The 55054-nt window shown below is 28.8% G+C and overlaps 4 protein-coding genes and 1 pseudogene across 8 annotated transcripts; 3 read left to right on the forward strand and 2 right to left on the reverse strand.

Moving 5' to 3' along the window:
* Window positions 1-1723: 1723 nt before the first annotated feature.
* LOC110620809 (digalactosyldiacylglycerol synthase 1, chloroplastic) lies at window positions 1724-8036 on the forward strand. The gene is made up of 7 exons (XM_021764700.2): window positions 1724-2483; window positions 3895-3924; window positions 4735-4822; window positions 5545-6029; window positions 6115-6381; window positions 6585-6934; window positions 7310-8036. The coding sequence occupies exons 1-7, from the start codon at window positions 1869-1871 to the stop codon at window positions 7842-7844; spliced, it is 2370 nt and encodes a 789-aa protein (XP_021620392.1). The 5' UTR covers window positions 1724-1868; the 3' UTR covers window positions 7845-8036.
* A 3851-nt stretch (window positions 8037-11887) lies between these two features.
* On the reverse strand, window positions 11888-15183 carry LOC110621739 (aluminum-activated malate transporter 8). Its single transcript, XM_021766025.2, has 6 exons — window positions 14233-15183; window positions 13846-13986; window positions 13447-13719; window positions 13212-13339; window positions 12892-13035; window positions 11888-12574 (listed from the first exon to the last, which is right to left on the reverse strand). Exons 1-6 carry the CDS (start codon window positions 14516-14518, stop codon window positions 12074-12076), a joined length of 1473 nt encoding a protein of 490 aa, XP_021621717.1. The 5' UTR covers window positions 14519-15183; the 3' UTR covers window positions 11888-12073.
* A 21205-nt stretch (window positions 15184-36388) lies between these two features.
* Window positions 36389-39895, forward strand: LOC110620583 (BEL1-like homeodomain protein 1). Of its 5 annotated transcripts, none has more exons than XM_021764378.2 (6): window positions 36389-36573; window positions 36720-37165; window positions 37238-38045; window positions 38158-38531; window positions 38618-38678; window positions 38762-39895. In XM_021764378.2, the coding sequence occupies exons 3-6, from the start codon at window positions 37281-37283 to the stop codon at window positions 39593-39595; spliced, it is 2034 nt and encodes a 677-aa protein (XP_021620070.1). In that variant the 5' UTR covers window positions 36389-36573; window positions 36720-37165; window positions 37238-37280; the 3' UTR covers window positions 39596-39895. The 5 variants fall into 5 exon arrangements, with proteins under 5 accessions (XP_021620070.1, XP_021620072.1, XP_021620071.1 ...); XM_021764380.2 differs by having other exon boundaries at window positions 37243-38045; XM_021764379.2 differs by having other exon boundaries at window positions 36723-37165.
* Window positions 39896-40777: 882 nt separating this feature from the next.
* Window positions 40778-42371, reverse strand: LOC110620042 (annotated as a pseudogene).
* A 9668-nt stretch (window positions 42372-52039) lies between these two features.
* Window positions 52040-53737, forward strand: LOC110621349 (E3 ubiquitin-protein ligase PUB24). The gene has a single exon (XM_021765605.2). The coding sequence runs from the start codon at window positions 52298-52300 to the stop codon at window positions 53510-53512; it is 1215 nt and encodes a 404-aa protein (XP_021621297.1). The 5' UTR covers window positions 52040-52297; the 3' UTR covers window positions 53513-53737.
* The last annotated feature ends 1317 nt before the right edge of the window (window positions 53738-55054 follow it).

Genomic DNA, 55054 nt, shown 5'->3' on the forward strand with positions numbered 1-55054 from the left:
TGAAAATGTTGGATCATGTTTGGGATTATACCAGCTGTACAGGATGCATAGTAGGCTTGCTACGGGTCCCGGCGACCTTATGCCGATCTGGATCATAGCGCCGGTAGCGGTCCGAATTTTCGGGTCGTTACAAATAATACATTCTATTAATTTTAAAGATTAAAATAATTATATTTTTATAAATATTAGTTGTAATATTAACAACTAATATTTTAAAAAATTTACTATTCAATTCATATAATATAAAAAAAAATTTAATTAATTTTTTAATTTAAGAAATATATTAAAATATTTTTAATTTTAAAAAATTACTAATTAATCTTTCTACAAATTTTAATATTTAATTTTAATAATACGAAAAAAATTCATTTATCATTTTTATATTTTATAAAATTATCTACTAAATAATCTATACATAAAAGATATTTTAATTTTTTCTATAATGTTTAGCAGAAAATTCACAACGAATTAAGTAATAAATATTTTAAATATTTAAAATATTTTAATATATTTTTTAAAAGTGAAAGAAAAACTAATGATTTTCTGTGTGCAATATAGTAATTTCCCTTATATAAAATTGAGTGCGGATTAATGTTTTTATTAAAAAAAAAAAGAAAGTAATCCCAATAGGACGAAGAGGAGGACATGCACGGCGAAGAACACGAAGGACAAAACATGGTGGGATCATAGTCCAAATTAGCCCACACAAGAAATTGGGAAAAAGCAGGCCTCATGTGAAAATGTATGGCCAGAAAAAAATAAAGGGACAAATTGGGGTTTGAATTTTGTCTTTTGGTAAATAATCCAAAATTTGAGGTTGATTGAATAAAACCTTACTTATAACTTGTGATTGGAACCCAGTGTTAAGACTTCAATTAATTTTAGAAATGATCCTTATTTAAAAAAAAGAAAAAAAGAAAAAATGAGTTTATTGCTGCACAAAAATTAGTATTTATTTTTTAATAAAAAAGGCATGAAAAATAACTTATTTTAATATTTTATTTTATAATATTAATTATAAATATTGAGAATTTTTTCTAATTTCATGACTTTCTATATAAAATACACCATCCATTTCAAATTGTACAAAATAAAAATAAATAAATAAATGGAGTTTCCCTGGTAAATTTATTTTTTATAAAGTAATTTTTTTTGAAATGGTTTTTATATGGTAAATTTATTTTGTGAATAGATGAATTGATAAAATTAATTTAATAATTAAAAATAGGAATATAAATTATATAAATTAAAATAGAAGTAATCATACATTAAATAATGTAATATTCAAACCCCATGTATTTCCCAGAAACAGGCTACACATGGCCTGTGCTTTTAATTGAAGACTGAAATTCAATTGAAAATAAAATTCAATTAAAATCAATATTAAATTTGAATGTCAAATGAAATCAAATTAAATTAAAAATATAAAAAATATAAAAATAAAATAATATAAAATGATAAATCAATATAAATAAATATGTTTATAATTTATAATAAATATATTTATGTTTATGTTATATGTATTTATGAAATAGCTAGAGCAGGAAATAAATTTTCATATCAAAGGCTCCCCAAAATCTAGTAAACGTAACCTTCTTGGCCAATCATATCAGGCCACCTCATCATACTACCGGAATCTCCCAGGTCAGCATCCGCCAAAACCTCCTCTACCAATTCAAACCTACGTGTTCATCCACGTGTCCACTTCGAGAGAAGTACAGAAAAAACCCACCAAAAATCATGACCGTTAAAACCTCCGAAAGCTCTCCCGACTCCTGCTACCTTCTTGTTGCTTCCTCTTCCACAATTCTCTGTCAGCGAGATTAAGAAAAATCCCTAATTCACTAATTATTAATCGAAATCCTGCCATGGACGGCGTTGCGCAACCTTCAACATCGACGAACAAAGCGTTTTCTTTCATTTCTAAAGGATGGAGGGAGGTCCGTGACTCGGCTGACGCGGATCTCCAACTCATGCGGGCCCGAGCCAACTCGTTCAAGAACCTCGCCAACTCCTTCGATAGAGAGCTCGAGAATTTCTTGAATTCCGCTTCCACTTCCTTTTCAGTACAATCCTTCAGGTCATCAACGTCTACGGAATTGGACTTTGTAAAGAAACTGCAGCCTAAGATTTCGGAGTTTCGAAGGGTTTACTCGGCGCCGGAGATTAGCAAGAAGGTGTTGGAGAAGTGGAGGCCGAGGGCTAAGCTAGGGATTGATTTGTCGGCTATAAGGAACGCAATAGTGGCGGAGGTGGACGATGGGGATAGAGATGGGATTGTGGAGTTCAGGAGAAGGAGGAAGCCGGTTAGGTTTAGGGAGTTTTGGGGGGAGTGGAAAGATGAAGGAGGTCAATTTGAGGAATGGGAGCCGATAAGGGCATTTAAAAGGAGATTGAGGGAGTTGGAGAGAAAGAGCGAGTCCGTGGAGATTTTTGGGGGCTTCAAGAATAATGAGTTTGTGGAGAAATTGAAAGCCAGCTTGGTATGTTTATCTATGGATTGAATACTTTTGTTTTTCAATTAGCCGTTTTTTAATTGATTTTGGTTAGTACTGGAGTAGTTTGAATTGTTAATTTTAACTAGTCATTATGTGGAGTGTGTATGGAATCCTTTAAAATCTCTTTGAAGCAAATCATCTGCAAGAAGTCAAAGTAAATTCTATTATTATAATTCAATTCAATTTTAAATATTATTCTTACGTTTGGAATAAATTTAAAGTGATGAACTGCAGTTGAATTCTATGGCTGGAGTCGGTGATGATTAGGCGTATTTTAATTGGTTTGATTGAGATGGGGCAAGGTGTTTTTTTTTTTTTTTTTGGTTTTGTTTTGGGGGTGGGGACTCCACCCTTGCTCATGCCAAATGAATTGAATTTTTGAGAAATCCCAACTTTGGCCCAAACAATTTTAATTATATTGAATTCCTGCATTCATGAAGTTCCGAACACAATAATGCTTCTAAGGTTTTTTTTCTGAACTTTTTGGTAGGTTTATGTCGAATGTAGGGGTTGAAATGAGTAAATGGTATGTGGATGGAGTGTTTTATTGGTCCTTTTTCAATCGGTCAGAAGCACTAAGTTTGTGATGAAGTTGAATTCTGTTCATAGGTTATCGATTGCATGGTTTAAATCTCTCTAGGAAAGTTAACAAACAAATCAATAGCTTTTTGGAAAGCTAATCTCAAGTGAACTTCTTAGGACAAGTACTTTATGCAGTTACTGGATTGCATAGGCATGATGTAAAGTTTGAGATGTACAATTGATGACTATGTCGATTTAAGCCATGACCAAAAGGCCTACTCTGTGATGTCCCTAAAATTGTTGGACATAATGAGGGTGAAAAGTAAATATTTGGGATTCCATTTTTATTGTGTTAGCATATAAGTATCTGCATTTTAATTTGGCTTATTGCAAGCATTGAGGGTTATAATGCAAGGAAGTTATGTACCACATGTACAAGTATTAGACCTGCTTATCTTTTTCTTTTCTCATACATGTGTAAGTGTGCTACTTGATCGCTGTTGGAGACTGTCCTGCACTGAACAACTTTAGGTTTAAAGTAATCTTAAACAGAGGAAGTGACTTCAATTCAAAGTCCATTCTTCCACTTCCTTTTATGAGAGCTATGACATATATAATTATATACATTGCATTATTTCTGTTAGACATACTTAAAAAGACCACTTGAAATGGAAAAGAATGGGAACTTTGTATAGCCTTCTGCCTCTAATTTTTCGAACTTGGTATTTGGTTTGACATTGAACATCTTAGCTTGTAAGATTTAAAGGGACGATGCTAATGCTAAAATTTGTGGAGGCTAAATTTGGTTATATAAGCATTTTGATAATGATTAGCCTTACACATTCTTTAATGCAGTATCTATTTATTTTTGCAGAAAGCAATCCGGGAGCCTCAAGATTCAAAGGTTAGGTGACTGACATGTTCAGTCTTTGATCTCAAATATAATTCATGGCATGCCTATTATATCATTCACACATTTAATGCATGTAATGTTTTCTTCTATCACCAGGTGCCTCTGCAAATGTTGGTTAATTTCATTATACTGCTGTAGTATCTTATGGTGCAAAATATGTGCTTGGAAGGTTGTAAATTTCATGAATGCTTGGTGATAAGTGTGAAAGCTGTTTATAATATTGCGATGGTCATGTTGGTCTAATAATTGAAGTTTTTGGCCATGATAATCTTGTATTGCATGTGATTGTAAATGGGTTTGGGGCTTGACTTGACATTTATTCTAGTTTTGGATAATAAAAATATATTTTCTTGTGCAAATGTGCTTCTCTCTCTATCTCATGATGTTGAGAAGTGTGCTTCTCTTTAAAATGTTTTGAATTCAAAGAATACTTCCGTTTGTGTGTTTGATATCTATGTGAATCATTGATTATAATTGCATATGCTGTTATGATCACCTCTTGTTAGCAATTTGGTATTTTAGCATGAGGGCATATATTAGTAGGATGAGATGCTCCAAGATAAGATTTCTGGTGCAGATAGGTGATCCTATGCCCTATATTTATTTATTTATTTTTTTGCTGTGCATGATTTTCTTGTTCTATATGAGTTCAATGAGCATTTAAGTCCTTTCAATTTTGAGGTTAATAGAATTTTTTGTAGTTAATCATACTGTCTTTAAGGAATGCTAGGAATGCTATGTTTATTTGTATATTTAAAATATGTCTCATATTGAAAGTTTGATTGTTTATGTCTGATATAGGAAGTACCACCACTGGATGTACCAGAACTCTTGGCATATTTTGTTAGGCAATCTGGACCTTTTTTGGATCAACTTGGTGTTAGAAGAGGCAAGTAACTTTTGTGTTATTTGAAGTGCAAATATATAATTATTAGTTCTCTCTTTTGATCTCTTTATTATACCTTGTATGATTATCAATCTGTGCTATTTTTTTTAACTTCTTCACTTTTTGGTTCCTTATCTTTTCTACATCTGAAGGCTGAAGAGTTGTTTATCTTCTTTTGTTGTGCATTAGGTTTCATTCTTCTCTGCATTAACTTGGCATGTGCTTTTAGATGTAATGGAAGGTATAGAAGAAGATGTTAATTAGATAATCTTTAACTATACAGGTGAAGCTTTATTATGAACTTTAACTGGAATGTTGATATTACAAGGTGAAATATGAAAATTGTGGTGGTTGCATATGGCACTTAACTGTTTACATTGTAGATACCTAATTATAACTCTTCATAAACCCTTCCCCTCCAGTCCTCTTTTTTCATGTTATATATTGTGTGTAATTTTTCATACTGCTAGTATCAGAAGCGGAAGGTAACTAGACTGTGTGTGTCCATGGAAGAAAATGGTTTAGAATCCATTGGTGATAACTGAACAATCAGGAGAACCATTATAGTTGTTATTGATGTTCCATGGCTTTGAATAATTTATGACTTCTAAATTATTTGTCTTCACATTAGTTGAATTATGTGGTAAATTTCCTCTTTCTTGAGAATGTGCTTATTATATACAGATTACTTCTAATTCTTAATTGTCTTTCTTGATATGGTTCAGATATATGTGACAAGATAGTTGAAAGTCTGTGCAGTAAACGCAAGAATCAATTTTTACTGCGCTCACTTTCTGCAGGAGAATCCACTTTCTTTGATAATGAGAATGTTAATGATGAACTGGATTTAAGGATAGCAAGTGTCCTTCAAAGTACTGGGCATCGTTATGAAGGTGGCTTTTGGACGGATTTATCAAAACATAACCCATCAGATGGAAAGAGGCATGTAGCCATTGTCACAACTGCTAGTCTTCCATGGATGACCGGGACAGCTGTAAATCCACTTTTTCGAGCAGCATATTTATCGAAGTCTGAAAAACAAAAGGTCACTTTGCTGGTTCCATGGCTTTGCAAGTCAGATCAAGAACTAGTTTATCCCAACAATCTCACTTTTAGTTCACCAGAAGAGCAGGAGAATTATATTCGGAACTGGCTTGAGGATAGGGTTGGCTTTAAGGCTGATTTTAAAATATCATTTTATCCAGGAAAGGTAGTTATTTGGTAATTAGATTGTGCAGAATATTTGAATACATACATGAGCAATATGTGACAAATTTAATCTCATTTATTTCTAGTTCTCAAAAGCACGGAGAAGCATAATCCCTGCTGGAGATACATCACAATTTATTCCGTCAAAAGATGCTGACATAGCTATCCTGGAAGAACCAGAACACTTGAATTGGTATCACCATGGTAAGCGATGGACAGATAAGTTCAACCACGTAGTTGGTGTTGTCCACACAAATTACCTAGAATACATCAAGAGGGAGAGGAATGGGGCTCTGCAAGCCTTTTTTGTCAAACACATAAACAATTGGGTTACCCGAGCATATTGTCACAAGGTAAATTTGTTTAATTTGTGGATTATCCTAATTCTCTTTTCTGATCTCTCTTAATTTTAAGTTTCATTCTTGCATGGTTTATGCTAAATAACTGGCTGCAGGAAGATAATTCGAGTAAAATTCTCTCGTTTATTTTGGTTATTTATTATTTACTTTAAGGTTTGGAGTTTGTCCAATTATTGTACTAAAGTGTTTGTATTCAGGTTCTTCGCCTTTCTGCTGCCACCCAGAATTTACCAAAGTCCGTGATTTGCAATGTTCATGGTGTGAATCCGAAGTTTTTGAAAATCGGAGAAAAAATTGCTGTAGAAAGGGAGCTTGGGCAGCCTGCCTTCTCAAAAGGAGCATATTTCTTAGGTAAGATGGTCTGGGCAAAGGGATACAGAGAGTTGATAGATTTGCTAGCAAAGCACAAAAATGAGCTGGATGGCTTCAATTTGGATGTGTTTGGGAATGGAGAGGATGCACATGAAGTTCAGATTGCAGCTAAAAGGTTGGATTTGAAAGTCAACTTTCTGAAAGGGAGAGACCACGCAGATGATTCTCTTCATGGGTAAGTATCTAACTGGAAATGAAGGCTCTTATCAAGTCAGTGCAAATTGTGTCGGGAGGAGAATTTTTATTTGGAAAAGATTTATAATTTCATGTTTGATTGAAGAAGAATAACTTTAAGGGGGAAAAATTCAAAACTGAGTATTTTCCTGAGCTACGTCGGGTCAATCTTTCCTATTCTGAAGTGATATTGAGGAGTGAGGACTACACTAGTGAAATACATATGTTTGTGTCTGATTTAAACCATCTTGCCCTCATCTTTATTTACATTTTTCTTTGTTGAAGAGATGTTTTTGGCAAACCATTGTTGTATGGCTGTATATTTTATTCTTTGTTTTTGTATTATTTTGGTTAATATTCTCTTTCTGGCTTGAAGGTACAAAGTTTTCATAAATCCTAGTGTGAGTGATGTGCTCTGCACAGCTACTGCTGAGGCGCTTGCAATGGGAAAATTTGTTATATGTGCTGATCACCCATCAAATGAGTTCTTCAGGTCCTTTCCTAACTGTTTAACTTACAAGACATCCGAGGACTTTGTTGCAAAAGTGAAAGAAGCATTAGCAAATGAGCCTCAACCTCTGACACCTGAGCAAAGATATAATCTCTCTTGGGAAGCTGCAACAGAGAGATTTATGCAATATTCCGAGCTTGACAAAGTCTTGAATGATGACAATGGCAATACAACATTTAGCAAAACTAATGGAAAGAGCATTGCAAAAGCGGTTTCATTGCCTAAAATGTCCGAGGTGGTTGATGGAGGGTTGGCATTTGCCCATTATTGTCTCACAGGAAATGAGTTCCTTAGACTCTGTACTGGAGCAATACCGGGGACACGTGACTATGACAAGCAGCATTGTAAAGACCTGCATCTCTTGCCTCCACAAGTAGAGAATCCCATATATGGCTGGTAAGCAAACAAACTTGTCTGTATCAACAGCCATTTGTATAATAATCGCACTCTGTATTTAGAAGCTTGCTAGGCTTGTTAGCTGGAAGTATCTATGCTTGTTCTACAAATGTATTTAGCTCTGATCATCTATTGAGACAGCTTCATCCAAATTTTGTTTCTTGCTAATAAATGTGAGTAAATTTTCAGAGTTCAATAATTTATAGTGACAGGGAACTATGCCTATTATAACAAAGATACGATAAACAACAACATGTCAACTGAAGCTGTAGCTACTCTGCATTTCATCTATATGCTCTCAATCATTAGTGTACGCTGGTCTTGCCTTATAAAATGGTTCTGGGTATTTGTTCATTATAATGATTGCTACTAGTCGTACCAATCAATCGCTCTGAATGAAGACTCGTATAGGTATAAACCTTCTAAATAAAGATCTCCAATTTATGGAGAGCTATGAAATTATCCAACCCTTTAGAAGTATGAATGGATATACTAAAACGTGTATGGTGCACATCATCTTTACAGCAGAATCCCATGCAGTTTTTAATTTTGATTTTTGGGTCTGTTTAAAAATTAAAATTTCAGTACGTTTCAGTTCTTGAAATAGCTTTATATAATTTTTCCTGAGAAGTTAGGTAAGGATTACTATTTAAATGTTAATTGCATAGAAATATATATATATTTGGATGTCTTTATTTATTGACGGTTCCGATTATATTTTACTTAAAACAAAACCAAAATAGTAAAATAAGTTTAATTTTGAGACTCTAGAAACCGTGAAAACAATTTCAATTACCGATTTTAACTAGTATGAGATTAAAATTTAGTTATTGTTTGTTGAAAGGAATGGATTACTTGGGGTCATTCTATAACACATCTCATGCCCGCCATCATAAACATCAAAAAGAAAAATCTTTCATGATCAAAACTATGCTTCACTTCTTACCCACAAGCTAAAGCTTTCAAGTAGATAATAATAGCTTCATAATTAACATCATGGGAGAGACAGTTCAACAAAAAGTGTAGAATTCAAATCTCCACATTCTAAATTCAAAAGGGTATAGTTTCTTCATGAAATATTAAAATAAACATGCAAGATCATATTTTCAATTAGAAAGAAGATATGTGGCTATGCACTCACTTGTTTCTTTGTGTGCTTCATGTGCGACCTAACTATTTCATGAAATTATGTACTTAGAACTGAAAAGAAGTTTGGTTACTGTGACTCCCATTAAAGCATGTGATCCCCATTTAACTACTGCTCTAGCTAAGGTTAATTTAATTAGTACTGACTCTTCAGCCAAAAGAAGAGCTTACTTGTTATATCAGAAAGATAATCAGGACAATAATCCTGTAGTGGAGATGAACTGCTATAAGATCTTCTAGGGTTTGCATGAGCATCCAATTCATGTCCATAACCTTCTGAACCAACTATTATTCTTCATGGATGAGTACAGTAGCCAGCAGAGAAAAGCTTATGCATAGATATGCAAGAATTCTGTAAGAGACTGGTCCAAATTAATTCAAGTAACTATTAGCTTCAGTTTCCATTAGTCCATCATGATTATCTTAAATTATTTAATAGTTTCATATAAGCTACTATATTAACCCATAATTTCCCTTAAATAATCAATGTTGAATCCTACAGATTCAGTCACCTGTAGTAAGTTGATGAATGGAAAGATCTTGGATACCTTCTTTTTTTGGTTAGGAAAAGGTTTTACTCATTGAACCCATGAGTTAATTAATCTGAGATGCTCTAACAAAGTCAACCCTAGTTAGGAACCTTAGTTAATTTTAATGGGTAATGGCCATTTTGACTCAGGTATTGTGAAAAGCAGCTTGTCTGCTCAGATTCCTCTTCTGATAACTTTTATTACGAAGTCATAGGAAAGGTCAATCCAGCTTTCCAGTTTCCTTTCAAGGCTGACTTTATGGGATGTAATGTTGCAGTGACTGTTCATTCTTTTTGGGAGACAAGAGTAAAAATAAACCTTAAGATATGGCAATTTGCATTGTCAGCTGATGCAAACATGGAATGTTCAGCTTTGTAGATAATATATATATATACACAACTGGGATTTAATTTTGAGAGCATGAGAGTATTGTAGCCATCTTTTGTGGTTTCTGAGAATCCTATACTCACATGCTGCACCAATATTTTATTAATTTTAACGTGGTTTATGGGTATATTCTATTCGATCTGTATCATAAAATACTATTTTTTATGCATATATGTATATATATATATATGCAAAAACTTCGTAGACCTGATTCACAATAGATCCAAACTCAAATAGAATCTATTTGTTTGCATTTTGAATTCTTGGATTCAGGACGACAAAGCCTAGATTATAAAATATATAATGGTGAAAATGTATTCATAGAAATGAGAAGATTACTAGCTAGGTTGTATTATGCTGTGTAATTCTTTCTACTGATGGAGGAAGTAGAGACAAGTAAGTTTGAGAGATCCAAGGATAGCATTAATGAATCAATGCATGAATCATCTGCGAATTGGAATCTAAACTATAAACAAATCATTTTATGGTGGGGTGTGATGATCTGAGATCCAATAGAGTAGGGTTTTACAATGGTTTTGGTATTGAGAAAAATAGACTTAAACTTTCTGGGGAGGGGATTCTCCTTTTATCCATTTCGCTATGCTTGCTGGTGACGTGTAAAGGCCTCTCCATGATTGGGACACGCGTCTCTGACATACAGATTCGGGCGTACGAGGGTATCAGCCTTCTGCTCCATGCGTAACGGCCTCTGATTCTCCTCGTGCGTACGCTCGAGCGGATCTGCTAGGTTGTCTGAGTATGGCTCTGGAAACTGGGCTGGGCCGAGAGTCGGGCCGGACGCTGAACCTGAGAGGAGAGGGCCTGCTGGTCGCGGACTGGGCCGATCCGAATGAAGAAGCTTGGTTGAGCCCGGCCTTGAGGGTTGAATGAGCCAGGCTTGTTGTGCATATCAGGTGTGTGGGCCTCTACGTTGTGGGCCATGGGCTGTGGTCAAGCCCCTGATCTGGGGTGAAGAAATCCAGCGGTCATCAGGGTGAAAATGATTTGGTTGGTTTCTTATAACTCGCGCTCTTGTTAGATTTTAAGTTTTGACAAGCCATCGGTATTTTGCACGAAAAATGATCGAGTTTTAATGTCTTATGGCCAAATTTTTGCCAAAATTTAACACCATCATCACAAATTTTTTCTTGATGAACAGATGGGAATTCTAACATTTTGGTCTTAGGGTCCCACTTATAAGCTATAATATTTTCTTCTCGTTTGTTTGAAATGTGTTTGTGTTTTTGGTCTTAAGAGTCCCACAGGATTTAGAGCAGCCAACATGTCAGATTTGGTTTTCAATGCTCCATCAACAAGGGAAAGCACACATCACAATGTTTATTTTTGTTGTTATTTTATATAATCAGCACATCGATTGTTAGCTAGCAGAGATATCATAGATGGGATTGAATTTAGACTCCGATACCGTCGGATTTCTTTTATCTAGAGCGAGTCCAGGTCCACATTGGTGCAAAATCTATTAAACTCTCCTTAAATAAATTGACTCAACGTCTCGAGCTCTGACCTAGACACACGGAGCATGCTAGGCCTATCGTAGACTTGGATCCAACAGGAAGTAGTTCAGTTCGATGATGTGACGTGAAGGAGAAAAGTTAGGCCAGTCACTTCAAAACCCTGCCCGCATGTGCGTTAGGAGAATTAAATAGTCGTTTAACGTTGAAAAAGGGATTGACACATCCACACATACGGATTTGAGTAACAGAGATAGGTGGTATTGTAACACAGAGGTATTTAAACATCATTAGCAAAAAAAAGGTTAAGGGATAAAAGATGAATAACGACTTTCTCTCTATTTAAATTTACACGACTACCATAAATTCTATTTTTTGAATTTTTAGAATATCACAATCTATTAATTTATTTTGCACAAAAAATCTCTCATAAAAATTATTTTCTTTAAAAATAATTAATTATCTTTTATCATTTAGTATTGCCATATAAGAAAACAATGTACATAGTCCACTTATCAAGAGAAAAAGCACTTCTCCATTTCCTTTAAATAATAGCTTGATTACAAGGAAAACGTAAAAATTGTGAGGAAAATGTCATTAATATTTTTTCCTCACGAAAACGAAACTAGAGACCAAATTTACTGAACAATGCGAACTGTAATAATGAAAACTAGTTCACATGTTGTAGTTACAAATATTTACACTCCAGGATGTTGCTGGCTAGGTTTTGTTGCTTGAGGCTTGTCATTTTCTCGGGAAACTGTCGAGTTTTCATCTATTATAATCACAATATGATCAGAACTATTATCTCCATCAAGAACAGGATTTACAGTTCCTCGGTGAAGCAACTGAGGTTTCTCCGGCGACACGGTAGCTTCCACAGGCTTGAAATGTGCTAGGTTAGCAAGTTCATGAACTGCTTCAGATAATTTATCTACACATTTTACGATCTCAATTAACGTTGATGCAACTGTTGCAGCTGGCACGATTGCTAGGAGATCTGCTTGGTCTAGTGAGCTAGCTTTTACAACAAGTTTGAGTTCATTAATGGCAGCTTTGGAGTGCTCTACATGGATATTTGCAGGGGAAGGATCTTTCATTGTTTTGATTGCTGAGGCCAGTGATCTTAGTGCTTTGCCTGATTCTTCACTAATTTTTGTGCATGGTTCTTCAATTTTACTCTTGAATTCCTCTGATGCCTGCAAAGAGCAGCACAAGTTTAAGATTTTTTTTTTAATAAAAAAGCACAACGTTATTTAATTTATTTATAGAAGATGCCTTTAGAAAAGCAAGTTTGCAGGGTGATTTCATGAAATCAATTTGGATGGTCCTTATGCTTTTGAGATTGCATCAAAGAAATTAAAAACTAATTACTGCACAAGCAAGAAAGTTAAGTTTTAGTGCATAAAATTCTTAAATTAATCTAATACGAGGTTTATTAAATCCGCATGAGTGCACTGTGAACCGGGTCCATTTTATATATATAAAATTAAAGTTGTGGGGATTGATAAATTACTTGGATATTAGACTTGATGTGGCTATTGAGAGCTTCAATATGGTAAGCACATTGCCTTGAGATGGCTCCAATCTTCAAGTATTGCTTCCATGGATGCCGAAAGCCGAAACGGCCATGTCTAGGCTCCCATCTTGCAAGATTTGCCTGCAACAAAAAGATTACCTTAGCTATATATAGCTAGTTTCCATAGTTCTACTTAAATATTTATGTTTATACATATGTACGGTGGAGGAGAGAGCTGAGCTAAAAGTGCAGAAGTTAGTGGCACTCCTGAAAAGACAAAAATAAAGTGTGGGCTAGTGGAAGGAATCATTAAATACCATGGAATCTTCAGTGGATTTTGAATTGAGGACACTTCTATATCCTTGAAGAAATGACTTGTCTTTACTGGAGACCCTATCCTTCTCTTCATCATCTGATGTGTAGTGAAAATATTCATCTCCAAAACCTGTAAAGAGATTTATAAAAGGTTTATAAATGGTTAGCTCGAACTATTAAATAATTTAAATTAATTATTTTAAATCAAGCGAATTAATTTCATCGGTGAATTATTACCTTCAAGGTAGCTTGCAAGCTTTTCTATGTTGGAAACAACCAAGTTATGAAGATCTTCACCAGCCCAGACTGGATAGATACACATAGAAACAACTATGCAGGCTCCTCCGCCTATTATTATTGTTGATAACCTTTGATGAGCCATTTCTAAGAGCTCTGCTACTCGAACACCGGAGACCGAAACCAAACTGAACGTTAATATGAATATCAAGACTCCATAGTCATATCTTGCCTTGATTCTTGGGAAGAATCGAGTGAATGTAGATGCTGCACCTGCATATATAGATATGCATATTATTTCATGATAGGAACACAAGTAGTACCTTTTGCTAGCTGCTGAAAGAAATTTAATGTCTTGGGATGATTTAAATATTCAGATTAATTTGCCAAGATTATTACCTAAAAGAAAAACAAGAAATCCAAGAACTATGGGTTCTCCTTTATCTCCAAAGAGACTTGCCAAGCGTTGAGCTCCAACCCCTAATGCACCAGCTAGGAATGTTGCAAAACCTCTATTCAAACTCTTGCTCAATGTCCCACCTACACCAAGAGAAATATACAAAATTTAACGTATTACTCAACTGCATTATCATTTCGAATATGGAAAATCCTTACCTAAACCAATCCATTACGAGTAAATTCACGTTGAAGATAGACAAAGTTCATATACTTATATTTTGAGTAAACGATGAACCAATAGTTCTCACTGAACTGGTAATCTAATTAATGGTCGAATGATAATTGAAACTCTTTTACAAATAAATAATACAATATTAATTAGCTTACCTACAGTGAATTCAAAGACTACTACCACAGTTAGCACAGCCCACATTCCAGCAACCCCAAAACCATCATAGAGAGTCCTAGAATAATACAATAAGGACACCAAAGTAAGAGCAAGTCCCACTTTGATTGAGTGAATGATTCTTCTTGGGTCATCTTTTCCAAGCTTGCTTATGCTTTTTGCAACTTTGATCACCTTGGCCTTGAATTTACCAGGCAAGGCCTTAAGCCAACTCCATGCACTTGTAAAAGGCCCAGCCTTTTCTTGAGTTGCTGACTCAATCTCCATGGCTAAAGACTTAGCAACTTTGCATGCACTAAAGAGAAGAATGGTTATTTCCTAGTGAAAAGAGCCTAAGGCTTAAGCCTTTTGAGCTGGAGTTTTCCTTTACTTCTGGGTTATACTTTGAGAGTGAGTGAGAGAGAGAGAATGAGAGAAGAGGAGATGATTCCCTGGGGAGAGGGTCTCTCACTAGCCTATATTTATAAAACCAAAAAGATTATGCAATAAAGTATATTAAATTGAAACACATGTATTGATGGTGTCTTTTGTAGGATCAAAGGACAAAAATACTTTCTTTGGCAGAAGACTTCCTTCAAAATGTAGCTGACTCGGTTCAAAAATAAATAAATAAAAATCTGGCCTGGCATGTTATATTTTTAAGCTTGGACCCATGTAATATTTTTAACTTAACTAATACAAACAAACACCAGCCCACAAATAACTCAGGTTTTGAAGAATTTAGCCAGACTAGACAGAAAAAAAAACAACCATCTTATTTATTCCCCTAGGATTTATTACAACCTGAAAGCTTTTGTCCACTCCTTACAACACAACACAATTTCCTTGAAATAGGAGTTTGTAATTGCTAGAAATAGGCTTAACTGGGGAGCTCTTCTCAAATCCACCTACACCAATGGAGATACGCAGTTTTCACAAATTATGAAAATAATGAATTATCGATTGTTAAATTTAAAATATCAATAATGAAATTATCTACCGTCTCTCAATAAAAATTTACAGCTATATTTTCTGTTTTTTTATAGTATGCTAGCCAAAAAATACCACTGTAAAGTTTATGATATGTCCTGCATCCCACTACTTGAGAAAATGGAATTTCATCTGACAATATTTCTCAAGTGAATATTGTTCTGGTAATTAGCTCAAAGTTCACAGAAAAAAAAATATATATAATGGAAATTAGTGGATAGCACAAATAACCCATATCATGATCTCTGACTTGTGATAAATTATTACCAACTTGGTGAAAAATATTTATACTAGTAAGCAGAAGTTATGAATCTAATTCAGTTTACTGGAAAAGAGTCTGAATCACAGATGAGGAATATTGATTAAAAAAATTAAAAAATTATGTAAGTGAAGTCCAACAAAACTTAGTGTATCCCTCATCCCTGATCTACCTAACTAAAAAAGATGGTAAGAATAGGTCACCACTATCCAATGTTACCAGTTAACATTACAGCAATTGGGACCATAGTGACTACAGGATGACAAAGAAATAAGGAGAAAAAGCAATAATAATAATAAGAAAAAAGAGAGAGGAAAAGATGGCTTCTAATTAAGCAGACATAATATATATAAAAAAAATGTTGTTTAGAATACTCCATGTTTGGTTTTACCCTTTTAGATATTACTTGAGAATTTAAAAAAGAAATACACTTAATCTACATGTATAATTATATCTAAACTCTGAACTACTAAAACTTAAAGATTTAAACATTTGGGTTTTTCATTGAATTAGCCATAGTTTGTATCTATAAGTAGGGACTTACCCATCATCAATATCAGAGTGGCAAGGTCAGCAAATCACTAGTGAGTAGGATCTGACACGATCATGTGATTCTTTCTTTTTTATTTTCTTATGATCTAAAATTAATCACCCAATATAGAATATGTTAACCAAATTCAAGATTTCGCATGGAAATTAAAGATTAAAAAAAAAAAAAAGAATAATGTAGCTAGCTAGGCATGGATGATGCCTACTTTCTGCTTCTCCTTCTTCTCTTCTTTATTACCAAAAACATATGCATGTATTGATTCCTAACTAGAAAGATTCATGGATTTTTTCATGTTATCCACCAACTTGCCAAAGGCATGTACAAATATGGGAAGAATTTTTTTGTTAAAATTTTAAAATTAAAAAGACTAATTAGTGTAATTTTAAAAATAAAAAATTAATTAATTTTATCGTATCATATAGACTAAATAATAATTTTTTTTATATATACGAACACTTATCAGGCAATGGAAAAGGGTGGGCATGGAAGAGGGAAACAGCAAAGCAAAGAGAGAATGGTAATAGTTGAATTCTATATTTGTGAATTCCATACAATCAGCTCTAACTTTATCCATTATTTATTTAACTTTTTGTGTATTACCGTACATGGGTATGGGAATCAATTATATGTATGGGCTGAGACACATGTGTGTGTGTGTGTGGGGGGATGAATTTTTAAAAGTAGTTTAAAATTTTTTGATTTTGATAGATGAAGAATTCATAGCCCTACATTCTGCTGGACAGACAGACTATCCTCATTTTGTTTGAGATTTTTCTCTTACATTTATAGCATGACTATATCATACTATGCTTGATTGCTTTCATTCTTTTGTACAATATTATTACTCTCTCATATTTCTTCGGAACTGACAATATTACCTATGCTTTAAACCAAAATTCTTACCTTACACTTATGAGAGAAATTGTTCATAGAATTAAAACTAGGAACAAAATAGAAAAAAAAAATTAATATATTTATAATAAATGCAATTTATTATTTTTATTGTTATAATTTGTATATGACTTATACATTTTTTACTATTACTAATATGTCCCTTTTTAATTTTTTATAATATTTTTAATATGATATATTAATTTATAATTAAAAAATTTAAAACTAAAAAGAGCTATATTTTTAAAATAATTAATAAAAAATTAATATATATATATTTTTCTAATTATAAAATATGAGAAATAATATATTTAAACTGTAATACATATTTTTAATTAGATTTTAAAATAGCTTAGTAAGAGATTGAAAGTGTCACAATTAACTCTATATATTTATAAGAATGTGACGGAAATATATTTATAATTTTTTATATATTTTTAATGTTATTTTTATATAAAATAAAAATTAATGTATGTATAATAAATATAATTTATTATTTTTTAATCCTTTTTAATTTTCTACTATTTTATAATATAATAACTACAGTTTTTATTATATTTATTATCACTATTATATGACTTTTTGATATTCTACTATTTTTTAATATATTATATTATTAATATTATAATAAAAATTTTATTGTATGTTTATTATAAGAATTTATTATATTTTTTATTTTAATAATAAATAAAATATTATAAATATATTTATAAAATTTAAGTAACATCATATAAAAAATGTTTGAATAATAAAAAAAATATTTTTATCATATAACAAAAATTTTATAATAAAAAATCATATAAAAAGTTTTTATTATCTCACGCTATTATTGTTTATTTATTTGATAATTTTATAAAATCATAATTAATATAATTTAATTATAAATGTTTTATATGATATGAATAATTATATAAAATAAATATATATAAATGATTAAAATTATTATAAAAAGTGTTAATAGTAATAAAAATATAAAATAATTAAAGAATCGATAGAATTAATTATATAAAACATTATCAAATTAAAATTTAATTAATTAAAATAATTATAAAAAATTAATAAATATAAATAATTAAAATATAATAAAAAGTAAAATTGTAATTCTAACTCTCTAAATTACGTGATACAAATATTAAACAACGAATGAAATTTTTTTAAAAAAATAATGGAGGCTTAAAAGAATTTGATTTATAACAATTCAAATAAAAACCAATATCTCCAGAAATTAATATATAATAGCGTGACTCCTCACCATCTGTGTTTGTCAAATTAGTTAAAAAACAATTTATAAACACTTGATTTTTATTTTTATTTTTATTTTTATAAAAAAAGCGTACTATGATTTGTTTGTTAAACAATTTAAAAAAAAAAAAAAAAAAACTCAAGAACAGGTAATTAGCTCTTGAAATTTCATGAACGCGTTATGGGAAAAGAAACGCGTGCTGATTATTTGAATGCATGGGAGAAGAAGTGTGTGAATTGAATTTTGTGGGGAATTCAAAAGATAATGTTTCTTCCACTAATCTATTTAATTAATTAATATCTTATATTACCAACAAAACATGCTACTTAAAAACAAAAACAAAACAAAACATGGGCTGCCCTGCCAATGACGTCAATACAATTTTGGTGTTACTTATTTTAATACTACTTTTTAATTATATAAATTAATTAGTAGATAGGTTTAGAGAATTAAATTAACAAATGTAATTCTATGGAATCTATACAAATGTAATTTATCTAAACATCCAAATTTAAATTTCCATTCCCATCTCTGCTTTAAAAGGAAAAAGGGAAGATATGGATCATCCCAAGCTGATTATAGAATCTGAGAAGATAGATGCGTGCTTGTCTTGAATAGGATGTTGGAATGTAAATGCCTCTCTCTTTGTATTTAATTTATAATTTTTTATATTTTTTCATTAATAATTTTTTAAAAAAATTTAATGTTTCTATTAAAAAATTTAAATTCGTTTCTGTAAAAAAAATTAAATTCTAATTTTAAAATGAAAAAATAATATATGAACTCATCTAATTTTATATATTGAAATTAGTCATTTCTATAATATTATCCATCTATATTGACAAATGGGTCTTTCCTACTCACGCTGTAGAAAGAAATGGGCCTCAAATTTAAAGACGACTCTTCTTCTTCTGCCAGTGAGCCATTTGACAGAGTGGACATACCGAAATTTTTTGTGCATTCACATGTATAGGTGGCAATTTTGAAACCTCTCACCAACCTAAATTTATCCAAACCAAAATATTGATTATATATTTAATTTTAAAAAACTCAAAATCACCAATAATTTTTTTTGAAAAAAAATTGATAGTCAAACTTAGATTCCCTCGTATTTTCATCAAAAGTTTTAAGTAGATTAGGCCTAAAATTTAATTTTGGTTAAAATTAAATATTTATTCTAAAATTCAAACTTAGATAAGTACATCTCTAAATAGCTTAATAAGGAAACATGGATTAAAGCTGAAAAAATTTTAGTTTTGGTCCTTTTGAGAATATTGAAATGATTTTTTTTACCTTTTTGGCATATTGCATTGTGTTTACTTAATCTGTTGGGCATGCAATTTACTTCATAATCAGTAATGTTTATAATGTTTATAGTTTTTATAGATCAATTGTAATGAAAATTTTTTATATTGTATGGATTAAATAGTAATTTTTTAATAATAATAATAATTTAAAGGCAATTAGGAGGCCCATGGACAGAATTATTGGTTTGTGAAATATGGGCCACCAGAAGTGGTCCATGTGGCAGCTGGACCTAGGGGTAGGAGATGCCCTATTTTTTTTGCCCCTTCGCTTTGTAATCCTCTTAAGGACAAATCTAGGGTCACCCAAATTGACCTCTAGCTTTTTAATAAGTCTAGTCTGTTCAAGAGTTACCATCAAATCAAAGTTGTTAACACAGGTCCACATACCCTTTGAAAAATGTTCATGTGATAAATTTTGTGTCCATATACCCTATTGTTTTTTTCATATTTATGTGATGAAGATTTTTGTTGTTGAAATAAAAATTATAAGTTTTTTTTTTCTAACCCTTTGTTTGAATTTTTTTTTCCTTCTTAATTTAAATGAAAATTTCAGAAATTTGAAAGTTTTTTTCTTTCTCTTTTCTCCATTTGCTTCAAGACAAATAAAGGGAAAAGGATAAAAATGCAAATGGACAAATGATAATGAGTTAAAAGGAAGTAGAAGAGAATTGGATGATGTTAATGGGCTTTAAAAAAGTTTATGTAAAGAAACATCAAACATGTGTAGGAGGATGACACTCCCTCCCTCCCTCCTCTCTAAATGTTAAATGGGGGAATCTAATCATTCTACAACAACTTTAATAATTTTATTTTCTAATTCTTTAAATTTCATATTTAAATCGTTTTTAAAATCGAGAAGTCTCGAATTTAAATAAATTATAAAAAAAAAAAAGCAAAAGTTTTCAAATATATCTCATCCTATTTATTTCATAACTCCGCAAGTTGGCAAATGGGCCAACCTCACTTTGGATCTTCCCTCTCATTTCAATCCAGATCAACACATTCTTTTTAAACTTCACGCATAAAATGTTTTACTTGAAAAAAAAATAACAATATTATTATTACAATATAGAGGGAAGACAATAATTATGAACTTGGGTTTGGTCAAGCAAGTCTGCTGGATCCTCTTGTCCACAACACTTAGTTTCACAAATCATGGGAAGGAAAATATGCATTCACAGATTTAGATTTATGATTAATAGTGATAAAGTGAAAAATCGCCACAAAATACTTTAAATTTTGCAGGAAAATATAAATTCACCACAAATAAATTTAAAAAATCGAAAGAATTATTTTTAAAAAATTCAATATTTTCCTTTTTTCCAATAATTATTCTTCCTTATCCAAAGAAGAGAAAGCGTTTTTCCATTTTCTATTCATTTTCTTTCCTTCCCCTTTTTCATGAATCCAAACAAGTTGCAATATATATGTATTTTAAAGGTTACATTACAATAAGTCTATCAGAATTATATGCAAATCATAACATGTGAGAAAGTATCTAGAGACAAAGGTTTGATTTAAATATTAATTTAAAAGATGATACAAGGAAACACAGCAGAAAAACTGAATGAAAGATACATAGCAAGGACATGATCTTGATAGTGAGGTGAATCAAATAGGACAAACCAAACACTGTCTAAACTTTCTGAGGCAATTATCCATCCAACACCTTCTATTCATTTCCATTATCAGAGGACTATCCATAAATCAATATCATCACAGAATACAATATTCATAAAATTCAGAAAGAAAAAAGATGAAAGTAATTATTTTTTTTTTATATTTTTAAATATTTAGAAAAGTCTACTTATGTGGGGGCTTACATGATGGTTTTTAAAGCTAATATAAACAGTACAATTATGCCTTTTTTCTTTATATTTATTTATTTATTGGAATAAATGGAGAAAGGTGATGTGGGAGATTAGTTGTTCCGCCTAACAGGCCACTTGTGCGATAACCCGTGGATATAGCATGCCCACGTTTCCTCTATCTCTTTATATACAAAGAAAGTTTCAAAGGCAGCAGTCAAGCTAATCAAACCACAATCTGCAGCTGCCACCATTTAAACATGGAACATTTTGATCATAAAAATCCAAGTTTGGTTGCAATCAAGATCAAGAAATTATGGAATCTAACCCTAGTCGATAGTACTTGCTCCTTCATTTTTATCTACCCTTGAAATTATATTATTAATTAATAATTATGATTCTATTAAATTAAATATTATTATAAAAGTAATTAAAGTTACACATAATTTAATAATTTTATAAAAAAAAACAAATTAATCTTTAACGAAAATGAGGAAAGGTTATAACAGATTAATAATGGCAGCTATATATTTCTCCTCTAATCAAAGTGAAGGGTTGAAGACATGAATGAATGCAAGGAAACCAACTCCAACGACTTTGGTTGGGTTCCATTTATTGTGGGAAAGCAAATGAACCTAACTCCATTATTTATATATCGTCCTTTCTTTTTTCTTTTTTCTTTTTTCATAATAATAATAATAATATATTATTATTATTATTATTATTATATTTTTTCTTTACTATTAATTGAAAATTAGGGACACTGCCCTACACTTTAAGGTTATTGCAAGCAAAAGTTCAAAATTTGGAAATGCTAAAATTATTTGGATTTGACGCATTATTTTTTTAAAACTAATTACTATATGTGGAAATTATTTTTTTAAAAGAATTAGATATAAGGTTGATTTTTTTTAGTCATCAAATGGTTATTATTGTAAATTATTGACCATTATTTTTAAATTAGTGATTAAATATTTATTATTATTACCCATTAAAGGTTTCCCTTGAAATCATTGCTTTTAAAATTTTATATAATGTTTTCAAAATAAATTTTATGAGATTTTTAATAGCAAGGATTTAAAAAGTTTGGAAAAATTAAGGATCTACATTTTAAAACATAAAATGTTCCAAAAATTTATTTTATATTGTTAAGCATAAGTAAATAGAAAATTTTAGTACATGTGCATATATAACATTATTTATAATATAGAAACAAAAATAGTAGGCAATAATTATAGTATGTTCCTAGTATATTATGTCCATATACATGATATACCAATCCAACAAAAGAATATATATTAATTACTAATTTATTAAAATCAATAATACACATATATACATTAGTCACAAATTTATTAATTTATTTTTAGTATTCAGTAAGTATAATAATTAAGAGTAAACGATCCACCAACCGAATTAATTTAAAATTTTTATTTATTTTTAAAAATTTTAATTATTTAGTTTGATTTTATAAAAAAAATAATAATAAAATTAAATTAACTTATTATTAATAATAATATATTATTTTTGATAATATAGTGATATTAGTGATAATAATATATTATTTTTGATAATATAGAAATATTAAAAAAGTTGAAATATTTTAATTAAATTTTGAAATACTAAAAATAAAATATTTTTTAAAAATTCAACCGATCAAATCGAATTGGATTGAATTAGATTGATTCAATTCAAATTGATTCTATCTAAAATCAATTTGATTCAATTTTTAAAAAAGATTAAAGTTTAATTTATTCGATTCAATTTAATTTTAAACCGAATCGATCGAATACTAACTCTAATAATAATATATCAATTTTTTTTATTTAAAGTCCCACATCGTATGTTGTATAGTATGATAAATTTATCCCACTCAATAAAATTTCAAAATATCTCTGGTTTAAAAAAAATTTCAAAATATCTGTTAAAAGCGTAGATTATTCGGTTATAATTGAATATTTAAATTAATCTTATTAAATTTATTACTTTTATAAATAGTATATTTGATCGAATGTGTATATTTTTTTATTGAAATGAGGATTAAAAATTAAGGAAGTAAAATTTGAAATCTCTTATATTTACTCAAATGTATTTACTATCATCCTATGAGTGCATCAACTGTGTAAACTTCATTGGTAAATAAAAAATATTCATTTTTATTTTTTATTCAGTTTTGGTTAATTTTGATTTGGGAACCGATTAAATAAAATAATTAAATTTATTACTTTATATGTTAATATAATTTTAGTAACAAAACATTATTTTAATTATTAATTTTATAATTTTTATCAATAATATTGCATTTATAATCTACTCATTTATTATCATTTGTTGATAATAAATCGGATTTATTACATATATATTATTAATTAATATTTAATATTAATATGTTTTAATAATATAAAAAATATATATACATATATTAGGGTAACGTTTTTATTCATAAAATAATATATATTTTGTTAATCGTGGGATATTAGAGGTAAGTAAAAAAAAAAAACTCTGAATTTAATTGGTAATTTTGATAGCTTTATAAAAATTTTGTAATATACAAGATCTCTTGGCTGTTATTTCTTTTTTATTTAAATATGGAATTTTATTTTTAATTTTCAACATAATTTAAAATTTAATTTAATTTAATACAAACAATTAATAGTACGATAAAATTAACAAAAATTTAATTAGGTAACCAATTGCTACCATCAAAATGAATAATTTTGAGAAATTTTTTCACATATATTTATCAAATAAAATATTGACATGTAATTAAAAATTAAAAATAATTTTATTTAAAATACAGTGAAAAATTTTATCAATCATACAATCGGTGATTTTCAATTCTCCTTATCCTAAGCTTCCTTTGTTCTCGCGGCGAGTCCAACTCGCACTCCTTTGGGTCTGCTTCCCCTTGTAATAATGAGGGCTCTTTACCTTCCAATCATGCTTTTCCATTGAAGTTCCTCAGCGCTCTGCCGATCACGTTTCTAGGGTAAACTCGTAATATCTCCAAAATCTACACTTCCTCACTCGCTACAACCCTCCCACGTCACTTCCTCCATCCCTAATTGGACAGTGCATTAAACAGTCTCCTATGCGCGTGACGCCAGTAAACCTACTCCAATGATTCAAAAATTACATGATATCACAGTGGATTTTTGTTGTTCCGATACTTGCGTACGGCTTACGTCACCATCCTATCTCTTCCTCACACGCCACCATAACTAATCATTTACGTATAACCGTACATAATGCTCTCAGATTATTGATTTTTGACGGCTAGATCTTAATCAATCTTTTTCTTGCTGCTGATCCAGTGGTGATATTGGTATAAACCTACAAAACGGATGCACACTCGTGCACTGTGTGAAAATGACCCGGAAAAGCTGACAGTGGGGTAATGTATGTATAATAACTTGGAAAAGCTGTATTTTTGCGGAGAAAATTGGAAAAAAAAAAAAAGGGCTAAAAGGGTCATTTTATAGAAAGGGACAAGAGACGCCAACGTGGCAAGAACAAGAACGCGAACAGGGACAAAAGGGGTGAAGTTTTACAAGAGGAGGACACGTGTCCCCATTAAAATCCAAAGCCGACAACGACAAGCGTGAAGATGGGATAGCATTAAAGGAAAAGGCAGAAGCAAGTAGTTGCCCCCGAGGCCCAACCTCTTCTGCAATTGGTTACTTTCTTGACTATGGACACGTGGGACCCCTCAATTCGTAGAAGTTTTGATTGGGTGGTAGGGGCCACACCTGGGGGTGGTAGGAGAAAAAGGCAAGGGGAGGCGAATCTTCGTTAAAGGAAAAAAAAAAAAGAGACAAAGTTTAATATGAAATGGTGTATTTGGTTGACGCGTGGACAGAAGTTGGGGGGCGGGGTCCACCGCTTGTTAGCTAAAGTCCAAACTCAAGTATTTTAAAAAGGAGAGAGAAGGGGGTGGGGGCGGCACGTGAATCGGAGGCGGTAGGACCCGCTTCGCATGCATAAGTCCGGCCATTAGTGCGCCAGCTGACGTGGAGCTGTTGTCACCATTTGAGAGGAAATAAGAATTTTGAGAAGGCATAATTCAATAGCTAAAAATAAAAGTTTTTTTTTTTTTTTAGTTTTATTTGGCGGAATATAAAAGCTAAAATTTTGTGGAAATTCTTTTATTTTTTAAATTGATTTTATTTTATTTTATTTTTATTAACTTATTAGTTTGGATTATAAAAAGGAGATTTGATAAAAAAAATTAAATATTTATAATAATTCATATTTATATCTAATATTTTAAATTTTAGAGGATAAATTTAATTTTTTTTAAAAGTATTAAATTAAATTTAAAAAATTAATAATAAATTATAATATAAATTTTAAAATTTTATTTGATTAATAAATAATTTTTAAATATATATTTTATTATAATAATAATATCATTTTTATTCTTTAATTTTACTTTAATATAATATTATATATTATTAATAAAAATTTAAAATATGAAAGAGAAAATAAAATTTTATTATTTATTTAAAATAGTATTAATAAAAAAATAAAGTATTTTAAATATAAAAAATATAAACAATTTATAATATTGAGTATAAATATTTAATAAACTATTTTAATATATATTATTTATATATGATATTTTATATAATATAAATTTATTTATAGTAAATATTTATTCAGTAAAATATATTTAATATTATATAAAATAAATATAAAATATATTTAATTTTAATATAAAATTTGAATTAAAGAATTATATATTTATTAATAATATAAAAATTTAAATATTATATTATAATTTATTATTAATTTTTCTAACTTTATTTTAGTTCCGTTAGTGATAAATTAAAAAAAATAATTTTATTATTTAAAATTTAAAATATTGAATATAAATGTAAATTATTATAAACATTTATATTTTAAAAATTATTATTTTAAATTATTATAAAAATAATGCTAAAAATTAAACTATTTACTACTTTGATGCAATTTTCATACAATTTACTGAAAATTAAACTATTTACTAATTTAATAAAATTCCATTTGACATAATATTTTTTTTAAGTTGGTTATTCAAAAACACCAAAGTCAATTGAGGTTTTCATGATTTATATGGTAGGAGAGTAATATATTTCTGAAATCGCAAATTTAAATAACGTTTTTAAGAGTTGTTAAGTGCTTATGGAAAATGTAATTTTGATTAACATTTTTTAAAGTAAAGTCTTAATTGTAATGTAACTTTTTTTTTTTAGTTTTAAAAACAACATTTTAACTGACATTCTCAAAAATATTTTACTGCTTTTAAAATTACCATTTTAACTGAGGTTTTCAAAAGCATTTTTTACTCTTATTGTGATATCAAACTTAAAATATTTAATATTTTTTATTTATTCTACAAATCAATATTCACATGACTGTTAATTACAGTATAATTTAAAATATTTACTCAATTGCTTAGTTTTATTTTAATTGTTCATGTCTTTTATTCTCCTCTTCCTTCTATCTTTTTAGACTTGTCTTCATCGTCTTCGATTCTGACCTAACTGTTATTTACACATGAATAACATATTCGTGGATATAAAGTTTCGATTCCTTCAAACAATTATTTAATTTTCATTTAATTTTTTAAAAATTTGATGCTTATTATTTTAGATTGTCAGTTTTTAATTAATCTTATGAATGAAATCAGAATGAGTTCCGGATTCTCAAACACTTTTGCTAAAAACTTAAAAAAAAAAGTTTGAGTCTAATTATTCTCGTGACGATTATCTAGCCTATGTTATTCAGCGCCAATATCTTATAATAAACTCGGTTTGATATCAAATAGACCCTTATTTACTTTTAGATCATAACTTTTTTTTTATCAATATTTATTTCATAAAAAATAAATTTATTTTATTTTTAGAAAATTTAAAATATTTGTAATTTTTTAATACACTTTTTATTTGCATTGATCAATTAAAATAAAATTATTGTTATTGTTATTGCATTAGGATAATTTGTAACTAAAATTTTGAAAATTTTTGTTTTACCAATAGAATGATACCTCATCTTTAATCAATTTATTATTTATCTATGTCTTTTTAAATGTTATACCATGACAATATATATTTATTTAAATAAAAACATATTTGAATATTAAGTTAATTATTTGGTAAAAAAAATATTTTAAAAAATAATTGGGACAATAATTTTTCATAAATGATATTGATAGTTTCAAATGATGAATTTAATTATAATTCATATAGATAAATAAAATGAAAATTAAAATAAATATATTTGTTATAAACTTTAAAATTTAAATCATCTAATTATGTATCACTAAAAGAATTACATTAAAAATGTAATTTTGTATAATTAATTCCTATAATAGCTGGCTTGATAATTAACTTATCGATCCACATAAGTAATTTCAAAAATAAATCAAGCATTTTTTATTTTTATTTTTATTTTTATTTTTTAAGGATAAAATGTATACTAATTGTTAAGTGCATATTTAGTATTATAGTCTAAAAAATGCATTATTTTAGATATTATTGAAAAGAAATAGTGAAAAACAGTTTTATTATTTTTAAAATTTTAATTAATTTAACTTTTTAACTAATACATTTAATATTCACAGACTTAACTGGTGGTAAATACATTTTAGTAAATTTGAGAAATCTCATTATTCTACTTCCCGATTCCTAAATCTTTATTTCAAAAAATAAAAAATTAATATATTTAAAAATATACTATATTTTTTTAACAGCAGCCCTATCAAAATTCAAAACCGACATATGCATAATTTAATCGAAATTAAAAATCGACATATGCATAATTTTTTTAAATTAATGCTCAGTGTATTACATTTTAATAAGGTTATAAAGCTATATACTGAAGGGCTGAGAAAGAAATTTAAAGGTCCAAATTCAATAAAAAAAATATCAAATAAAAGAAAAAAAAACTAATAGATAAATCAAACTAAAATATTAAATCAATTAAATTAAAAAAAGGATACATCAAATACTTATGCTACCGCCTCACATATTACACCAATATTGATATCATATCGCCACATATGTCTCTGAAAACATATTACACAATTGATGTGAGGTTCAGAAATAAATGGAAAAATAAAAATATACATACATTTAAATCTCAATTACAAAATAAAAGAAAAAAAATCTGCAACAGATAATTAAACCAGAAAAAACTATTAAAAAGAAAATCAGAGTAGAGAAAAAATATAACAGAACTCAACTATTTAATAATACAAGATCTGAAAAAAAGAAAAACTCAAAACAAAACAAAATAAAATAAAGCCACCACGGGCACTGACTAAACAGAAATAAGAGACCATGACTCCTAAAAAACATTAAAACAATAATTATGTCCCTAAGACAGGGTACACCCACCACAACCATGTAAGAGCACCAATAAAAAAACGTTATTATAATCACAGCCAATCCCTGCTTACGCCTTTCCTCTCGCAATTCCCTTCCTCTCGAATATTACAACCCTCAACAAAAATAGACTTGAAAATGTATAACTGATAACTGAAAATTGCACCCAACTATTAAACGAAACCAGTTTAATCTGAATTAGTCGAACTTATACTGAAGTTGTTAGTCAGTTTCAATTTATAAATCTTTATTTTTCTTTAAAATAATTAAAAATTTTAATGTGTCACATTAATTACGTGTAATAAATAAAAGTGTGCAAATATGTAAAATACCTATGATTGAATTTGATAATAATAAAATTGTCATTATATTTGATTTGCTAGGAACTAGATATTAATTATTTATTATTATTTAAATCTTTAATTTAAATGGTTAAATTAATTTCTTGTTCAAATGATTAGGAATTTTTTAATACTTAAAATTTTAATTATAATATAATAATAAATTATTTTATAATATTAACAAACGTTAGACTAACTTTAATTAATATATTATAATAATGAATGATTAAGGTTTAGTAGTCATTGAAATCAATACATATTTGTATTATATATTTATATAAAAAATAATCGAAAACTTCATACAAAAAAACACAAATTACTTATAATAAATGATGTAGTATTAATGAAATGATTGTGATTTAGGCCAAGCATAGATTTACAATTTAGTTTTTAAATATTGTCATTATTAATAAGTCAGTCCCTACATTTTCAGGAATTTATTAAAATATTTTTATCTTTTTTTTTTTTACAATAAAATAGTCATTTCATTTATTTCTGTCGTTGAAAATATAGCAAAAGACTAAATTACCCCCTCCTTCTTCTCCTCCTCCTTCTTCTTCTCCGTTGATTCTTCCTTCTCCTCCTCTTCTTCTTCTTCTTCATTCGTTCATTCTTCCTCCTCCTCTTCTTCTTCTTTGGTTCTTCTTTTTCTTTTTCTTATTTGATTCTTCTTCAATTTTTCTTTTTATTATTCTTTTTTAAGGAGGAGGAGGAGAGGAGAGGCACTATTTCATTGATGGAAAAAAACGATAAGAACATTTTAATAGATATAAAAAAAATAAGGACGTTTTAATAGATTTTTGAAAATATAGGAACTGACTTGTTAATAATAGTAATATCAAATGACTAAATAAAGGATTTTATTTGAGGCTAAAATTTGATTTTAAAAATTTTATCTCTCATCCTTTATCTATTTTTAATGAAAAATATGATAGAAGGACTATTTTGTTGACGAAAATAAAAGATAAAGACGTTCTAATATGTTTTTAAAAATATAAAAATTGACTTATTAATAATGGTAATATTTAAGGACTAAATTATAAATTTTTTTTTTTAAAAAAGTGAAAGGGGAAGCTAATGGAATATTGCTATCATCATCATCTTCCTAAACTCTTGAGAATAAACTTTTTGTAAAGACGATGAAAATGAGAAGCAAGCAATGGAAATGAAGGTGTCCCATATCTAAAGACCTATTGAGAGTGGAAATAGTAGTTTAGGACTTTGCACTTCAAATAAGGCTAAGGTCACTATTTTGTAGGGAAATTAATAATGCTTCGTCACATACTATGCATCATTAATTATTTGTCTATTCTTATTCATTCCCCCAACTCTATGGAGCTAATTAATGCTATGCGGCCAATAGGCTTTTATTCATTTGTCTATTCTTATTCTTTCCCCTCCCGAAATATTTTAAAATTTAAATAACGATATCATATCAACACTTATAAAATTATTATTGTACTAATAATATTATGAAAATTAATTATAAAAAATTAATTTTACTATATATAATAATATATTTTAATAAATAATTTATTTTATATTTAATAAAATTATAATTTTACCGTACCTTTTATAAGTTACGAAAATTTAAATAACATAAAAAAGTAGTTTTTTTTTTTTCAATTTTAGAAATATGTGTGTGAAGAATTAACAAATAATGGGAAGGTGGGGTCATGAGTAGGTAATGGTAGGCAAAGTAGTTCAGTATTACATGAATTTAAAAGGAAAAATAATAATAATCACTAGTTCTTAATTATTTAATTTTTTATTTTAAAAAATATTAATTAGTCTTTTCTTTTTTAAAATTATTGACTATTTAATTTCTCTCATTAGTTACAAGGTTTAAATAGTTGTAATCTTAAAATTGTAATATTTTATCGTTGAAATAACATAACTGAATAGTAATGACAAGGACTGAATAATTACAATTTAAAATTATATATAACACTTTATTTATTTATAGTAATGGATTAAATATATGGAGAGATTAAGTAATTAACAATTTGATAAAATGTGAATTAAATAGTTGATGTTTTTAAAATAAAAAATCAAAATTGATTTATTTTTAAAAATAAAGTGATGAAAGAATTAATTTTATTAAATCATGCAAACTAAATAATATTTTATAGTGGTGTATGTATGTGTCAGAGATTCATTGGTATGACATTTCATTAATGCATTTATGCCTTTGTTTGAATCTCAAAACACGTAGTTGCTTTGTTAGATTTTCATTCGATTTTTTAGTTTTATTTTATTTATTTATTTTTATTTGATTTTGATCTATTTGGCCATTGACATACTTGTCTATAACCCTCTATTATATTATCCTAGGGGCCTTGAGAAAACAATGAATCATTGATGGTAAAAAAAAAATAAGGGAGAAATAGAGAATCGCATGATAGAGCAAAATAGCATCTCAAGATTTTCTTATCTTTTAATTTTAATTTGTTCGGATAATACAATCAAGTTTGGTTGCAATTAGAGCCATGATTTGGCAAAAGAAAAATGTGTACCTACCCAATCATGCAATTTCAACCATAATTGCAAAAAATATTATATATAAATATAAATATAGAATTATAATTATTTTTATATAAATTAATAAAATAGAGTAATTTTCTTTTGAAAAAAAATTGCAAAAAGTTTAAAGGCGGCCTGTGCTGCTGATTAGCTTCTTTACCTTACTCTATATATAAAAATAATATATTAATTAAATAGGGGATGGCCCATTTTTTGGAGATAGTTTACCAACCTAGAAGTGAAAATGGTCCCACACATTTGTCCTCACACCACTACCGATATGATAAGATAATTGATTAAATATAATATTAGTTAATTAAGTTAATAAATCAATATAATTATGTAAGATGACGATTATGATGTGAATTTATATAATAATATAAGCTAGGTAGGTTTTGCTTTATGAAATTTCCACATCTCGACTTCTTTATTTCATCTTTGATATCTTTCATGCTTCCTTTTGACACACATGAATCGATTTAAGTATGAAATCTCAAGCTTTTTAATTTTAAAAAAGTGTTATGAGTCATTTTCTTTTTGAAAAGAAATGGGAAATTTTGTTAAAGAAGAGACAAAGAGACTCCATCATAACTATATAGAATACTATATATATATGAACACTTACTACCAATATTTGCTTTAAAATATATTTGGGTCTTAATATTCATGACAAAAGATGCAGCAGAGAATATTGGGTAAGAGATTTAGGGTTTGTGATTTATATTATGATGTGATATTTTGTGATTGCTATTGATTATCACATTTTTCAAATGGACTAATTACCATTATGGGGACATAATTGTACGGCCATGCACTAACTACCCTAAAATCATACCACTTTCTCATCAATGTCTATATAATTTTTGTAGATCAAGATTTTGATTTTGGATACCTAACCATAAAATCAACTAACAAGGTTGGTCTTTTGGGTATCAAATACTGTTTTTAAGTTGAATATTACATATTAATAAGATAAAATTTGATTTTGAAAAGAAAAAGTCACCATCATAATGTATGCTTTTGTTCTTAGATTTCAGTATGGAGACTTCCTTATCATTCTTCTTAATCAAAACCCATTAGTTAATATATATACCTTCTCATTTGAAAATGTCTTGATGCAGTTGAAAAGGAAATTGGAAGCTCACCCATTTTGATGGATGAATAAATAATTCTATTTTTAAAATTACAACTAATCAATAAAGAAGAAAGAAAGATAAAACATTAATTAATTAAAAAGTTTTAAAAACCATATCAACAATACATTTTAGGGTGTGATGACCGCTGAATTTTTCCCACCCATTATGAGGCCGGGTCGATAGTAGCAGCCCACAATCAGGAGGCCTTTAAACCCCGAATAAGTCAGGCACAACCCGTTCATCTTCCTGACCAGATTCCTATTTAAGTCACTCACTCAGACCGGCTCGACCCATTTCAGCCTTGGAGCCAGCCCTTTCTTAGATTCCGGTCCTTTTCCCTTAAACTCGGTCATAAAAAGAGAAGACTGCGGGTCCAGTCATTTCACAGCCTTATCCAAACACGTGCCGAAGGGAATTAAATGCTTGCCTGACACAAGTAGGGGTATGGGGTTATCTCTGCGTACGGACCTGCACCCAGGAGTAAATGGTCCTATAGCGGAGAGACCATTTCGCGTGAGGGAGAAGAAAGAGTATAAAAGGGAAGAAATACTCTCCTCTAGCGCTAAGTTTTTCTAAGTTCACAAAACTCTTGTAAAACCCTATTTTCTGGATCTTAGATCATCATGGTTTAAATGACAATATATTTTAGTAGAAGGTGCGAAATGATAATTTAAATTTATTGTCAATTAAAATTATTTTTTATTAAATATAATGATATTTAATAAGATTATAAGATTAGCAACGAAATATTTCTAATGGTTGCATTAAATCCATTATTTACTAATATTTCTAATTTCTTTTATTTTTTTTAATAGGCATAGTTTTGAATTAATAGTATTACAATCTAATTGATTTTGCAGGCTGCCTAGCTTGGAAGAAACTTTTATCAAGAAATTTATTTTGTTCAGCAAGGTCAATCCACCCTTTGAAAGTTGATGTTGAAAATTGAAAGGTTTCTCCAAACTTTTGTTGAAGATTCTTGCACACTTATTCATCTAGTAAATGAAGAGCATGCATTCAATTCTTTATTCATTTTCTCAAGCTTATTTTCCTTGTATATCTAATTTTTTAGAAATTTATACAGTATATGTAATTTTTTAGAAATTTAAACTGGAGTGTAATACCTACTAAATTTTGGCATCAGAATTTCAAAATCCGAAAATCAAAAATTTTAAAAAATATGTAAAATGAGTTTTTTATAAAAATAAATTTTAATTATTTTAAAACGTGTTAAAAAAATGAAAAGATTTTTTAAAATATTAAAATTCGGCGTAAGAACACAAGTTGTTAAATCCAAACTTTCAATCCAATTATGAAAGGTGTTTTTTTTTTCTTTTTTCTAGTAGAGGCTTTTTTTATTTCTCTTTTTTCGAATAGAGATGAGCTTGAAACAGTTTTAATGATTTTCACTTTTATTTTTCATAAATCTCTTAAAAATTTATGAGATTTATCTTTATTTTGAAGAATCAAGTTGAATTGTCGAAATTTTTTGCCATCAGACCCTTCGAAACTCATTTCTTTCTCCTCCTCAAATTCTTTTTTATTGTATTTGTACTTTCTCCAAAGTCGTGAGTTGGGTCCTCACTTTCCTTTCGATTTTAAGAAGTCTATAAGATGTTTTAAGTATTTTCATGAAATATAAAAGTTGAGAATTAAATATTAAAAATAAACTTAAGGATTGTATGAGTTTCCTTGATTTGATAATTTTATTGAATGCATGTTAAAATTTAAGTTAATTTTAAGTGATTTTTTGTGTTTTGAATTATAAATATATGATTTTGAACTGTTGTTTGGTTGTATTTCAAATGTTATTCGTATTATAGAAAAATTCAAATTCGACCATCGAATTTGCTTATCAGCTTATGAAAGGTACCTTTCCGGCCGCTTAACATATAAAGGTTTGACCTTTAAATTTATAAATAGATTTTAGAGCATCGAATCTGCAGCGAAAATTTATTGTACAACCGTTTTTCTAAATGTAAAAGAAGGTGGAAGTGAATTAAAAGAATGTAAAAGAAGAAGTATTTTTCTAAATGTGTGTATGAAAATAAAGACTATAACTAAGGTAGTTAATAATTGATGAAGAGTCTGACAAAGTGGGTGCTTTCAGATATGCATGAGCAGCTTTCACTGCCCCTAAGAATAGCTAATGTAAAAGGCCGACACTGAGAAAAAAAAAAATGAATGAATAAAAATACAAAAGTCTGCCGTCAAAGTGTTTGAAGTGGATATGAAAATTAATTATTGGCCATTGATTTCAATAATAAATTAATGGGTTTGTATTAATTATTAGCCATTATTATTAATACTTAATTTTTATAAAATTATGATTATTTTTAACCCGTAAAATTTAAAAAATATAACTAGTTAATTTCTGAAAATTTAGAGTTTATATAAATCAATCAAGTAATTATATTTATATATAAAAAAAAATAGACTGCAGACTGATTTTTTATACAAAATTGGTGAATATTTGGCCTTTATATACATGAAAGAAGGGTCAGAGACTGGTCCTGTAAGGACCTATTGTCTTTTTGGTCTTCTTTTACGTAAGTTTATGAGGTTTTCTTTATTATTATTATTATTATTTGTCAGTAGTTTCCTTTATACCCATCAAGTATCATCAACCCAATCCACTGTCGTTTTCTGTTTCCAAAGTATATAATATATAACATCATGTAGGGCTCCTTCAATTTGGAGCCCCTTGAGCTGCCCTATAATATTACATTCAAAAATGTTCTCAAATCAAAATTTATATATAGATTAATTTTTATGAAATTAATTGATTTTTGACAGAAAACCCTAGAAAGTTTTTGGCTCCATTGATAGAAATGAATGAATTTGATGAGGACCCCACAATTGAATTTTTCTTGTAGGATTTAATTGGATGAATTTATTTTAAAAAATTTGGATGGCACATAGAAGAAAACGTGTTTACACGTTTCAAATATATATATGATGCCAGACATTGAAAAAAATAATAATTTTTTTTGAATAAAAACTAAAATATATAAAAAAAGATAATTAGGTATAAACTTTTTTGAGCATTAAAGTAGGTGTTGTGTGGTGGTTGGTCCAGTGTTTCTTAGCAATTTAATTGCTTTATCTTGAAACACTGGCATCCAACCAGAAAATTAAAAAATAAATAAATTAAAATAATTATATCAAAACAATGAAAAAAAGAGAGAAAACAAACAGAAATATGAAAATGACAAAGAGATATTTATTATTGAATTAAAGTAAAGGGGACCCCACCTTCCTCCTCCTCTCTTCACCTGTCTTCTATTCTCATCTTCATCTTTCTTCTTTATTATTATTATTATAATTTATTATTATTAAGCTTTCAGGCTTGGAAGCAGACATTTCCTCGTTTTTCAGCTGTGTGTATCTTCTTCTGACACACACTCAAATCCCAATTTATACTTTATTTTATATTTCTAAATAAAAAATTAAAATATCTTTTTAAATTATTTATCATAAAAATTGGGTTTTTTTTTTTTTTTTTATATGTATCAGATGATGATTTGAACTATGGAAGAGTCATATACTCATATATTTGATGTTTCCACAGGTGCACATCCCAGAAGGAAAAATTTTAACTTGATTACTTCTAATTAATAATAAATTTATGTATTATGATTTTTGTAAAAAAGAAAAAGAAAATAGCCAATGAATTTTGGAAAAATGTAAATTTTTCTGAATAATTTTGAGTGCTATATATAATAATAAATGGTATGGATAATGAGTGAACAAAGATGGGTATCTTTTTCTGAGACTTTTTAACACAGTCTTTCTCTTTACTTCTCTTTTTTCCTTTTCAGTGAGAGAGTTGCAGAGATTTTGGTCTGACAAAGGGCTTTCTCTTATGTGAAGAGCTTGATCATCCAATTCCCATAATATTTTTTTCATCATTCATATATATAGAGAGGTTGGTGTCTCTGTGTTTGTGTTTTCTTTCCTTTCCTTTCCTTTCCTTTCCTTTCCTTTTCCTTGTTATGTACTTTCCTTCCTTCTCTGAATTTTCTTTCATGGGTTTTGGGTCACTGTAAGTGAAAATTCTTGTTTCCTTTGCAGCAGAGACGATGATGAAGCACGTGTCCACTCAGATTTCCATCACAACTGGTTCCCAATAATATAAAAACTAAATAAAACTACAATCAATTCTTCTCTCTCTTTCTTTCTCTATCAATCTCTCTCTATTTCTTTATCTATATATAAAAGCAATCCTTCTCTCATATCCTACTCCCTTTCTCTCTTTCTTCTTCTTCTTCTTCTTCTTGATGTCATGTTCTTACTCTAGAGGATGATGATGAAGAATCAATACGCTAATACATAATCAAACAACCACAGGAATAAGCAACAGTTAATTCTTTATCAACTTATCTTTCATCTTCAAATACTTGTCTGTTTGATCCCAGCAGGCCACCACTGAGAACATATTATCACAGTTTCCTGAAAGACTCCTACCGATTTCAACTCTTTCTTTGATGGGTTGATCGAGAATTCCACACTATCATAAGGTATGTATATGCTATTGGATTTGACATGTGGATGTGAAGTTTAATCAGCTAAGTAACGTAGTCTCTTTTCAGTGCAGAAAGAAGTTTATAAATTTTTCCGAGAAAAACTAATCCGATGGCGACGTACTTTCATGGGAATCCGGAAATCCAAGCAGCCGCTGCAGCATCAGCAGAAGGACTCCAAACCCTCGTCCTTATGAACCCTACTTATGTCCAATACTCCGACACCCCTCCACCACCACCTTCCAACAACCTCTTTTTCCTCAACTCCGCTGCCACCAATCTTTCGCCATCACCACACCTATCTCACGCGCCACCCAGTGCCCAGCAGTTTGTAGGCATCCCTTTGGACCCTAGCTCTCACGATACTTCCACCTTGCATGGACTGATTCCACGAATTCATTACAATCTGTACAACCCAGTTGACCCTTCCTCGGCTGCGCGTGAAACTCCACGCGCTCAGCAAGGACTCTCTTTAAGCCTTTCTTCACAACAGCAACCGGGCTACAGGTCACAGGCTCAAGCCGTGTCAGGTGAAGATATGAGGGTCTCTGGTGGGTCAGTATCTTCAGGTTCAGGCGTCACTAATGGTGTATCGGGGATTCAAGGGATGCTGTTAAGCTCCAAGTACTTGAAGGCTACTCAGGAGCTCCTTGATGAGGTTGTTAATGTGAATAATAATGGTATTAAAAATGAATTGTCCAAAAAGGGTAATGGAATTAGTAGCAATAATAGCAACAAGATGATTGGAGAATCATCGGGTGGAGATGGATCAGCTGGTGGAGATGGTGGTGGGAAGCATGGTGGAGCAGAGCTTACCACGGCGGAAAGGCAAGAAATTCAGATGAAGAAGGCCAAGCTTATCAGCATGCTTGATGAGGTATTGTTCTTTTCATTGTTTTTCATCTCCAAAAAGATGTTCAATTTTGATGAGATTAGATCAGAGAAAGACCCCCACACTTATGGTTTCATTTATTTTTTATTGATTGAAGGTGGAGCAAAGATACAGACAGTATCATCATCAGATGCAGATAGTGATTTCATCATTTGAGCAAGCCGCAGGAATTGGTTCTGCGAAAACATACACAGCTCTTGCACTGCAAACAATCTCAAAGCAATTCCGGTGCTTAAAAGATGCAATAACAGGTCAAATTAAAGCTGCAAACAAGAGCCTAGGTGAAGAAGATTGCCTTGGAGGCAAGCTTGAAGGTTCCAGGCTCAAATTCGTCGACAATCACATTCGACAACAACGAGCTCTTCAACAGTTGGGAATGATCCAGCACAATGCTTGGAGACCCCAGAGAGGATTGCCTGAAAGATCAGTTTCAGTTCTTCGTGCTTGGCTCTTCGAGCACTTCCTCCATCCGTAAGAACTTAAACAAAATCTGCATCTTAGATTACAATAATTCTGCTCATATAAATTCACTTCCAATTTGTGAACATGTGTTTCAGTTATCCTAAAGATTCTGATAAGCACATGCTTGCCAAACAGACAGGGCTGACTAGGAGCCAGGTATGCAGCCAACTCTGCATTTTTACTCTTAGTTCCTCGATCATTGGAGTCCTTATGCGTAGTTGGTCGGTTTTATTACACAGGTGTCTAACTGGTTCATAAATGCTCGAGTTCGGCTATGGAAGCCAATGGTGGAAGAGATGTACATGGAGGAAATGAAGGAGCATGAACGAAATGGATCAGAGGACAAAACAAGCAAAAGCGAGCAGAATGAAAGTTCAGCTTCGAAATCAGTTCTGCATGAGAAAGGTTCAGTTAATGAGAATCAGACTAAAAATTTCAAGTCTTTGGACAGTTCTTCAAACCAGAATCCTCCTGCAATTTCAATATCTACAGCTTCAACATCCCCTGTTTCACGAAATTTAAGAAACCACTCTGGATTCTCCCTCATAGGTTCATCAGAATTGGAAGGGATTACACAACAAGCAAGCCCAAAGAGACACAGAAGCACCGAATTGATCCAATCTCCAACTAGTGTCCCATCCATAAACATGGATGTCAAGCCTGGAGAGACGAACAATGAGCAAATTTCAATGAAGTTTGGCAATGAGAGGCAAAGTAGAGATGGCTACTCATTCATTGGAAGCCAAACCAACTTCATTGGAGGATTTGGGCAATACCCAATTGGAGAACTCGGAAGATTTGATACAGAACAGTTCACTCCAAGATTTTCCGGGAATGCTGTTTCTCTCACGCTTGGTCTCCCCCACTGTGAAAACCTCTCCTTGTCAGGAACCCATCAAAATTTTCTTGCCAACCAGAACATTCCATTGGGAAGAAGAGTGGAAATCGGCGAACTGAATGATTTCGGAGGCATCAACACATCCACACCTCACTCTTCATCTGCATATGAGAGCATCAACATTCAGAACCCAAAGAGATTTGCAGCACAACTGCTGCCAGACTTTGTGGCCTGATGGCTAGCCCATGACCAAGGCCATGGAGGATTCAGGATCTTTTTCGCACTATTTCTTGCTGTTCCAGCCATTAGCAGGGAACAAGGATAATGCATGATAGTGTAAAGAAAGAAGAAACTTCACATAGTATAGGTCTATACTTTGTCATAAAATCATTTGAGTTCTTAGACAGCTTAGGATTTGAGAGTATATGGGTGGAGGATTGTATATTATTTTTGTAAGCTCTGAAGATGGATAGATGGATTGATGTCATAAGAATTTAGTTATTGGGGTATACTAATATTATATTGATTGTGAGCAGATATAGTGTTAAATGTGTATTTCATCATCAAATAATAGGAATCATAATTGCTTAATTTGGTTCCCAAGAAAATGAAAATAAAAATCAGCAATTGCAATACAAGCAAGCTAATTGCACTGTTAATCTAGGATTCAGAACAATAACAATAATATTAATAAACCCATCTCCAGATTCTTTAAGAAGTTCAAATCAAAATGTTAGCATCAATAAGCCCTAGATTTAAGGAAATCCCATGGTCAATTTTCAGAGGTGTGATCTGTAAGCTTCTTGAAGCATCAATATCACAGGTCCCAATCAGGCAAAGGTTACACAGATAAATCACCATTGTTGCAATATACAATTTTCTGATGCATGCATTCTAGCAGATAAGATGGCTAGATGAGGAACACCATAAAGTTCCGCCTTAAAAAAGTTGCAAAATGAGGCAGCAAAATGAAGTCAGCAAGAGTAGGAATAAAAAAATAACTAAACCAAATGTTGCAAAATCATTGCCTAATTGAAGAACAAAAGGAAACACAATAATTGTTTGCTGTAATATAAAAATATAAAAAGGGTATCAGCTATAGCAAAAAGACCCATTTCATTTATTAATGAAGATTGCTTGTTTGGCAAGGAAATTGATATATTTGACCTAAGCTAGTAATACTAACATGAATGAAATTCCTCCTGAACAATTTCTATATTCTTCTGGTAGGGTCGTTCACAGATTCAATTTGACCTAGAAACCACAAGTATAGATTACTGAAATAGGTCTATAGCAATATAATTATTCACAGGGATTAGCGCATGAACACTGCACAAGATACTGCTACCAACAAACTAGATAAATATGAAATCAGCATAAGCTGATTTGATGATATAATGCCATAAGTATAGAGAGATTACACAACTTAACTCTTTTTTTTCTTTTCTTTTGAAAAAGATTACACAACTGTACATCTTCAACCAGAATTAGCAAAATTCACAATTACAAGTTTTATAATCAAATGGATCCTAGAACTGGAAAACTTATAAAAACCTACAATGCAATTCCATATTTTGAAAACTAAGCTAAGAAAAAGTGCGCCTACAGCTTTTGTTGTCATAAGACTTTTCTTTCTATGCCAAGCTCTGATATATGCAGATGAAAGTAAAAAGGAAATAGTTCTTAGCACTAGTTTAAGCAAGATACTCAATCTATGCCCAGTGATTCAACGAGCAATAGGTTGCACGAATTATCGGTATGTTGACCATACTATGGTTTCCCTTTATATCTGCTAGTTTTTCTCTTAGCAACCTTCGACCTGTATCACCATACCACAATAGTCTCAGTAAAGACCCGATAGTGAATTTGCTCATTTCCCAACCATTGTTACAGTCTCTGACTGGTCTCCTGAAGACAATGCAAGAACCATTGAAACAAATGCAGATTCGAAGTCCATCTCAAGCTCCATAGCGTACTCACCATAAGTTGTCACGGGTAAATTAAAGGTTTTGAAGCCCTCACATGGAAGCCAAGCCTTCATCATGTGAAGCCCCTAACAGTCGGCAAAACAACACTGCCATATCCTATTGCTTCTAAAACCTCTGATGCCACCTCAGTAACCTCAAACTTTGTCTCAATTATTTACCTGTTGAACTAGTGTGCTCAACAACCTCAAGTATCTTATCTGATGCATCTACCCAACTGTTGACAAAATCAAACATGATTTCCAACTTGCTTAAATCTGACAGGCTGGCGACTTATCTTATAGATGAGATCGAAATAATTGGATATTCCCAGTCTCAGAAACTGATCCTACAAGTTTACATGATAGTGTCTAATAGATTATTCATCTGGAGAATAGTACCTTAACAGATTCTCTTACAATAGATTCTATCTTGTCGTCAGCAGTAAGTAGAGAGGCATCATCATCTCCAGTGAGCATGTAATCCAGTTGCTCTTGTGCAGAAGTTTTTAGATTATTCACGGGTGAAGGAGGTAATGGTGTAGCAAACTAAACGGCTAACAGAACAAATCAAGTTGATGGATTAACTGGTTGGAGACGAGCGAGAACTGAATCTGCATACAATCCCATGCCTGGTATGATTATAGATTCTCCTTCTCAGCTTCTTCCCAAGGGACTGCTCCTAAGTAATACACACAAGCAATAAAATTTGTGGAGTACCCAAGTTCAACAGCCACTGGCAGAATACCAATGGCATTCTTCACACAATGCTACACATCAGCTGAGGAACCATCTATAACTACATATATAAGGCAACGAAAACTGACATGGTGATCAAAGTCTGATTATCAGCAGTAAACTTCAACAAAATTCTGCGAGTCAACAATCTGGCATGTGGGCGAGTACTCAGAAAGACGGTCAGCAAAATGCTTGCTCTTCTCTACCAGGACCCAAGCATGACAATCAAACCAATCATCTTCACCTTCCTGTTTAGCCTGACCACAGCATCACTGGTTGATCAGTCATCAGACTTAGTCAGTGCCTGCATTTAATTAACCAGAAATCAAAGAAAAATACGTAAGCAGAGTTACAAAATTAGATATCTCAGAAATAATATGCAATAAATAAGAAAGGAAAATACAGGAATAACTTGTTAAGTCAATGCCAGTAAGTTATCTGGTAAAACATCACTTACAACAGTTTGGTAAGTTACATGCAGCACCAAACTGAGTCTATAATAAAACTGAAAAAAGTACCAACACTTATTTTTTACCGTTTATTACATTGGACGGAACCAAAAGGAGTGAATTTTCTTTCGTTGTTTTATCTTTTGTCATTTCTCATTCCATTGCATATTTGCATTCCATCGCATACATTATGATACATTAGATGTATCATTAGCATGGTCGATGAAGGGGGTCACTGCAAGATGGGAACAGAACCCAGAAAAATAACAATATGCAAGAGCTAATCCCTTGGCAAGCATTTACTCAAGCGTCTAAAATGCAACATACAGAACAACAAGACGTAGAAATTCCAGTATCCTAGACTTTAACTCTTGTAAATTTTATTGTTAATGCATAAACAAGCAAGGATCCATAATCTCCTAATGAAGGAATAGGAAATCATTATTAATTGTCTTTACCCACAAACAAATGAACAAAGTTGTATTTGGATGGAAAATTTGAAATGCTAAGATTTGTATTTGAATTATTGTTCAAATTATGTAAATTGGGATTCCGATTTAATACACACACATTTTCACTTTTAAGTGAATCTTATAGAGTACATTCAAAGTTACACCTTTTTTACAGGTACCTTACGTTCAGCATCAAGTATTTTTCATCCACATCAAGGAACCTTATCGGTGTTCTATGAATCTATCCAACTAAAGATATCCATATATATCTTAGGCGTTATAACCAATATTAGATTCAAGTCTCTCTTCATTTCAAATCCTCTCATGGTCAAGCATACACTAAATGGAAAAATGAAAAAGTTACATGCATGTTGAAATTGTAAAAATTAATAAAATAAGTGAATAGGAAACTTTACAGCAAGTATTTTTCTTACTCATTATGGCTCCAGGAAAAGAATGAGAATCTGCAAAAAAAAAAAAAAAAAGTGGAACTGTATAGTTAAAATATTTGATTAATGAAAAATGCAGAACTATAATCTAACAGGAATTGGTGGTGTGACAGGAATGGTCTAAAATCCGAATAATCAAACTAACAGCATTCTCAACAAGTTTCCGAGATAGTCAATATGGTAACATACAACCAGATTAGTTGGAAATCAAAAGCAAACTTCCGTGTTATACCTGCATACCTTATAAAAACATGGATTTGATAAAGGATTCATCCAAAATGAGATGCACATAAAATATCATATTTTACATTCATATTTCTAGCAGTTGTAATACCCTACTCAAACATTATTCACCCAGAGACGTTCAAAACACAATGGAACAGTTAATAGGAGGTGGGTCTGTCTTAAATAGTAAACAAGCATCAGGGAGAAATCTAAAATTAAGAAACAGAGCATAAAGCATGTGCAGACTGGAGACATATTTTGATCATCATTTATCAGCAGCACATTTTTAATTATCTTCTCCACAAGCTCTCTTCAGTTTCACTAGTACCTATTCATAAACCAACACTTGAGGCCAATGATGCAAAGCAAGAAAAAGGGGGGAAACAAATGTGTGAGAAGATGAAAATTTACAAGCAAATCAAAAGAGACCTAAAATTCTGGTTTCTGGTACAAGAAACCAAGCGCCAAATTGTGGAAGTAAAAGCTTAAAGAGAAGCAAAAAACTGAGGTTTCAAATTGAAGTCTCAATTCTAAAGAGAAATATACTCGAAATTCATGAAATGAAAGAAACAAATTGAAATCGAAAACCTTCTGCTTGTCTTGTAAATTGTAATCTTTATCTCCTTCTTGTTTCCGCATCAGCAGCACCGGGAGTAGTAGCAGAGCAGATAACAGGTTAAAGCATAAGCTAGGCTTCGATGGGGTCTAATTTTCTTTTCATTCCAAGCTGAAATTTTCCCAATTTTGATTTCTTTCAGTTTGGGCTTTTGATTTGAGAGACCTGGCCTCCTCTGTTCATGTCCAGTTTAGTTTCAGGTTTGCATTTCCAAGAAAGGTATCTTTTATTTTTTCTTCAGATATTTGTTAAAATTTAATCCAATTAATGTTTTATTAATTTTTATATTTTAAAATTTGATAAGCAAAATAATTTTATTTTTAAATTTTTTAAAAAAATCATTTTAAAAGAATTAAAAATCATATAAATATTAATTACTTTTTATTCTTAAAAATAATTTATTTCAAATGAAATTTATCCATTTATTTAGTATAACTAGTTTCTTTTTAGCAAACATATATATAATTTTATATATTTATTATTTTAATGGTAAAATTTTAGTTTTTAAAATAATATTTTTAATTTAATTACATAAATGACGAATTTATAAAAATAAAAAGTTTATTGAATAAAATTTTAAATTATCATCATAAAATACAACCATAATATTTTGTCTATTTATTAAGTGAAATTTCAAAAATTTCATCATTATCATAAGTTAAATCTCTCTATAAAATTAACAGTATTTTATTTAATTAATTTATATTAAATAATAGTACATATTTAATAAAAATAATCTAGATATATTATTTTATATTTTTATTATATATATTGATATTAAAATTTAATTATTATAAATTAATTTAAAAAATAAAATAAAATATAAAAATTTAAATTATACATATCTATTATTTTATTATTTATTATTAAGCATATTTATATATTTGAACAATATAAAATTATAATATAATTTTTTATGATATGATAATTTTATTTTTTTACGATAATATATTGTATTAATATCAACTTAAATTTTATATAAATATTAATATATTTAGTATTAAATAATTTTACTACATAATAATTTTTTTTAAAATATATATATATATATTTCTTTATTGTAATAATAAATTACTGTTAATATTTTTATTCTCAGAAATAAAATAAATATCAATAATATTTTTAGAAGGAAAAAAATTACTTTTATACTATAAATATATGAATTATAATTTTTTCATAATAAATTAAATAATTTTATTTATTTTCTATTTTATTACCAGTTAAATTTTTTTTTTACCCATGCGGTATATAATTTTATATTAACTTTTTGCGATATTATTGTTTGAATACTTCAATTTTTTTCAAAGTAAATCTATTAGAATAACTTGAAATAATTTTATTACATTAATGACTAATAAATTATTTTAAATAAAATAAAAAAATAATTATTTTTAAACAATATTAATTAAAAATATCTCATTACATAAAAATATACGTTTTTATATAAAATAAGATAATTTATATGAATCTATTTTGCTTTTTAATTTTAAACAATAAATAATATGAATAATTTAATTTAATTTTTATGAAAAATTAAAAAATATATTTAAAAATAATATGAATCATCTAATTTAATTTTAACGAAAAATTAAAAAATATTATATGTTGTTAATCGACTCTATTATAAGTAAAAAAAGCAAAGATGATTTGACTTTTGCTATAATAAGTTAATGATTTATTATTTTACATTTAGGCACACTAATTAAATTAAATAAAATAATCATTATTTATCGTATTAAAATTTATTAATTATATTCAATTATTTTAATATAAATTATTCATTTAAGGAGAATTTTTTAGTATTTTATTAAATAAATTAAAATAAAATTATTAAATATTATAATTTTTTATCACAAATATTATTATTATTAAATAAAAAGCTATTATTTTTAATGAGATTATATTTATAATTATAGTCTTATAAAAATTTCAATCCAATGGCATTGAACATCAAGTTTTATTTGATTCACAGTTAATAAATTTTATGGTTTATTTTAATTAGTTTATAAATATTAGAATTCTTATTCGTGAAGAATTATTAATTAATTAAGAGTTATTAATATAATATAATTTATATGTAAAATAAAAATTCTAATTTCATTATAATTATTTTAAATATATATAAAATAATTTTAAAATTAAATTAAAATTTTATATTATTATTTAATTTTTATAGATATTAAAAATATATGTAGGATACTTTAGTCCATTCCATTTAAAAGTTTGCCTCCTATTAACACTTTTATATATATTATAGATTTATTTTATAAAAATAAAATAAAATAAATTCATGAAAAATCATGTAAGATTTCAAAAATTTTTAAAATAAAATTTTATTAAGTTAAACAAATTGAATTCTTTAATTCTGAATGAGAAAGAATTTAAATTTTTTTTAGACAAGAAATTAATTCAATTAATTTTTTTTGTAATTCTCTTATTTAAAATGAAAATTTTTAATTTTTTTAATTTAAAAGAGATTAAATTTTTATATAATTTTATAAAAAATTATTTAAATTCTTTTTATAAAATAAATTATCCTAAATAGAGTTTATGTAAACTCAAATGAGAAAGTAAGTATGAGTATGTTATAATCTAATTTGTTAAATGAAACCACTACAAATAAAAATTATATACACTTCATTATTATTTAATATTAATAAATGAAATATTTAACTTAAATTATAATTTATTAAGTACGTAAAATTATAAAATATAACTAATAATATTTTTTACTCTAAAAAAATTCATTTTAATTATAATAAAACATTATATTATCACTAATAAATTAGTAATGAGATTTGTGGTGCATTATTTTCAAACTGTAAGGCAAAATTTTTTCAAAAAATAATAATAAGAAAAAGTTGACATAATTGAATCTGACTTTGACCAGCATAAAGCTCAATATTCAAACCAGAGCCTCAACTTCAATACTGGGGCTGTGAAATCATTTAATGGAAAAAATTATAAAAAAATAAAAAATAAAATAATGACGAAGAAATTATATTATTGTTCATAGCTTGCTAGCTAGTTGATGGACCTCAGTCATTGTCATCATCAATATTATTTCTAAAATTGATGAGAGCCACAATTGGCCAACAACCAGATTAACAAATGAAAGATAACTTGTAAACACTGCCCTCAGTTTTATAATTTTTTTAATTTATTTTTATATATATTAAATTAAATAATTTTTTACTAATTTTTTAATTATATTTATTTTAAAAATATTAAATTTTATTAACTATTAAAAAATATTTTAAATACTTATTTAATAAAATAACAATTAATAATAAATTATTAATTTTTTCATTTATTTAATCTTATTACAAATAAATTTAATTTTTTTATTTTTTTATTTTGAAATGAATATTAAAAATTAAAAAGTGAAATTTGATATCTTTCAAATTTATTTAAATGCATTTATTATCAGATTAAATCTGTAAATGCAGTTTTATTGTATGCATACATTTATACATTTAAATAATAGCCTTAATAAACTATAAATTTATCATTCAATTTTAATGAAAAATTAAGTTTATATGTTTTACTTTTTCTGGAGAAATTCAATGGATTTGATTGAAATTTAGGAATTTTCAATGGTAAATTAAAAAAAAAAAATCAAAGGGATGGAATATTGAAGGGAAGTGGTAGAATGATAAGAAGACCAAAAAGCAACAAAACAGATTGACTCATAAGCATCAAAATTTCAAAGTAAAAGGCCGATTTTTTTCCCACGAAAACCCTAAAGTAAGTAGCGATCTATTTTTGGAAAATTACTCACAAAGTGCTTCGTTTTGCCGTCCTAAATTTATGCCTTAATTTATTATTATTTTTTTAAATATTCAATACACTAATTTTTAAGAAATTATACAATACTTTCGATGTCACATGTGTGATTATTTTCCATTATTTTTTAATATACCATATTAAATTAATTATTTAATTTTTCATCAAATAAATTTTATATATATATATATATATATATATATATATAAAGTATGAAATAAAAGAGAAGAGAGATAAGAGTTAGCTTATGTAATGGTACCTAATTATATAGAAAACTTGACTTGACTTGCCCTCTCCCCTTATCGCAAGTTGATAATAGAGAGCAACTTGCATGCTATTTTTAGTAAAATGGAGCCTTAATTAATAAAAGAAATATTTTTAATTAAAAAGACAATTAAATTATTTTCTATAAGAATTTTATTTAAAAAAAAACATTTCTCCAATTTAAAAATCTTATCACTATATATAAATTTACTAACATCTATATTTTTATATTTTTAACATACAACCAAACAATATAAAATAAATTAGTTTCTTTGAAATATGAAAATTATTTATATAAAAATTCTTCACGTAAACATATTTAAAAAAAAAAAATTTATTCGTCAAAGAAATGGAGCATAACAATAAAGGAAAAAGGACTTATAGAAATTAGTACCTAAAAAATCCTAAATTATATAAAATTTTCTATATTATTTATAACGAGTTGAAAATTATTTTTACTAGTTAACGTGTATTAAAAAAAATACTCATTTTTAATAAATAATATTTAAATATTTTTAGACTTATAAAACCTTTTATTTATAATTGAATATTATTAAGTGGATATGGTGGGGTGTAATGTAATATTAAGAATATTAAAAGAAACTTATAAATAAAGAAATATATTATTATAATTCAGATATGAGAAAATAAATCCATTCATATCACTAATTTAATGATATTTAATTCTTTAATTGCTTTTCATTTTAAGAAAATATTTAATTAGATCCATCTATATAAAATTATAAAAAATTCACGTAAAATTTTATACAATTCAACTATAAATTTATATAAATTCAATATAAAAAGAATTACCCTTAATTTTAACCCAATTACTTTGAAATGTTTTCTTGATAAATGATAATATAGCAAAATTTTAGAAGCTATATATCTTTATTATTTTCTTATTTGAAATTAAAAATTTTAGAATAATTTAATTAAATTTTTTATTAATTTTCTTATTTAGAGGCTATATATTTAAAAGCGTTACGTAAAAATTTCTTATTTTTAAAAATATTATATATAAATCTCTCAGTTTTATAAATGTTTCGTAAAAAACTTTCAAACTATTTTTTATTTATTTATCAGGCAAAATTTATTTATTTGAGTCGTCTCTCACGTTATAAGGCAATCATTGTCAGCAAATTTAAAGTAAGCCCACAAATTGACTAAGCTTTATTGACTGGATAATAGCCTCTTGCCTGTTGGAAATTTTGACCATGTATACATATGTTTTATTTTACGGCCAGGATTCACATTTCCATTTCTTAACGTCCTAGATTAATTCATCAATATGTCTAGAACAAATGTATCGTTTTGGTTTGTGGGATATGAGTAGGGTCAACATTATTCGGTTCAAATTAAAAAAATCAATCAAATTGAATTAATTTTAAAATTTAATTTAATTCGGTTCGGTTTAATTTTTAATTTTAAAAATTTTGGTTATTTCGATTCGGTTCAGTTTTAATCAGAAAAAAATCAAAAAAATCGAATCGAACCGATTATTGATAATAATATGCTATTTTTAATAATATAGAGAAATTAAATTATATTAAAATTAAAATATTTTAATTAAATTTTAAAAAACTAAAAATAAAGTGTGAAAAATAAAAAAATTATTAAAAATCGAAACTGATCAAATCGAATCGAATTGAATCAGACTGGTTCGGTTCGATTCGGTTTCTGATCAAAATCAATTCGGTTCAGTTTTTATAAATACTAAAATTTTGATTTTCAGTTTATTTAGTTCGATTCGATTTTGAACCGAACAGACCGAATGCTCAGCTCTAAATATGAGCCGGAATTTATTTTAAATATAATTTATTTTTAAATAAATTCAGTCTATTATATACTTAAAAGATAATGATGTATATTCTATAAATAGATTTAAGTAAGTATTCTACGGACATATAGAGGTAGACATTCCATCAGTTTAGTTTAAAATCAAATCGAATTGAATAAACTGAAAATTAAAATTTTAATATTTATAAAAATTGAATCGAATCAATTTTGATTAAAAATCGAATCGAACTGAACTGGTCTAATTCAGTTCGATTGATTCAGTTTGATTGGTTTAAAATTTTAATATATTTTTTATTTTTTACACTTTATTTTTAATATTTTAAAATTTAATTAAAATATTTTAATTTTAATATCATATAATCTCTATATTATTAAAAATAATATATTATTATTATTAAACGATTCAATTTAATTTTTTTATTTTTTTTAATTAAAATTAAACTGAATAAAAATAATTAAAAATTTTAAAATTAAAAATCAAATCAAATTAAAATAAATAAATAATTAAATTAAAATTTTAAATTAATTTAATTCAATTAATTTTATCAATTTGAATCAAATAATGGTTGTTTTAAAACATGTATGCTTTCCGCATTATCTTTTTGATTGTGATTGCGTGGCCTATTGGTTAGTAGTGATGTGTAACCCTGCCATATATGTTAAGTCTTCACAGAATCCTTTCTGGCGGTATTTAGAGTTTGTGGGGTCAAGAGTGGCATGTAGAAGTTGCTAAGAATAATCAACAAGCAAGCCTCTCGCTTTTTATCTAGGATTTAAAATATAAATAAATGAATTTTATTTAATTTTCATATAAATTTGTTCGTATTATTCCTCTATAAAGTGGAGTGAATTTAATTACAGTCTTGTTTGATAATAAGATTCTCTAAATATTAGCAGTTTAATCTAAATTAAAATATTAATTATTATTTTAAAAGTAATTGTTGAATAGCTAATAACTAATAAAATAGTTAAAAGTTACTAAAATTATATTCAATAATAGTATAAAGCTGATGTTTAGTATTTTGACTAAATTAAAATATTAATATTTAGTTAAAGCAATGAATAATTAAAAATTAATCGTTTTAATTTTTAATTAATTATTAATTGAATAGCTTTCGGTAATTAAAATAGGTAACAACTTTTTTAGGGGTTTAAAATTTAGGGTTAGGGTTTAAGTATATATTTTGAATAGAGTCTAAAATAGCTAGTATTACCAATAGATCGCTGAGTAAATTAAAGGGTATCTACTAATTTACTACTGCCTTGTGGCCTAATTTTGAAGGCTAGTTTGGGTCTTAATTAGTCCAACTCATGAGTTTTACCAAGTGATTTTTGCTCTCTTCTAAGAGAGAGGATTTAATGTTACATGTTTTCTTCTTTACGTTATTTGGGTTTCAAAGAGTTTTAGAGGACTTTTGAAAATTCTAGAGCATATATAATATATCTAACAAAATTTATTAAATAATTTAAATTAATATTTTGATGAAAATAGAAAATAAATCTAAAAATTATTTGAATTAATTTCTACTTGAAATGTGGAAAAGCTCCTCCAGAGAACTAGCAAATCACAATAGAAATTGTAACCAATTATGAATGAGGTTTGAATATTATTAAAATTATACTAGATGGATTTATTAATAATATTAGAAAATATCTAAATGTTATCAAATATAACAGTTAAAAAAATGGAGGAAATTATTTTTTTTTTAATTTTTATAAATAGAATGGCATTAAGGATTAATGAAACGGTTGCATGCAGGGGATATTATTTTCCATAATTGTTAGATAAATCAGAGAAATGGATTTGATATCTTGCCATCAATAGTAAAAATGAAATTTGTTCAAATGCATATTTAATACCCACAATTACTAAATTTCAGTAATTGGATTAATTATTACGTACACTTTTAATTAAATGTCCATTAATTGTCTGTATCTCATTTTCTTCTTTGACCACGAACGGCTTGTATTTGGAATGTTATATCAATGGTAAGAGATCCTGCGTGAGAATGTATGACCACTAGCCCAAGAAGACCATTCTCTCTCTCAAAATTTTCAATACTTTAGCCGCATTCTCTTACCAGTTTGAACAATTTCTTGTTTCTCCTTTTTCAGATCTGTTCATCGATTTCTCTACTTTTGGCTAAAACCCTTGAGCAACAATTTTATTATCGCCTTCTTCTTCGTCTTCTTACATGGACGACATTGATGTCCCTCAGTATTTTATCTGCCCAATATCTCTCCAAATCATGAGAGACCCTGTAACAGCCATCACTGGAATTACATATGATCGAGAGAGCATCGAGCATTGGCTATTCACAAACAAAAACACAATCTGTCCTGTTACCAAACAGCCTTTGCCTGAAGATTCTGATTTGACCCCTAATCACAATTTGCGTAGATTAATCCAGGCTTGGTGTATTGAGAATGCTTCCAATGGTGTTGACAGGATTCCTACTCCTAAACCTTGTCTGGACAAGTTCCATGTACTTAAACTCATTAAAGATCTTTGTCTTCCTCAGCTTCAGATGAAAAGTATCAGAGAGTTGGAGCTGCTGGCCGCCGCGAATGAAAGGAACAGGAAGCACATGGCGGAAACTGGGTTGCCGAAGGCCTTGTTGATGTTTATATTAACATGTTTCAAGCAGGGACGGAGACTTGATGGTCTGCAAGAAGCACTCAGTATTCTCTGGTTGATTCGAATTCCTTGTGGCGAATCCAAGGCTTTTCTCGTCGGAAACGACCAAATCATCGACGCCTTGGCATGGCTTTTAGGGTGTAATTTTCATAATAACTTCACTGTTAAATCTCATGCAGCTTCGGTATTGAAGATGCTGTTTGAGGAAGCGAGCTCTAGCGTACTAGAAAGGCTAAAACCTGAATTTTTTGAGAGAGTTGTTGGCGTTATAAGAGACAAAATCACCCAACAAGGAATAAATTCTGCTTTAAAAGTGTTGTTAATTGCTTGTCCTTGGGGGAGAAATCGGATAATGATGGTTGAATCTGGAGCTGTTTTCGAGCTTATAGAGCTTGAATGGAGATCGCCGGAGAAGAAAACAACAGAGATGATATTGGGGATACTGTTTCATCTATGTTCTTGTGCTGATGGAAGAGCACAGTTCTTGAGTCACAGAGGTGGAATTGCAGTGGTTGCAAAGAGGATCTTAAACGTGTCTCCGGCGGCAGATGATCGGGCCGTTTTGATCCTTGCATTGATATGCAAATTCTCAGGAACAAGCGTGGTGCTTAATGAAATGTTGAATGTTAAAGCTGTTTCAAAGCTTTGTATGATGCTTCAAGCTGATTGTGCAGCTTATTTGAAGCAAAAAGCCGGGGAAATTCTTAGATCACATTCCGATGAGTGGATGAATTCTCCTTGCATGGATAATGCTTCTCTCTTGACCAGGTAACTACAAGTGATTTCTTCCTCAGCCGGCTAGCCGGCCTTAAGATAAAGGAAGACTTGTGCAAACCAACTACATTCAAATAATGTTATGTGGAAAATATTTGCACATACCGAATTTCTATAAAAAAAAAAAAATAGATGGATCTACTTTAATGTTTATTCTTTGGTTTTGAATGATCAAGTCTTTGAGATTTACAGCTTTTCCCTTACTGCTTTTAGAAAGATTTTGAATGAGTGGCTTGCTTATTTTATTTTTTTAATCCCTATATATTTTTATATTTAGTTTATAAAATGTTTTCATTATTCTTTATTGTAAGATTTTGTTTTTTATTTATCTTCATAAATTTAATTATATTTTAATTCCTAAAATTTTAAATTTGGGTTGTATTTTTTCAAGATTTTTGTTAAGTTATAGAATTTTTTTTATGTTAACCTTAAATGATGGTAATAGAAAGACTGAAATAATATTAATTTATAAAAAAATGACAAATTTTATAATACTTGCTAATTGTAATCTAGTAAATTTAATAAAATTTATGTCCAGATTAAAATCTAATTACGATTTCGAGTTTTTCTCCTGCAATTCTCTTAAAAAAAAAAATTTTATTATTTTAATATAAAAAAAACAAATATTTATAATCCAAAGGAAAAACTTGTTATAATATTTTAACTATTTAACTACTAATTGATTTTAATTTCTTAATAATTATTTAATTTTATTGATGATATACATATATGTCTAGTAAATTTAATAAAATTTATGTCTAGATTAAATTGATATATCTAATTTCGATTTCTGAGTGTTTCTCCTACAATCCTCCCTGCAAAAAAAATCATTATTTTAATATTAAAAAAAAAAAATATTTATAATTCAAAAGAAAAAACTTGTTATAATATTTTTCCTATTTAACTACTAATTGATTTGAATTTCTCAATAAATTTTTAATTTTATTGATGATATATATATATATGTCAACTACTTGTATTTGATCGTTTATTGCATCATTTTATTAAAAAAATAAAATTTTTATACGAAAATATACTCAAATGAGGCATTTTATTTTGAATTATTGGTTGTGGCTTTATTCAATTTGATTAATAATAAATTGAATAAAAAATTAAAAATAAAAAGATAAAAATAAAAGTTGAATAAAATCAAAATAAGAAGGGAAATCAATCTAACTAATTAATGAGTAGAAGTCAATAGAACAAGGAAACAATTTTAACAACTTTGTAGTTTCAAGCCCATTCAGATTTTCAATTTCACAAACAAACCATCAATCAATGGAGACAGTCCCAATCATAAGTTAAAGGGAAAATTACTTTATAGTTCCTGAGATTTAACGTAATTAACACTTCTGTCCCTCTATTTTGGCGATCCAACACTTAAGTCCCTCACTTTCTTTTCTGTCCAACTTCGTAGTCCTTCCGTCCAAAATAGCCGTTTGGAACACGTGAATTGACAAAATTAACCCTCTTCTTCTTCTTCTTCTTCTTCTTCTTCTTCTTCTTCTTCTTCTTCTTCCCCTTTCTGCAACTTCTTTTT

Source organism: Manihot esculenta, chromosome 8, assembly GCF_001659605.2.
Source record: "Manihot esculenta cultivar AM560-2 chromosome 8, M.esculenta_v8, whole genome shotgun sequence".
Lineage (NCBI taxonomy): Eukaryota > Viridiplantae > Streptophyta > Magnoliopsida > Malpighiales > Euphorbiaceae > Manihot > Manihot esculenta.

What these genes read in the sequence shown, in the direction of transcription:
- LOC110620809 (XM_021764700.2), top strand. Translation starts at nt 1,869, where the DNA reads ATGGACGGCGTTGCGCAACCTTCAACATCGACGAACAAAGCGTTTTCT. An exon ending in TCAACTTGGTGTTAGAAGAG is followed by an intron (nt 4,823 to 5,544) that starts GCAAGTAACTTT and finishes GATATGGTTCAG; the next exon opens with ATATATGTGACAAGATAGTT. An exon ending in TATCATTTTATCCAGGAAAG is followed by an intron (nt 6,030 to 6,114) that starts GTAGTTATTTGG and finishes ATTTATTTCTAG; the next exon opens with TTCTCAAAAGCACGGAGAAG.
- LOC110621739 (XM_021766025.2), bottom strand. Translation starts at nt 14,518, where the DNA reads ATGGAGATTGAGTCAGCAACTCAAGAAAAGGCTGGGCCTTTTACAAGT. An exon ending in ATTTCTTGTTTTTCTTTTAG is followed by an intron (nt 13,720 to 13,845) that starts GTAATAATCTTG and finishes CTATATATGCAG; the next exon opens with GTGCAGCATCTACATTCACT. An exon ending in AATCCACTGAAGATTCCATG is followed by an intron (nt 13,036 to 13,211) that starts GTATTTAATGAT and finishes TTTTTGTTGCAG; the next exon opens with GCAAATCTTGCAAGATGGGA.
- LOC110620583 (XM_043958891.1), top strand. Translation starts at nt 37,281, where the DNA reads ATGGCGACGTACTTTCATGGGAATCCGGAAATCCAAGCAGCCGCTGCA. An exon ending in TTCGAGCACTTCCTCCATCC is followed by an intron (nt 38,532 to 38,617) that starts GTAAGAACTTAA and finishes CATGTGTTTCAG; the next exon opens with TTATCCTAAAGATTCTGATA. An exon ending in CAGGGCTGACTAGGAGCCAG is followed by an intron (nt 38,679 to 38,761) that starts GTATGCAGCCAA and finishes TTTATTACACAG; the next exon opens with GTGTCTAACTGGTTCATAAA.
- LOC110621349 (XM_021765605.2), top strand. Translation starts at nt 52,298, where the DNA reads ATGGACGACATTGATGTCCCTCAGTATTTTATCTGCCCAATATCTCTC.